Below are 60948 nucleotides of genomic sequence, written 5' to 3'. Positions count from 1 at the left end.
TAAACTTAAGGGGGCTGTGTGATACAATTATGAACATGTTGGGACCTCCTTATTAAAAGTAGAGGACCTGTATAAATGCTTTTTCATGGTCATGTGTTTATTGACGCTGAACTGAACATTTTCAAATGGTTTGGTGCAAATATGCTGCATTGTTCTATGTCTTTTTGTTCCTTAGTAATATGCTTTTTGTGTGCCGATTGAGGATGCATGTTTTACATCGTCAGGTAGCTCAGGGGATATTCTATCAATCCTGGAAATATCTTGGCAATCAGTCGAAATGCTTGGGAGTTATTGACGTTTACATATTGTTCTAACATGGATGACAGAAACTAGCATCTAGTCTTCCTCGGCCTATTGTTTAGCCCGTGTGCTAATATCTCGGCGAAGTTTTAAGGAAATTCTTTCAAATTTGCGAGACGCGGTTTGAAATGTCAAGGAGAGTTAGTCTTAATCAAAAACTAACCAAAATCGTGAAATTGCAATGGAGCACACAATGCAAACACATCTCACATCCTTCTCTTTTTTTGTGGCAAAATTCGCGTCGAAATTCTTGTCAAGGCCTCCAAACAAATCCTGACCTCTGCAACCCTCTGTGTAGATGGAATTGTACATGTAAACCATTCAATTACATCTTTTATTTATTGTAAATACTGCTGCACATAAAAGTGGAAATATTTTAAAACTTTAATTATTATACCGTTGTATATATGTAAATATCCTGGCAAAAATGAGTAGAGCTGGATACTCGATGATACTCTCAGTAGGTCGAAGAGGTTCGTTAGGGATCAAACACGAGCTGGTGTAGCCAACCCCCGGGGAGTGCCCCACGAATTTTCTCAGATCTCCGGATAATACTCTTGTCGTTTGATAGGGCAAGGGGGAACTAGGGAACCAAAGCCTCCTCTTTAACCACCTTTAACTTTATATCAATCTATTCAAACTAGGTACCATTTACACGGTTCTTTAGCCAATACATTCGTCAATATCGTTTGACACTTTCAACGCAAACGGAGCAAGAACCTCTGAGAAATTTATAGCAAAAGCTGGATCAAATTTCCATAAAAAGTTGTAAAGATATATGACTCTTCTTTTTTAATCACCACAGCCAAACTAAATAAAAATTACACCTAAATAAAACCAAAGAGCTTAACTTTGCGCCAGTATGATTTTCATTACAATCATCTTCGTTAAATCGACAAAAAAACCCGCTTAAATATGACTTTCGAATAATAAGCTATGTTGGGAAACTGATTCCGAAATATCCTACAAGGTTCTTAGTAGGCGGCTGTTAATTATGTTGTAATCATGATTGCAAATTAAAGCGCCTATATGGAAAATTATTCATAGAAATAGTTTGGGGAATGTCTCTAAAGGTAATTGCACTCTTTGAACCGGAACTTTCAATTTTTTTCTTGCGAACAAGGGCTTTTCTGGTCCTCTTGTAGTTTTTCATAAACGACTGAGCGTCACCTCTAATCAACTAAAAGCGTTTTGTGCTAATTTGTTATGAATTTAGAAAAAAAATCTTATGTTCGAGGATAGAAAATAAGTTACTGATTACATCACAGGCATCAGAAAGAGAAACTCAGGGGAAAGTTATTCTGCTTTAGAAGCTGGCTGTTAACAAACGGAAAGTCGAATAAAATTAATTTATTTTCCATTTAACCATCAAGCCCTTGGATCTGAAAAAGCTTTGACGTTATAGATAGAAAAATTCTGAAGAAGCAAAAGGTTATACTGAACGATTTTATCATCGTGCTTGCCAAATTCAAATTGCAATTCATTGTATTTTCATCACACGCATAGAAAAACCTATCCAGTTCTTACTCACAACCCTCCCACAATTTAGAAGTGAACTGATGTCGTCTTCTCGTGTTCAGCACTAGGCAAGGAGAAGTCACCATAAATAGTTTATGATATTAGACAGCGGGGTCTGATTGATGCGAGCAACACCGCTTTCCACATCTAAGAAGCTTTCTTTGGCAAACAATAACTAAATTAGCACCTCAAAAGAAACTACTCAAGTCGAGGCCAATAATTTGATTTTTTTATTCAGGTTTGTTTGAAATTTCAAAAAGGCGCCTTCTGCGATATTACTCTCTCTCTCCCCGTCTCTCTCTCTCTTACCACTTTCTCTTTTTTAAGGCGTCTATAAATTATCCAACTGGTTTCCCTATAGCATAGTAGAAAACAAAACAAAACCGACCAACAGCAAGAAACAGCAATGACAAAAAGCAACCGTAATAAAAAAGATAAAAAGGAATGGAATAACTTTTCCGTCCTGTTTTTAAAAGAGGATGTTTTACTAACACAAATTCACTAGACTTAAAAGTTTGCTCCTTGTTCCTCTCGTTCGACGAGATCGTTGCTAGTAAACGCAGCAGCTTTCTTTGGCACAATTCTTGACCTTTCACGGCGGCAACAGAGCAGTTTGCGAAACTCCCCGCGGAACTCGCCATTTGTAAAGGCGTAAATGATGGGATTTATTACAGCACTCAGATAAAAGAAAAACATGGCAAGCAATGCTGTAATTCTTGAGCTGGTTTCAGGGGAAAAGCGAAACCAGAGGACAAGTGCCCACATTGGTATCCAGCAACACAAAAATCCTGCTGCCACAAGGATCAACATTCGAGTAAGCTTTATTTCTTTCACTGTGTTGCTTACTGCAGTATTGTCAGTACAGTTCCGTAGCGATGACACTACATTCTGTTGATGCTCATGGGTTTTCAGAAATATCTTATAATAAGTGAAAATGCCGACACACAACGGTAAAACAAAAAGTAATCCGATAGTGATGGAATAATGAACGATTTGACTTTCATTAGTTGGGTAATTAAAGGAGCACACTGCATAGCTTTGAATAAAATCGATTTTAACCCAATTTGTGGCACGGGCAATCAACAGGTAAAGTGCAAGTGAAAGCCACAAGCAACTCAGCCATATCTTAGATCTGCGGGGCGAAAAAATCCTCTTGTAATGGCTTGTCTTTACAATTTTCACGTAGCGGTTAATTGCTGTCAGACCAAGAGTTGCTGGGGTCACCTGAGAGGTGAACATATCAAAAAAGCCTTGAAATTGGCATAAAGCGTCGCCAAAGTCCCATCTTCCGATGATCAGCGTTGCAGAAGCTAACGTCATGTTTACTGTTCCACACAGTAGATCGCTGACCGCTAAAGCAATGATATACAGGTTTGTGGTTGATCGCAGGTTTGTGTTTCTGTATGCTGCTATACAAACCAGACTGTTTCCAATGATGCTTGTGATGTTCAATGAAACGCATGCAATTGCCTCAGTTATGACAGCAAGTAAGCTTCGGCTTGGTAGCTCTAAGTTTGACATAGCACCTTCTGGAAATAGAAGAAATTAAAAAGCAAGTAATTGAGTAAATTAATAAACAAATATGTGAAGAGAGATGAAGATTAACAAAATGGCTTTTCCCCTTTCCAGGCAAACTACATCACCCGCACCTTTATTCGCTCTCAGGGTTTGTGAACTGTCGAAATCTACTTGTAATCAGCTATCTAGTTATTATTTATATATTCGTTTATTTAGTGGCTTTTTGTCTTTCAACCGCGTGACCCATCTTAGTCTCGTCTTCTCGAATTGTAAGTTTATCCAATGCCAAGCAAGGGAACAGTGAGGTTTATGAAGACGTATGAAGATTAACGACAGCGTTACAATCACATTACTTCCTTAACATATATAACATATTGCTTTGAATACTACCATCATATTCCAACCCTAACGACAAGTGAAGAATACACTGAATACAAAACATCATACTGGTAACTCGTATAATACCTACGCATTTCTATCAGCTAAATAATCGTTCCTGATCGAGTGACTGTATTGCTAGAGAATCTCATACTACCTTTTTTTTCTGTTTTTTCATTTTATTTATTTATTTTTCCATTTTATAGGTAAAATACAGGAGTGTAATTTAACATGCGTTTCCAATTCTTTTGTATATCCAAACCGCATGTTAAAGCTCAACGGAAAAAATAAACATATTTAATATTTCCGTTCGAGTTTTAAACTTGTACAGTTGTATTGTCTCCCTTTGCAATCAACGGATACTTTTTTTAATCACCCACAGGTATAAGCTATCCACATACTCTGTACATGCAATGAGTATTTTGTTGATGTAGGCGCAAGCAACTTACAATTTATTTAAATTAGAAACAGTATTGATGACAAGCGAACGTTTGAAGATAAAGGTAAGCCGTCAAACCTGTTTTCTCTGTTTCTTTGTTCCTATTTTGCTATTTTGTGATTACAATCATAATCATCGTTTTCTTTATTATTGTTAATATTATCGTTGTTATTATTGTCGTTAACACCAGTCTGCCGAAAAGTTCCATTAGTTTGTTTCCACATTTACTTCTGGTGAAGTCTGGATCGAACATAAACTTTTTTGATATTTCCGTTCGAGTTTTAACCTTGTACAGTTGTATTATCTCCCGTTGCGATCAACGGATACTTCTTTTAATCTCCCATAGATATAAGCTATCCATTTACTCAGTACATGCAATGAGCATTTTGTTCATGTTGGCGCAAGCAATTGCTTACAATTTATTCAAATTAGAAACAGTATTAATGACAGGCGAACGTTTGAAGATAAACGTAAGCCGTCAAACCTGTTTTCTCTATTTCTTTGTTCATTTTTTTCTATTTTGTGATTACAATCATAATCATCGTTTTCTTCATCATTGTTAATATTATCATTGTTATTATTGTCGTTAACAACAGTCTGCCGAAAAGTTCCACTAGTTTGTTTCCATATTTACTTCTCGTGAAGCTTGGATCAAACATATCAGCTGAAGGAGTCAATTCATATTACTTTTATATTTTTTTCCGTATCCTTATATTTTTCCTGTTACAGACGACGTTAATTTGCATATATGATTTAAGTTTAAAATTGACGAACATTTATAGGGCATCCTTCAAACTTTCATCGCCTAAATAAATTATTTTAGTAATTGAATGTTTCGCTTGAATTGAAATCGATCGAAAACTTTAGCTGTCCATGCAAGCTTTCTGACTAAATTTTGAAAATTCTCCTTTCTCTCAACAAATCTTTAACAATGCATATGGGCTCCAAAAGGTGTATTTTGATAACGTCTGAGTAGAATTGACCTAAGAAAAATAAAATGTTGGATGATACACAAAACGGTAATCATTTATTGCCTTCGGTTGGGGCATCATTAAGGGAAGTTTCAAGATATGTCATTCTATTTCTGAAACTCTTTTGCGTTTTCAGTCTACCCTAAATTCAGTGTTAATAGATAGAAACATGGTAAATGAAGGCTTTATTAATCAGTTTAAAGTTAAAAGTAATCTTTTTATTGAATAGTCCTCGTATCCTCCCTTACTTAAAACTTTTTTCATAGAGGGTCTTTGTAACTTCCAGCGTTCAGACACAGAATTGAGCGAGGTGTTCCTAAAGCCAGTCAAACGTCAGCTTTTCCCCGCCGTCGCAGCACCACAGTTTCTTTGGAAACTTAGGCTCCTTTATAGTTTGCTTTATACTTGTCTTTTCCAATACGTACAAAATCGACACCTTTTTTTATTCTTTTCTTACATAAAAAGGTGAGAGCTGCAGGTGAGGGGGAAAGCTGTTTGCAATAGGTCTTAAAGACACAATTACTAATGGATTATTGTTTTTGTCTAAGGCCTAAAATACATTCATTCATCCAACATTTTTTATTTCAACATTTCCCAGACCGTTGTGTTATCAGGCTTTATAAATAAACGGAATTGGTCAAAAACCTATCGTCATTGCATCGGTAACCCAGAGAAATTTGACACAAAATTATAAAAGCAATAACCCACACTTTCTGTCGGTTTACCAGCGTAATACCCAACTCGGAACGTTGGGAAAACATGCACTCGAAAAGTTGTTAATCACAAGTAATAGTGTGGTGCGGTGCTTAATGACTTTCCACGAAAATGGCGAGAGCAATTGATAAATAAATGTACATGTGGAGTTTCACTACTCTATCTGAAAAAGATCGACGATTACGTCACTCCCTGTTTCCCCTGACCAAAAATGTTTGAAGAAAAATAATTATCTTACTTCGGTGATTGATAAAGTCACGAATGTGCCGCTGAATTTATTTGTGGCGCCGTTAGCTTTAAACTTTGTCTCACGATAAGAACTCAGAGAGCTCGACCAAAATTCTCAAAATTGCTAGTAAAGAACTCTAAAGCTCTCATTTTATTTGCTTCAAGGAACAGCTGGCTGCAAGTTAGTTGCGTATTTCGAATTTCTCAGTATGCGAGGAGTTTGTGACAATTATGTGAACTGTCCGCGATCCAAGCGAAAGTTTTTGCCAGTTTAAGCATTCACTGATAATTCTAATTAGACCTAGCGAAAGCTTTACTTTACGCTGAGATTCGATGAAAACAGGTCAGATCACAGAAGAATATGGGACGGTATTTATAATAGCTCAACGGCGGTCAACCTTCCTTGCAAGGTTGGAGCTATTGTCTTTTTAACTCTTCCAGTCTTTACCTGTCACAGTGCAGAGAGTGTGGCTTTTTTTAGAGTTAAAAAGTGGGTTTAAAAAGCGAGAAATGGATTATTAGATATCATCTGTAACTAACCTTAATTCCACAGGATAATTTCCCCAAAACGGTTTTGAAGTGGCTAATTCATACTTTGTTTTCAAAGTTGTCGATTACCTCAGCCAAACTGAGGTTCTTCCTAGTACAAAATGCCTTTTTCCTTTTAAATACCACAATTTTTGCTCATTTTCTATGAACTTTCAGGGTAAGAAAGGCCTTTTTATGCCTATGCCCATTTTTAAGGTAACTGCGGAAGGGCCAAGAGCGTTTGATGTATTTTTTACTTCCTCATAGTGACGTCTGCAAGACACACAATTGCTTAACGAAAGCCTACACAAATGCAATAAAGACTGAAACATCTGTACGTTTGACTATGATTTCAAGAAAAAAAAAATAAGTAGTTTTTTATTCTGCCGAAGTGCATATAAGTTTGCCGTTTTCGAAATACTTCGTCTTTTTCATTGAAGGTAACCCAAGAAAATTAATCTATACTTGCGTGAGCTTGATTGCGAATTTTTATCAGCATTTTTATTAGTTATATATCTGGCCTATCGGTCACGTGTAACTTGTAGCAGGTGGTAAGTTGAAAGGCGAGTTATTAAAAAGAATGAATTGTCTATTATTCGGCATAGCCCAAAGCTCTTGAGAAAACTATTATTTTGCTAGAAAAACACTGAAGTTGTGAAAATTAAGCTGGTCCGACTGATAAATACAAACGGTCATATAAACTGCGGTGTTTAACCAAGATTTCTAACCGGAAAAAGCGGCAACTTCATATGTGTAAATTGGGATTCTGTATGACTTGACTCAGTCAATAAGCATTTTATCATATGACCATGAATACCTTTTGAATATTTCGAAAAGTATGTTTTTACTTATTAGGACGCGATAGGGTGGCGTGCGCGGGAATAACCACAAAAAAAGATTATAACATAGCGCGTAAATTTGTCTAACAATAGGAAAATGAAGCACGCTCACGCAATTGAATTTGATTGGACAAATTTACTAGCTATGTTATAAATTTGCTTGCTTGAACACCACACCTATCAAGCCTGACAATAAAAAGAACAGCTTAAAGATCTTTGTAATCAATTAATCTTCGTTACTAAACGAATTTTGTCCAGGTTTGGGGAGACAAGAGCGGTTTTACAATTGTGTCATTAGGATTCCCGGATAAATTTCTAATTTACATAATTTTTTTCATGGGATAAATTTGGTTCAAGACACAATCTCACTCGATAGGAGCAGCAGCATACCGTCTTAAATAGCGTCCTTCGTAATAAAAATGTCCCTAGGTAAAGAAAAGTTCATGAGATAAATTTATTTCAAGCCCCAAGCTCACACGTAGACAAAATAAGTAGAAGCGGGAACATGTCGTCTCAAATAGCGTCCTTTGTTATAAAAATATCCCAGGTAAGGCGGCTCGTCATAATATCAACATTTTCCTGTGTGTGTGAAAGGATTAATTTTTTTTTTCTGAATCATAACTGAATTGAGATTAAACTTTCTGATAGCCGACGATCCTTGAGGGACTCACAAAGGTTTCCTTCGCGTAGCTGTCTTAAAAATGGACACCTTAGGACTAATAACACATTTTGAGGCTGGTAAAGTGCAACTTAATCTTTTATTTATGTCAAATTACTTATTAAATATGGAAATCTTTCTCATTTTTAGTACATTTACCTGCTCGAAGAAACTCACTATCCGATGGATAGGGGCTAAGAGTTTGAAGCCGTTGCCACCCAAAGATTAAAAAAGATGCGCGAGGTTTTCATTTAACACTTTAAATTTTAATTGCTAACAGGAAATCATGAATAGATTAATAATAATGATTTTTTTAAGAGCCGTTTATTCATTCTGATGATTATGAGTTTATTTAGGAGGAAGCATATTTGGGATGCAGGTTTGCGTCAAATTTTGTAATTCGCCTACTGCGTCATCATTTCATTCCCATGCATTTAATACCCCATTCACAAGAAAGCTTAAATATATATGTTTTAAACTGTTTTGTTAAACATGATTCAAATTCTTTTCTTTATAGAAGCTTCTTAAATCAACATCTGCCGACTTCAAGTTTCGCACAATGAATTACAAGTCAGCGATAAATTAGATATTATTGAAAGTTCAGTTTTTCAGTTCTCCGTTTCTTAATTTCATCATGCTAAATCCCGTTGAATTAAACATTTTGCTGGTGTGAATGGGGTCTTAATCAAAGGCGCGCATTCGTATATTTTCCTATATATAGAAATTACCTGGTTCTGTTTTTTTTTCCTATGGGAAGGAAGGTGTTGGTGGTTTTGGTTCTGTTACAGTGTATATATGATTAAAAATTTTTCTTTAAAGAGATCTGGCACACGACTGAGGAATATACTCTACCAACTTACTGTATTCTGATATGTTTGTACCAATTCGACAATTATAGCGGGAAATATCATGAACATTTCTACGAAACATTACATAAGTTACGTTCCCTTCTACTTTTAGCGGTACGATGTTATATCAGAAACTTTGAAAATCTACAAGACTTGTACGTTCGCTTTGCCCTCATGTTTTGCAATTTCCTTTTCATTAATTAAGGCAGCTACATTTCGTAGATCTCTTGCCTTTTCAAGGTGACAACAAAGCAGGTTCTGAAATTGCTTTCGAAATTCGCCAATAGTAGAGGAAAGTTGTTAACAAAGCTGCAATTCTTGGGCAGGTTTCAAAGGAAAATCGAAACCAGAATGTAAGTAATTTAGTGTTAACAACTGGGTTGAAAACGTAAATTAGCCACCGTAAAGGGTAAAAAAGCTGACGTTTCGAGCGTTAGCCCTTCGTCAGCGATTAGAGGAGTTGGATTAGATTAGAGTTGCTCTAATCGCTCTGACGAAGGGCTAACGCTCGAAACGTCAGCTTTTTTACCCTTTACGGTGGCTAATTTATGTTTTCAACCCAGTTGTTAACACTAAATTACCTGCTATACTCTCCCAACGACGCAGCACCACAGTTTCTTTAGAAACTTACCCCTTTATTCAGAATGTAAGTGCCTGCATTGGTATTCGGCAACACAAAAAGCCTGCGGCCACGTACAACAGCACCCGATTAATGTTTATTTCTTTCATTGAGTTGGTTACTGAACCATTGTCAGTCCTGTTCTGTAGCGACGAGACTACATTGTGTTAATGCTCATTGGTTTCATTTGAGAAAATTAGATATATGAATATATATATATATATATATATATAAATATTATGAGAGGAAAAAAGGGGACGTAACTACATTTCCCGACAAGCCTGTTTCGTGAATCGCTTCACTCTTCAGGGGTTTAATTAAACCCCTGAAGAGTGAAGCGATTCACGAAACAGGCTTGTCGGGAAATGTAGTTACGTCCCCTTTTTTCCTCTCATAATATTTATCCTGCTCTGCTTCAACGTATTGAGCACTGTTCCACGCGAAAATCGACTTGCAGACTTCCTATATATATATATATATATATATATATATATATATATATATATATATATATATCATATATACTCGTTTCAGTAGTGTTCTTAGCTGCGAGGATCTCTTAATTTCATCTCTCCACCGCAGTACAAATGTATGAATTTTCATATATCCAAAATCATCATTCACTTGGATGTTTAATTGGACCCAGTTCCCAGATGGCTTGTTAGCTCAATTGGTAGAGCGCTGCACCGGTATCGCAGAGGTCATGGGTTCAATTCCCGTACGGGCCTGAATCTTTTTCAGGTCCTATTTACAACTAATCGTTTCAGTAGTGTTCTTAGTTGCGGGGATCTCTTAATTTCATCTCTCCACCGCAGTGCAAATATATGAATTTTCATATATCTAAAATCATCATTAACTTGGATGTTTATTTGGACCCAATTCATTGATCAGTTTCCAGTTGGCTTGTTAGCTCAATTGGTAGAGCGCTGCACCGGTATCGCAGAGGTCATGGGTTCAATTCCTGTACGGGCCTGAATTTTTTTCAGGTCCTATTTACAACTATTCGTTTTAGTAATGTTCCTAGCTGTGAGGATCTCTTAATTTCATTGTTAAGATATGTGACTCTTTATTATTTTACCACCTTAGAAACAAAAAAAAATCACACCTCAATAAAGCCTAATAACTTAACTTTGCGCCAATAGGATTTTCATTGCAATCCTTTTCGTTAAATCGACAAAAAAACCGCTTAAACATGACTTTCGAATAATAAGTTAAGAAGGGAGAGCGCACCGAAATATCGAAAACTGATATCTCGCACAAAATATGAGGTTAAGAGTAGTACTTTACATTGCACAAATCTTGCCAACTCTTATTTTAGATCCTCACAAAAATTTCAGCCCTAACCCATATACCAGTCCGGAGAAATAATATCTTAAAGTGGGCGCACTCATTTCACCCTTTTTTTTTAAATATGAAAAATGTATGCAAACGATATGCAAAAATAAACGAATAAATTAACAAATAAATCAAAATTTGACAAAAAAAAAAAAAAAACTAACAACAACAACAACAAAAACGAAAAACACACCATCGTAATCACAAAGACAAGGCAACACTATGATATAAAGTTAATATGCCTAACCTTAAAAAACGAAACCTTTAGGCCATCTACAGGAGTCCTAAGCAATTATGTTTGACGTTTGACGAACGAAATCTCCCTCTAACATGTTTTCCATCTCAAAATCTACTCGGGAACTATTTCGTCGACGTAGAAAGTCTTGCAGGTATCGTTGCGAGCTATTATAAGCACTGTTACGTCATTGATATTGTCAGGCGCTAATTTTTAACTCTTTGCTGGCTTCTTTTTTCAAATTCTATTTATTTTCTCCACATATCATAACTTTAAAGCTCTAAATATAAGTTATTTTTTATACCTCTCTTTAGGGAATGTCGCTTAGTCAATGCTCGTATCCTTTTTCCTACTTCAACGTTGTCTATGCTCAAATTTGCCTATGTCGATGTTAGGAGAGCATTTCATTTGTAAATTTATAACCTGGCTGCAGAGCTTTGAACCAGGCGAATCAACTTGTCTACATCAAACTAATATTAATTTGTGTTAAGAAAGTCTGTATTTCAGTCCATATAAGTTAGTGTCTTTCTAGAAGTAAAAGGGAATTTTAAAGTCTGGCAAACAAGATATTGTTGAGGACTTGATTTGAATAACAGTTATTCCTATATGTATTTTTACGGCATACATCTTTATGGGCATAGAACTTGGAGCTCTAACAGCCGGCATCTGAAGTCTTTGTAGGACGTTTTCCGACGAAAATGTTTTAACCTTTGGTTTATCTCGGCGTCCCATGTTCCACTGAAAGCGTTTACAAAATGCATTCATACTTATCCATGACAGATGAGTGGTAGGAGTGCCTCAGTAACAAAAAAAAAGCAATCACCCCAGAGAGCATCAATTCCGTTCTCTTGATTCTTCGTTAAGTGTAAAAGACTTCTGAAACTGATTCCGAAATATCCTATAACGTTCTTAGTAGGTGGCTATTAATTATGCTGTAATCATGGTTGCAAATGAAAGCGCGCATATGGAAAATTATTCATGGAAATGGTTGGGTGAAACATCTCCAAAGGTTATTGCACTCTTTCAACCGCAACTTTCATTTTTTTTCTTTGCGAACTGGGGTTTTTCTGGTTCTCCTGTAGTTTTTCATAAACGACTGGGTGTCACCTCTAATCAACTAAAAGCATTTTGTGCCAATTTGTTATGAGTTTAGAAAAAATCTATGTTCGATGATAACGAATAAGTTGCTGATTACATCACAGGCATCAGAAAGAGAAACTCAGGGGAAAGTTATTCTGCTTTAGAAGCTGGCTGTTAACAAACGGAAAGTCGAATAAAATTAATCTATTTTCCTTTTAACCATCATGCCCTTGGATCTGAAACTATCCGGTTAAGGACAAAAGCTTTGACGTTATAAATAAAAAATTCCGAAGAAGCAAAAGGTTACACTGAACGCTTTTATATCGTGTTTGCTATCAGATTATTCAATCTAGTATTCAAATTCAGTTCATTGTATTTTCACCGCACGCATAGCAAAATCTATCCAATTCGTACTCACAACCCTTCCACAATTTAGAAGTGAACTGATGTCGTCTTCTCGTGTTCAGCACTAGGCAAGGAGAAGTCACCATAAATAGTTTATAATATTAGACAGCGCGGTCTGATTGGTGCGAGCAACATCGCTTTCGACATCTAAGGAGCTTTCTTTGGCAAACAATAACTAAATCAGCACCTCAAAAGACACTACTCAAGTCGAGGCCGGTAATTTGATTTTTTTATTCAGGTTTGTTTCAAATTTCAAAAAGGCAATATTACTCTCTCTCTCTCTCTCTCTCTCTCTCTCTCTCTCCCACTCTCTTACTACTTTCTCTTTTTTAAGGCGTATATAAATTATCCGACTGGTTCCCCTCGTGTCTGCCTCTTTGAGAAATCTGAGCCCAAGCATAGTAGAAAAAAAAACAAAACCGACCAACAGCAAAAAACAGCAAAAAAAAAACAAAAAAAAAACAAAGCAACCGTAATAAAAAAGATAAAAAAGAATAGAATAACTTTTGCGTCCTGTTTTTAAAAGAGGATGTCTTACTGACACAAATTCGCTAGACTCAAAAGTTTGCTTCTTGTTCCTCTCGTTCGACGAGATCGTTGCTAGTAAACGCAGCAGCTTTCTTTGGCACAATTCTTGACCTTTCACGGCGGCAACAGAGCAGTTTGCGAAACTCCCTGCGGAACTCATCATTTGTAAAGGCGTAAATAATGGGACTGATTACAGCACTCATATAAAAGAAAAACGTGGCAAGCAGTGCTGTAATTCTTGAGCTGGTTGCAGGGGAAAAGCGAAACCAGAGGACAAGTGCCCACATTGGTATCCAGCAACACAAAAATCCCGCTGCCACAAGGAGCAACATTCGAGTAAGCTTTATTTCTTTCACTGTGTTGCTTACTGCAGTATTGTCAGTACGGTTCCGTAGCGATGACTCTACATTCTGTTGATGCTCATGGGTTTTCAGAAATATCTTATAATAACTGAAAATGCCAACACACAACGGTAAAACAAAAAGTAATCCAACAGTGATGGAATAATGAACGATTTGACTTTCACTAGTTGGGTAATGAAAGGAGCACATTGCGTAGCCTTGAATAAAATCGATTTTAACCCAATTTGTGGCACGGGCAATCAACAGGTAAAGTGCAAGGGAAAGCCACAAGCAACTCAGCCATATCTTAGATCTGCGGGGCGAAAAAATCTTCTTGTAATGGCTTGTCTTTATAATTTTCATGTAGCGGTTAATTGCTGTCAAACCAAGTGTTGCTGGGGTCACGTGAGAGGTGAACATATCAACAAAGCCTTGAAATTGGCATAAAGCGTCGCCAAAGACCCATCTTCCGATGATTAGCGTTGCAGAAGCTAACGTCATTTCTACTGTTCCACACAGCAGATCGCTGACCGCTAAAGCAATGATATACAGGTTTGTGGTTGATCGCAGGTTTGTGTTTCTGTATGCTGCTATACAAACCAGACTGTTTCCAATGATGCTTGTGATGTTCAATGAAACGCATGCAATTGCCTCAGTTATGACGGCAGGTAAGCTTCGGCTTGGTAGCTCTAAGTTTGACATGGCACCTTCTGAAAATAGAAGAAATTAAAAAGCAATTAATTGAATAAATGAATAAACAAATAAATGAACAGAGATGAAAATTAATTTGGTGAAAATAATGGATATCCCTCTTTCCCGGCAAACTACATCACCCGCACCTTTCATTCGCTCTCAGGGTTTGTGAACTGTCGAAATATACTTGTAATCATCTATCTATTTATGTATTCGTTTATTTATTGGCTTTTTTGTCTTTCAACCGCGTGACCCAACGTAGTCTCGTCTTCTCGAATTGTAAGTTTATCCAATACCAAGCCAGGGAACAGTGAGGTTTATGAAGACCGTCTTCATAAACCTCACTGTATGAAGATTAACGGCAACGTTACAATCACATAACGTCCTTAACATATAATTGCTTTGAATATTACCCTCATATTTCAACTTGAACGACAAGTGAAGAACACGCTGAATATAAACATCATATTAGTAACTCGTAAAATGCCTACGCATTTCTATATGCTAAATAATCGTTCCTGATCGAGTGACTGTATTGCTAGAGAATCTCGTACTACCTTTTTTTTCTTTCTTTCTTTCTTTTCCATTTTGTAGGTTAAATACAAGTGTATAATTTAGCATGCGTTTCCAATTCTTCTGTATGTCCAAACCGCAAGTTATTTCTCAACGGAAAAAATAAACATATCTAATATTTCCGTTCGAGTTTTAAACTTGTACAGTTGTATTGTCTCCCTTTGCAATCAACGGATTTTTTTTTTAATCTCCCACTGATATAAGCTATCCATATACTCTGTACATGCAATGACTATTTTGTTGATGTAGACGTAAGCAACTACTTACAATTTATTCAAATTAGAAACAGTATTAATGACAAGCGAACGTCTGAAGATAAATGTAAGCCGTCAAACCTGTTTTCTCTGTTTCTTTGTTCCTGTTTTGCTATTTTGTGATCACAATCATAATCATCGTTTTCTTCATCATTGTTAATATTATCATTGTTATTATTGTCGTTAACACCAGTCTGCCGAAAAGTTCCACTAGTTTGTTTCCACATTTACTTCTCATGAAGCTTGGATCAAACATATCAGCTGAAGGCGTCAATTCATATTACTTTCATATTTTCTCCGTATCTCTATGTTTTTGTTGTTACAGAAGGACGTTAATTTGCATATATAATTCAAGTTTATAATTGCCTATCATTTATAGGATTTCCTTCACACTTTTGTGGCCTAGATAAATTATTTTAGTAATTGAACGTTTCGCTCGAAGATTACCTCGCTCCCTGTTTCCCACACCAAAAATATTTTAAGACAAATAATCATCTTACTTCGATGATTGATAAAGTCACGAATGTGCTGCTGAATTTATCTGTGGTGCCGTTAGCTTTAAACTTTGTCTCACGATAAGAATCAGAGAGCTCGACCAAATTTCTCAAAATTTCTAGTAAAGAACATTAAAGTTCTCATTTTATTTGCTTCAAGGGACAGCTGGCGGCGAGTTAGTTGCGTACTTCGAATTTTCCTATGCGAGGAGTTTGTGACAATTATGTGTACTGTCCGCGATCCAAGCAAAAGTTTTTGCCAGTTTAAGCATTCACTGATGATTCTAATTAGACCTAGCGAAAGCTTTACCTTACGCTGAGATTCGATGAAACAATTGAGATCACAGAAGAATATGGGACGGCTCAACGCGGTCAAACTTCCTTGTCTTTACCTGTCACAGTGCAGAGAGTGTGGCTTTTTTTAGAGCTAAAAAAATCAGGTTTAAAAAGCAAAAAATGTATTACTGGAGATATTATCTGTAACTAACCTTAATTCCACAGGAAAATTTCCCAAAAACGGTATTGAAGTGGCTACTTTATACTTATACGTCTGCAAAACACACATTGCTGAACGAAAGCCTAAACAAATGCAATAAAGACTGAAACATCTGTATGTTTGACTATAATTTCATGAAAAAAAATTAGTTTTTTTATTCTGCCGAAGTGCATATAAGTTTGCCGTTTTCGAAATACTTCGTCTTTTTCATTGAAAGATAACCCCAGAAAATTACTCTTCACTTGCGTAAGCTTGATTGCGAATTTTCATTAGCATTTTTATTAGTTACATATCTGGCCTATTGTCACGTGTAACTTGTAGCAGGTGGTAAGTTGAAAGGCGAGGTATTAAAAAGAATGAATTGTTTATTAGTCGGCATAGCCCTCAAGCTCTTGAGAAAACTGTCATTTTGCAAGAAAAACACTGAAGTTGTGAAAATTCAGCTGGTCGGACTGATTAATGGAAACTATCATATAAACTGCGGTGTTTAACAAAGATTTCTAACCTGGGAAAAGCGGTAACTTCATATGTGTAAATTGGGATTATGTATGACTTGACTCAGTCAAGAAGCATTTTATCAAATGACCCTGAATAACTTTTTAATATTTCGAAAAGTATGTTTTTATTTAAATAGGAGGCGATAGACTGGCGTGCGCGGGAACTACTACAAAAAAGATTCTACGATAAAAACTCTTCCTTCCTTTTTCGAGTCAGAGCAGAAAATTCCGATTCATCGAAGAGCGTGAACGTGGCTATTTTCTCATTTCTGCTCACTACTGTAGGTCAGTTTATGTTTTTGTCCGCTTGTCTTTCACGAACACGTGAAGTGAAACAACTTTTCTTTATCCCTATTAAAGCATAGCTGTCAAGGAGTGGTATACTTGTGAAAAATAACAATTGGTTCATACGTCAGCGTGCGTTCCTCGAGATATGAAGCACGCGGGAAGTTTGGAGAGCACGAAAGATGCCTATGAGTTGCTTTAGGCGTAACCGCGAGCAACTCTAGCTTCTTGAAAATTTCCAACCCAATGGTTTAAATGTTGTAAAAGGTTTAACATTCCATCTGCTACGCTTCAGTGCGTTGATAATTTGTTTCAGGAAAACATTTCGCTTCGCTGAAAACGATCTTGTTTCCATGTTTGGCTTAAATTACCGCCGAAGTCTTAACCAGTTTTTTAATAGTAAAAATTGCGGAGAAAATTTTTTCTCGAGGGATTTTTTTGCTGACGTCATGAGCGTGCACAATAGGAATATGAAGCGCGCTCACGCAATTGAATTTGATTAGACAAATTTACTAGCTATGTTATAATGAATTGACTTTAAATTTTCTGACAACCGACGATCCTCGCGGGACTCACTAAGGTTTTCTTTGCGTATAGCTGTCTTAAAAATTGACGCCTTGATAACACATTTTGAGGCTGGTAAAGTGTAAATTAATCTTTTATTTATGGTAAATTACTTATTACATGTGGAGTTTACGTACTCATAGAACCTCACTATCCGATGGATAGGGGCCAAGAGTTCCAAGCCATGGCCACTCAACTATTAAAAAAGATGCTTGAGGCTCTAACATAACACTTGAAATTTTAATTGCTATCAGGGAATCATGAATAGATTAGTGATAATGATTTTTGATGAGCCGTTTATTCATTCTGATGATTGTGAGTTTATTTAGGAGAAAGCATATTTGGGATGCAGGTTTGCGTCAAACGTTTTAATTCGCCTACTGCTTCATCATTTCCTTCCCATGCAACTAATACCCAATTCACAACAAAGCTTAAAAATGTTTTAAGCAGTTTTCTTAAACACGATTTAAATTTTTTTTTTCATAGAAGAATCTTAAACCAACATCTGTCGACTTCAAGTTTAGCACGATGAAATTACAAGTCAGCGGTTACTTAAATACTATTGAAAGTTCAATTTTTCAGTTCTCTGTGTCTGAATTTCATCACGCTAAATCCCATTTAAATTAAACGTTTTTTGCTGGTGTGAATGGGGTCTTAATAAAAGGCGTGCATTCGTATATTTTCCTATACGAAGAAATTACCAGGTTCTGGTTTTTTTTTCCTATGGGAAGGAAGGGTGTTGGTGGTTTCGGTTCTGATACGGTGTGTATATGATTAAATTAAAATTTAACTTTATATCAGTTTATTCAAACTAGGCACCATTGATAAGATACATTGGTCAATATCATTAGAAACTTTCAAGGAGCATGCACCTTTGAGAAATTAAGGGCAAAAGCGAGACCAAATTTCCATGAAAAGTTGTAAAGGTATGTGACTCTTCATTCTTTTACAACCTTAACCAAACTAAATAAAAATTACATCCCAATAAAGCCCAAAAGGTCAACTTTGCGCCAGTAAGAATTTTATTATTACAATCCTTTTCGTTAAATCGACAAAAAAAAAAAACGCTTAAATATGACTTTCAAATAATAAGCTAAGTAGGGAGAGCGCACCCAAATATAGATAAGAATGTCTTGCACAAAATATAAGGTTAAGAGAAGTATTTTACATTGCGCAGATGTACAACTTTATTCTAAATCCCCATACAATTTCAGCCCTACCCTTACATCAGTCTGGAGAAATAATGTCTTGCAGTGGGCGCACTCATTTCTTAACTTTTTTAAAATAAGAAAAATAGATGCAAATGATATGAAAAATTTAAAAACAAAATTAACAAAAAATTCGACAAAAAAAAAACAACAACAACGACAACGACAACGACAACGACAACGACGACGACGACGACGACGACGACGACGACGACGACGACGACGACGACGACGACGACGACGACGACGACGACGACGACGACGACGACGACGACGACGACAACGACAACGACAACGACAACGACAAGAAAAAATCAAAAGACAAAGGGCAATACTATGATATAAAATAAGTATGCCTAACCTTGAAAAACGGACAAAAAATGGGGAGAGCGCACGAAACCTTTAGGCCATCTACAGGGGTCCTTAGCAGTTATATTTGACATTTGACGAATAAAATCTCCCTCTAACATGCTTTCCATCTTAAAATACACTCAGAAACTATTTCGGCGACGTAGAAAGTCTTGCAGGTATCGTTGCGAGCTATTTCTTATCACTGTTACGTCATTAATATTGTTATCAGCTGTAGGCGCCAAGTTTTATCACTTTGCTGGCTACTTTTTCAAATTCTATTTATTTCCTCCCAGAAAAACGTTGCTTTGCACATATCATCACTTTAAAGCTCGCAATATAAGTTATTTTTCATACCTAACTCCGCTTTTCTGGTCATCTCGTAGTTTTTCATAAACGACAGAGCGTCACCTTCAATCAACTAAAAGCATTATGTGCTAATTTATTATGAGTTTAGAAAAAATCCTATGTTCGAGTATCGCAAGTAATTTGCTGATTACACCACAGGCATCAGAAAGAGAAACTCAGGGTAAGTTATTCTGCTTTAGTGGCTGGCTGTTCACAAACAGAAAGTCGAATAAAATTCACTTCTAATTAAATTTATCTAACCAATTATGACAAATGCTTCGACGTTTAAATAGAAAATTCCGAAGAGGCAAAAGGAACGATCTTTGCTTGCCATCAGATTATTCAATTTGGTATTCCAATTAGGTTCCTCACAATTTTATCGCAGGAATGGTAAAATCTATTCAATTTGTACTCGCAACTCATCCAAAATTTAAAAGTGAACTGATGTCATCCTCTCAGCATTTGGCAAGGAGACATCACCATAAACAATTTATAATTGATTGGTGCGAGAAACACAGCTTTCGACACCTAAGAAGCTTGCTTTGACAAACAATAACTAAATAAGAAAAAAAAATGGAATAACTTTTCCTTCCTGTTTTCAAAAGAGGATGTTTCATTAACACAAATCCATTGGACTTAAAAGTTTGCTTCTTGTTCCTCTCGTTCGACGAGGTCGTTACCAGTAAACGCAGCAGCTTTCTTTGGCACAATTCTTGGCCTTTCACGGCGGCAACAGAGCAGTTTGCGAAATTCCCTTTGGAACTCGCCATTTGTGAAAGCATAAATAATAGGATTGATTGAAGCACTCAAATTAAATAAAAAAGTGACAATCAATGTTGTAATTCTTGAGCTGGTCTCAGGGGAAAAACTAAACCAGAGGAAAAGTGCCCACATTGGTATCCAGCAACACAAAAATCCCGCTGCCACAAGGATCAACATTCGAGTAAGCTTTATTTCTTTCACTGTGTTGCTTATTGCAGTATTGTCAATACAGTTCCGTAGCGATGACACCACATTCTGTTGATGCTCATGGGTTTTCAGAAATATCTTATAATAACTGAAAATGCCGACACACAACGGTAAGACAAAAAGTAATCCAATAGTGATGCAATAATGAAAGATTTGACTTTCACTGGTTGGGTAATCAATGCAGCACAGTGCTAAGCCTTGAATAAAATCGATTTTAGCCCAATTTGTGACACGGACAATCAGCAGGTAAAGTGCAAAGGAAAGCCACAAGCAACTCAACCATATCTTAGATCTGCGGGGCGAAAAAATCTTCTTGTAATGGCTTGTCTTTACAATTTTCATGTAGCGGTTAAACGCTGTCAAACCAAGGGTTGCTGACGGTAATATTATAGGCAAATGCATCAACAAAGCCTTGAAATTGGCATAGGGCGTCGCCAAAGACCCATCTACCGATGATAAGCGTGGCAGAAGTTAACGGCATCTGTACTATTCCACACAGCAGATCGCTGACAGCTAAAGCAATGATATACAGGTTGGTGGTTGATCGCAGGTTTGAGTTTCTGTGTGCTGCTATACAAACCAGACTGTTTCCAATAATGCTTATGATGCACAATGCAATGCAAATACTTGCCTCAGTTATGACAATAGGTACGCTTCGACTTGGTAGCTCTGAGTTTAACATAGCACCTTCTGAAAATAAAATAAATTAAAGAGCAAATAATTGAATAAATGAATAAACAGGCAAATGAACAGAGATGAAAATTAATTAGGTGAAAATAATGGATTCCCTCTTTCCCAGCAAACTACATCATCCGCGCCTTTAATTCGCTCTCAGGGTTTACGAACTTTCGAAATATTCTTTATTTATATGCTCGTTTACTTATTGGCTTAATTTCAACCGCGTGACCTGTGACCTGCACAATTATGATAAGCTATCTCGTGTCTATTTCAAAGGCTATAAGTCTATAAATCTTTCGAAATCTTCTTTTGATTATTTATCTAGTTATTCATTTATATGTTCGTTTACTTATTGGCTTTTTTTATTTCAGTTGCGTACCTGTGACCTGCACAATTATGATAAGCTCGTGTCTATCTCAAAGACAATAAGACTAAGTCTATCTCAAAGACTAATAAAATTTACTCGTGCTTATTTATTCCAAATTGCACTCGAAATCATGTGATTACCTATCCTAACATATAATTGCTTTGAATACCTCCCTGATATTTCAACTCTAACGACTAGGTAAGAACACACTGTATATAAAACATCATACTGGTAACTCGTAAAATGCCTACGCATTTCTATCAGCTAAATAATCCTTCCCGATAGAGTGTTTGTATTGTTAGAGAAGCTCATACCACCTTTTTTTTTTTAATTTGGTAGATAAAATGCAGGTGTTTTATTTAGCATGTGTTTCCAAGTCTTCCGTAAAACCAAACCGCAAGCCATTTCTCACCGGAAAAATAAACTTATTTGATGTTTCCGTTCGAGTTTTAACCTTGTGCAGTTGTGTTGTCTCCCGTTGCAATCAACGGATACTTTTTTTAATCTGCCACAGATATAAGCTATCCATATACTCAGTACATGCAATGAGCATTTTGTTTATGTTGGCGCAAGCAACTGCTTACAATTTATTCAAATTAGACGGTGACAGTATTAATGACAAGATATCGTTTGAAGATAAATTTAAGGCGACAAACCTGTTCTATTTCTTAGGTCCTGGTTTGCTATTTTGTGATTACCATCATAATCATCGTTTTCCTCATCATTGTTAATATTATCATTATTGTCATAATTGTCGTTACAACCAGTCTGCCGAAAACTTCCACTGGTTCGTTTCCATATTTACTTCTTATGAAGCTTGGATCGAACATATCAGCTGAAGGCGCCAATTCATATTACTTTTATATTTTTTCCTTATCCTCATATTTTTCCTGTTACAGAGGACGTTAATTTTCATAAATAATTTAAGTTTGAAATTGACGATCATTTATAGGGCTTCCTTCAAACTTTCGTCGCCTAAATAAATTATTTCAGTAATTGAAAGTTTCGCTTGAATTGAAATCGATCGAAAAATTAGGCTGTCCATGCAAGCTTTCAAGCTAAATTTTGAAAATTCTCCTTTCTTTCAACCAATCTTGAACAATGCAGATGGGCTCAAAAAGATGTATTTTGACAACGTCTGAATAAATTTGACTGAAGAAAATAAAATTGGATTATAAACAAGACAGTTATCATTTATTGCCTTCGGTTGGGGTATCATTTAGGGAAGTGTCAAGATATGTCATTCTATTTCTGAAACTCTTTTGCGTTTTCAGTCAACCCTGAATTCAGTGTGAATAGATAGAAACATGAATAAATGAAAGCTTTATTAACCAGTTTAAAGTTAGAAGCAATCTTTTTATTGAATAGTCGTCGTATCTTCCCTTACTTAAAACTGTTTTTATAGAGGGTCCATGTAACTTCCAGCGTTCATACACAGAATCGAGCGAGATGTTCCTAAAGCCGGTCAGACCGTTGTGTCATCAAGCTTTATAAATAAACGAGGTTGGTCAAAAACCTATCTTTTATCGCACGGTAACCCAGAGAAATATGAAACAATATGTTTTGCTTTAAGTTTATTTTATAAAAGCAATAAACCACACTTTCTGTCGGTTTACCAGCATAATACCCCACTCGGAACGTTGTGAAAACACTCGAAAAGTTGTTAATCCCAAGTAAGAGGCGAGTGATTCACAATCTTTTCCAGTAACACGGTTCTCCAAATATTTTAAGTTGGTTATTAATTTGGTAAAACGATTGAAAGTGCGGTGTGTTGCTTAATGACTTTCCGCAAAGATGGCGAAAGCAATTGATAAATAAATGTACATGTGGAGTTTTACTTCTCTACTCGAGAAAGAGAGAAGATTACTTCACTCCCTGTTTCCCACGCCAAAAATATTTGAAGAAAAATAATCATCTGATAAGGTCACGAATGTGCTGCTGAATTTATCTGTGGCGCCGTTAGTTTTCAACTTTGTCTCACGAGAGCTTGACCAAATTTCTCAAAATCGTTTGTGAAGAACTCTAAAGCTCTCATTTTATTTGCTTCAAGGAACAGCTGGCTGCGAGTTAGTCGCGTATTTCGAATTTTCTTATGCGAGGAGTTTGTGACAATTTTGTGTAGTGTCCGCGATCCAAGCAAAAGTTTTTGCCAGTTTAAGCATTCACTGATAATTCTAATTAGACCTAGCGCAAGCTTTACCTTACGCTGAGATTCGATGAAAACAAGTCAGACCACAGAAGAATATGGGACGGTATTTATAATAGCTCAACGCGGTGAAACTTCCTTGCAAGGTTGGAATTATTGTCTCTCTACCAGTCTTTACCCGTCACAGTGCAGAGAGTGTGGCTTTTTTTTAGAGCTAAAAATTAGGTTTAAAAAGCGAAAAACGGATTACTTGAGATCTTATCTGTAACTAACCTTAATTCCACAGGAAAATTTCCCCAAAACGGTATTGAAGAGGCTAATTAACATTTGTTTCCAAAGTTCACGATTGCCTAATCCAAATTGAGGCTCTTCTTAGTGCAAAAATAACACAATTTCTGTTCATTTTCTACAAACTTTCAAAGTAAGATAGGCTTTCTTATGTCTATGCCCATAAGGTAACAGCGGAAGGGCCAGGAGTTTTTGATGTATTTTTAACTTCCTCATAGTGACGTCTGCAAGACACACAGTTGCTGATCGAAAGCCTAAACAAATGCAGTAAAGACTGAAACATCTGTATGTTTAACTATGATTTCAAGAAAAAAAATAATTTTTTTTATTCTGCCGAAGTGTATATAAGTTTGCCGTTTTCGAAATACTTCGTATTTTTCATTGAAAGATAACCCCAGAAAATTACTCTTTACTTGCGTGAGCTTGATTGCGAATTTTCATCAGCATTTTTATTAGTTACATAACTGGCCTATTGTCACGTGTAACTTGTAACAGGTGGTAAGTTGAAAGGCGAGGTATTAAAAAAGAATGAATTGTCTATTATTCGGCATAGCCCTCAAGCCCTTGAAAAAACTGTCATTTTGCAAGAAAAACACTGAAGTTGTGAAAATTCAGCTGCTCCGACTGATAAATGTTAACTATCATAAAAATTGCGGTGTTTAACAAAGGTTTCTAACTTGGGAAAAACGGTAACTTCATATTTGTAAATAAGGATTATGTATGACTTGACTCAGTCAATTAGCATTTCATCATATGATCATGAATAACTTTTGAATATTTCGAAAAGCTTGTGTTTACTCAAATAGGACGCGAAGCCTGGCGTGCGCGGGGATAACCACAAAAAAAATATTATACGATAAAAATTCTTCCTTTCCTTTTTCGAGTCAGAGCAGGAAATTGCGATTCATCGAAGGGCGTGGCTTATTTTCTTATTTCTGCTCACTACTGTCCTTCAGTTTATGTTTTGGTCCGCTTATCTTTCACGAACACGTGAAGTGAAACTAGTTTTCTTCATCTCTATTGTATCATAGCTGTCAAGGAGTGGCATACTTGTCAAAATGTCATGTATTTGTCAAATTACAAATGCTAATGTTTAGACGGTAGTTAAGGTTAGGTGTGCACCGAATACGAGACTTTTGTGTGTAGGTTATATGTCGTTGGTTGTCTCGTAATTTTGTGAATATTAAATTTGCTTGCTTGGACACCGCACCTATCAAGCCTAACAATGTAGAGAACAGCTTAAAGATCTTTGTAATCAATCTTCCTTACTAAACGAATTTTGTCTAGGTTTGGGGAGACAAAAGCGGTTTTAGAATTGTGCCATTAAGAGTCACGGATAAATTTCTGATTTACATAATTTTTTTTCATGAGATAAAATTAGTTCAAGACACAATCTCACTCGATAGAAGCAGCAAAATACCGTCTTATATAGCGTCCTTCGTCATAAAAATGTCCCTAGGTAAAGAAAATTTCATGAGATAAATTTATTTCAAGACCCAAGCTCACACCTAGACAAAATAAGTAGAAGCGTCCTTTGTCATAAAAATGTCACGGGTAAGGCGGCGCGTCATAATATCAACATTTTCTTGAGTGCGTGAAAGGATTAATTTTTTTTTTCTGAATCATGACTGAATTGACTTTAAATTTTCTGAGGGCCGACGATCCTCGAGGGACTCACAAAAGTTTCCTACGCGTAGCTATCTTAAAAATGGACGCATGAATACTAATACCACATTTTGAGGCTGGTAAAGTGCAACTCAATCTTTTATTTATGTCAAATTACTTATTTCATGTGGAAATTATCCCTTTTAGTATATTTACTTACTCATAGAGCCTCACTATCCGATGGATAGGGGCCAGAGTTTAAAGCCGTTGTCACTCAACGATTTAAAAAGATGCTTGAGGTTCTAATATAACATTTGAAATTTTAACTTTCTGAAATTTTAAATTTTTTGGGGAGCCGTTTATTCATTCTAATGATTATGAGTTTATTTACATCTGTCGACTTCAAGTTTAGCACAATGAATTATAAGTCAGCGATAACTTAAATATTATTGAAAGTTCAGTTTCTCAGTTCTCCGTTTCTGAATTTCATCACACTGAATCCCGTTCAAATTAAACATTTTTTGCTGGTGTGAATGGGGTCTTAATCAAAGGTGCGCATTCATATATTTTCCTATACGTAGAAATTACCTGGCTCTGTTTTTTTTCCTATGGGAAGGGAGGGTGTTGGTGGTTTCTGTTCTGATACAGTGTATATAGGATTAAAAATTTTCCTTTGAAGAGATCTGGCATACGAGGAATATACTGTACCAACTTACTGTATTCTGATATGTTTGTACTAATTCGACAATTATAGCGGGAAATATCATGAACATTTCTGCGAAACATTACACAAGTTACGTTCCCTTATACTTTTAGCGGATAGGATGTTATATCAGAAACTTTGAAAATCTACAAGACTTGTACGTTCGCTTTGCCCTCATGTTTTACAATTTCCTTTTCATTAATTAAGGCAGCTACATTTCGCAGATCTCTTGCCTTTTCACGGTGACAACGAGAAGGTTCTGAAATTGCTTTCGAAATGCACTAAAATAGTAGAGGAAATGTGCTAGCAAAACTGCAATTCTTGCGCAGGTTTCAAAGGAAAATCGAAACCAGAGAGTGAGTGCCCACATTGGTATCCAGCAACACAAAAAGCCTGCGGCCACGTGTAACAGTACCCGATTAATGTTTATTTCTTTCAATGAGTTGGTTACTGAACCATTTTCAGTCCTGTTCTGTGGCCACGAGACTACATTATGTTGATGCTCATTGGTTTTGAGAAATATCTTGTAATAACTGAAATACCGATACTTAATGGTAAAACAAGAAGCAATCCGACAGCGATACAATAATGAACGAATAAATTTTTGCCGAATTTGTGACTCGGGCAATGAACAGGTAAAGTGCTTGGGAAAGCCACAAGCAACTCAACCATATCTTAGATCTGCGGGGCGAAAAAATCTACTTGTAGTGGTTCTTCTTCACAATTTTTTACATATACACACACACTTTATTAATTTCCGATTAAATTTTACAGGAAAGGGCATGCCCGCAACTAGCAAAGGCTAATCTAGGCAGGTCATGCCTTAATAACCGAACTACAAAGATATGTTAAAAACAGAACTAAAAAGTAGAAGGCAAAGAGACAGTATTAAGTAACAACAAGAAAAAACCGTTACATTGACCTAATTAAAAATATTAAAGGTACAGCTACTGTTTATAAAAATGGTCAGGACAGATCAGGAGAAGTATTACCAGGATTTTACATTTTGTAAAATCTCAGAAAAATCTTTTTAAGAGTCTTGGGAACGTAATATGTTGAATAAAATTTGTTTGAGTTTTCTTTTAAACGCATTTTTGGAAAGATTTCTTAATGCTTGAGGTATAACATTCCACAATTTTACTCCTATTCGAGAGAAGGAATTCGCTTGAACGGATAGCCTAGAAGGTTTTAAATAGAAGTTATTAGAGGCAGAAGAACGTGTATTGTAAGAATGAACATTAGATATATCTTAAAATAGATCTGAAATAGCGAAGAGCTCGTTTCTGCAACTTTAGGAGCTTGTCAAGGTAAGATTTACAAGCCTGATCCCATACTGTCAGACCGTATGTTAGGTAAGGAGCTATAAGAGCTTGGTACATATTTAAGAGTCTATACGTTGACAGACGTGGACGTTGCTTGTCGACCATCACAAGACAACGAGCCGCCATTGTCCGGCAGATAAGACGCTGCACAGGTGGATGTCAATTTATACCAGTAACATCAGGCCTCACTTTGCCCAGGAAGAAGGGGACCAATCATTCGTTAAAGATGATGGACAATGTTTCAGGTCTGGGACCATCAGGAAGCGCTCGACGGAGATTTTTTAGGAAGCAGGGGCGCGTCTTGATAGGAGGGTTATTAAGTATTGCTATTTGTTTCGGGAAGATTATGTGCTAAAACAGCTGCTTATCATGATGCGCCATGAGGTTAGAAACGTCTGCAGGACAGATCACCACGTTAGGCGCCACGTGGTAGACTTCAGCATGATTAAAGAGATAGTGACTTCGTCCGCCTCCGGACGAACAGTGCCAGGGCCTCCCAATTTTCCAGACAGGGTGACTTGCCCTTTGAAAATGACTCCAGTCTAGGCGCTTCACAGGATCGTCACGCAGGCCGTGGGCGATCGCTGAGGCCAGAAGTATTGCTTTGTTACGGGAACATAACGTGTTAAAACACATCCTGGCTCAGAAAGGAGTGGTCAAGTGGTCAAAAACTTTTTCCGAAGGAGGCGGGCCTCCAAACAAATCCTGACCTCTGCAACCCTCAGTGTAGATAGAATTGTACATATAAACCGCTCAATTACAACTTTTATTTATTGTAAATACTGCTGTAAATAGAAGTGTAAATATAATTTTAAAACTTTAATTATTATACCGTTGTATATATGTAAATATCCTGGCAAAAATGAGTCGAGCTAGGTACTCGATGATACCTCCAGTAGGTCAAAGAGGTATGTCAGGGATCAAACACGAGCTAGTGTCACCAATCCCTGGGGAGTGCCCCACGAATACTCTCAGATCTCAGGATAATACTTTTGTCGTTTGATACGGCAAGGGGGGGATCAGGGAACCAAAGCCTCCTTTTTAACCACCTTTAACTTTATATCAATCTATTCAAACTAGGCACCATTTACACGGTTGTTTAGCAAATACATTCGTCAATACCATTAGACACTTTCAACGCAAACGGAGCAAGCACCTCTGAGTAATTAGTAGCAAAAGCTAGACCAAATTTCCATGAAAAGCTGAAAAGATATGTGACTCTTCTTTTTTAACCACCATAGCCAAACTAAATAAAAATTACACCTAAATAAAGCCCAAGAGCTTAACTTTGCGCCAATATGATTTTCATTGCAATCATCTTCGTTAAATCGACAAAAAAACTCACGTGAAAAACATGACCCTTCGAATAATAAGCTATGTTGGGAGAGCGCACTGAAGGATAGACAACTGATATCTCGCACAAAATATAAGATTAAGAGAAGTATTTTACATTGCACAAATCATGACAACTCTTATTCTACATCCCCATACAATTTCAGACCTAACCCTTACATCAGTCCGCAGAAATGATGTCTTAAAGTATGCGCAATCATTTCTCCACTTTTTTAAAATATGAAAAATGTATGCAAATAATATGAAAAATTGACAAAAAATTCGAAACTCGACAGAGAAAAAAACAAACAAACAAACAAAAAACAACAACAAAAACGAAAAGAAAAAAAATACACCATCGTATTCACAAAGACAAGGGCAACACTGTGATATATAAAAAAAATATGCCTAACCTTTAAAAACCGAAAAAAAATGAGGAGTGCGCACCAAACCTTTAGGCCATCTACAGGAGTCCTAAGCAGTTATATTTGACGTTTGACGAATAAAATCTCCCTCTAACACATTTTCCATCTTAAAATACACTCAGGAGTTATTTCGTCGACGTAGAAAGTCTTGCAGGTATCGTTGCGAGCTATTATTATCACTGTTACGTCATTAATATTGTTATCAGCCGTAGGCGCCAAGTTTTATCTCTTTGCTGGCTTCTTTTTCAAATTCTATTTATTTCCTCCCAGAAAAACGTTGCTATGCACATATCATCACTTTAAAGCTCGCAATATAAGTTATTTTTCATACTCTCTCCGCTTTTCGGTGGTCTCGAAGTTTTTCATAAACGACTGAGCGTCACCTCCAATCTACTAAAAGCGTTATGTGCTAATTTATAATGAGTTTAGAAAAAATCTTATGTTCGAGTATCGCAAATAATTTACTGATTATATCACATGCATCAGAAAAAGAAACTCAGGGCTTTAGTGGCTGGCTGTTCACAAACGGAAAGTTGAATAAAATTCATTTCTAATTAAATTTAACTAACTAAATAGAAAATTCCGAAGAAGCATAAGGAACGATATTTGCTTGCCATCAGATTATTCAATTTGGTATTCAAATTAGGTTCCTCGTATTTTCATCGTAGGAATGGCAAGATCTATTCAATTCGTACTCGCAACCCATCCAAAATTTAGAAGTGAACTGATGTCATTCTTTCAGCATTTGGCAAGGAGACACCACCATGAATAATTTATAATTGATTGGTGCGAGCAACACAGCTTTCGATATCTAAGAAGCTTGCTTTGACAAACAATAACTAAATTAGAGAAAAAGAATGGAACGACTCTTCCGTCTTGTTTTCAAAAGAGGATGTTTCATTAACACAAATTCATTAGACTTAAATGTTTGTTTCATGTTCCTTTCGTTCGACGAGATCGTTACCACTAATCGCAGGAGCTTTCTTTGGCACAATTCTTGACCTTTCACGGCGGCAACAAAGCAGTTTGCGAAATTCCCTTTGGAACTCGCCATTTGTGAAAGCGTAAATAATAGGATTGATTGAAGCACTCAAATAAAATAAAAAAGTGACAAGCAATGCTGCAATTCTTGAGCTGGTCTCAGGGAAAAAACGAAACCAGAGGACAAGTGCCCACATTGGTATCCAGCAGCACAAAAATCCCGCCGCCAAAATGAGCAACATTCGAGTAACTTTTGTTTCTTTCAATGAGTTGCTTACTACAGTAATGTTAGTGCAGTTCCGTAGCGATGACACTACATTACGTTGATGCTTATTAGTTTTGAGAAATATCTTATAGTAACTGAAAATGCCGACACACAACGGTAAGACAAAAAGTAATCCAACAGTGATGCAATAATGAAAGATTTGACTTTCACTGGTTGGGTAATCAAAGGAGCACACTGCGTAGTCTTGAATAAAATCGATTTTAATCCAATTTGTGACGCGGACAATCAGCAGGTAAAGTGCAAAGGAAAGCCACAAGCAACTCAACCATATCTTAGATCTGCGTGGGGAAAAAATCTTCTTGTAATGGCTTGTCTTTACAATTTTCATGTAGCGGTTTAACGCTGTCAAACCAAGGGTTGCTGGGGTAACATAATAGGCAAATACATCAACAAAGCCTTGAAATTGGCATAGAGCGTCGCCAAAGACCCATCTACCGAAGATCAGCGTGGCAGAAGCTAACGGCATCGCTACTATTCCACACAGCAGATCGCTGACAGCTAAAGCAATGATATACAGGTTGGTGGTTGATCGCAGGTTTGAGTTTCTGCATGTTGCCATACAAACCAGACTGTTTCCAGTGACGCTTATGATGCACAATGCGATACAAACACTTGCCTCAGTTATGACAACAGTTAAGCTTCGACTTGGTAGCTCTGAGTTTAACATAGCACCTTCTGAAAATAAAAGAAATTAAAGAGCAAATAATTGAGTAAATGAATAAACAAATGAATGAACAGAGATGAACATTAATAAGGTGAAAATAATGGTTGTTCCCCTTTCCCGGCCAAATACATCATCCACGCCTTTAATTCGCTCTCAGGGTTTGTGACCTATCGAAATATACTTCTGATCATTTATCTAGATATTCATTTATATGTTCGTTTATTTATTGGCTTTTTTTATTTCAACCGCGTGACCCAACTAAGTCTCGTCTTCTCGAATTGTAAGTTTATCCAATACCATGCAAGGAAAAAGCGAGGTTTGTGAAGACTTATGAAGATTAACGGCAGCGTTAAAATCTCATTGCGTGATTTACTCGGTGCAAAGAAGTAACAAACTGAACAGAACAATTCCTTGAACTGTTTAGCCGGACTCTGAACTTTTTGCGCCTTAAAGGTGTTTAAATATCATTGTATATTATTGTTTTGATCGTACGCGGTTGTTTTGACCGAACGCATGGTTTGAATAAAGTATTTTTGAACTTGATCCCCCCTTTTGCTCCTGCACAATTATGATGAGCTATCTCGAGTAATTTTTTTTAAAGACTACAAATTGCTAACCACAATTAATTTTGTCAGTCTTTAAAAAGGTTTACTCAAGCTTATTTATTCCAAATTGTACCCGTGTGATTACCTATAGCAACATATAATTGCTTTGAATACTGCCCCCTATACTTCAATTCTAACGGCTAGTGAAGAATACACGGTATATAAAACATCATACTGGTAACTCGTAAAATGCTTGCGCATTTCTATCAGCTCAATAATCGTTCCTGATCGAGTGACTCTATTGCTAGAGAAGCTCATACTACCTTTTTTTTAAATTTTGTAAGTAAAATGCAGGTGTGTAATTTAGCATGCGTTTCCAAGTCTTCCCTATGTCCAACCTGTAAGCCATTTCGCACTGGAAAAATAAACTTATTTGATATTTCGGTTCGAGTTGTAACCTTGTACAGTTGTATCGTCTCCTGTTGCAATGAACAGATACTTTTTTTAATCTCCCACAGGTATAAGCTATCCATATACTCAGTACACACAATGAGTATTTTGTTCACGTAGGTGCAAGAAACTTCTTTCTATTTATTCAAATTAGAAACAGTATTAATGACAAGCTAACATTTGGAGATAAACGTAAGCCATCAAACCTCCTTTCTCTATTTCTTTGTTTTGCTAATTTGTGATTACAATCATATATAATCCTCGTTTTCTTCATCATTGTTACTATTATCATTATTATCATTATTGTCGTTAACACCAGTCTGCCGAAAAGTTCCACTAGTTTGTTTCCACATTTACTTCTCACGAAGCCTTGATCGTTCATATCAGCTGAAGGCGCCAATTCATATTACTTTTATATTTTTTCCGTATTCTTATATTTTTCCCGTTACAGAGGACGTTAATTTGCATATATAATTTGTTTTAAATTTACTATCACTTGTAGGGTTTCCTTCACACTTATGTCGCCTAAATAAATTATTTTAGTAGTTGAGCGTTTCGCTTGAATTGAAATCTATCGAAAACTTAGGCTGTCCATGCAAGGTTTCTGACTAAATTTTGAAAATTCTCCTTTCAACAAATCTTTAACAATGCACATGGGCTTAAAAAAGGTATATCTTGACAACGTCTGAATAAAGTTGACTGAAGAAAAATAACGTGATGAATTATGCATAAAACGGTTATCATTTATTGACTTCGGTTGGGGCATCATTAAGGGAAGTGTCAAGATATGTCATTTTATTTCTGAAACTCTTTTGCGTTTTCAGTCTATCCTGAAGTCAGTGTGAATAGATAGAAACATGGATAAATGAAGGCTTTCTTAATCAGTTTGAAGTTAAAAGCAATCTTTTTATTGAATAGTCGTCGTAGTCTCCCATACTTAAAACTGTTTTCGTAGAGGATCTATGTAACTTTCAGCGTTCATTCTTAGAATCGAGCGAGGTGTTCCTAAAGCCGGTCAAACGTCAGCTTTTCCCCGCTGTGGCAGGACCACAACTCCTTTATAGTTTGCTTTATACTTATATTTTCCAATACGTACAAACTCGATGCCTTTTTTTGTTCTCATCTTATACAAAAAAAATGACAGCTGCAGGTGATGGGAAAAGCTGTTTGCAATAGTTCTGAAAAACACAACTACTAGTGGATTATCGTTTTTGCTTAAAGCCTGAGTACATTCGTTCATCAAACAGTTTTTGTTTCAACATTTCCCAGACCGTTATGTTATCAGGCTTTCTAAATAAACGAGACTGGTCAAAAACCTATTGTTTATTACATCGGTAAACCCATAAAAAATTGAAACATAATAAGTTTTGTTTTAAGTTTATTTTATAAACGCAATAAACCGCACTTTCTGTCGGTTTATCAGCATAATACCCCACTCGGAACGTTGGGAAAATATTCGAAAAGTTGTTAATTACAAGTAGGAGGCGGGTGATTCACAAACATTTCCAGTAATACAGTTCCAAACATCTCAAGTTGGTTTTTATTTTGGTAAAAGGATAGAAAGTATGGTGGGTTGCTTAATGACTTTCCGCAAAGATGGCGAGAGCAATTGATAAATGAATGTATACGTGGAGTTTCACCTCTCTACTTGAGAAAAGTAGAAGATTACGTCACTCCCTGTTTCCCACACCAAAAATATTTGAATAAAAATAATCATCTTATTTCGTTGATTGATAAAGTCACCAATGTGCTGCTGAATTTATCTGTGGCGCCGTTAGTTTTAAACTTTGTCTCAGGTTAAGAATCAGAGAGCTCGACCAAATTTCTCAAAATTGCTAGTAAAGAACTCTAAAGCTCTCATTTTATTTGCTTCAAGGAACAGTTGGCTGCGAGTTAGTTGCGTATTTCGAATTTTCTTATGCGAGGAGTTTGTGACAATTATGTGTACTGTCCGCGATCTAAGCGAAAGTTTTTGCCAGTTTAAGCATTCACTGATAATTCTAATTAGACCTAGCGAAAGCTTTACTTTACGCTGAGATTCAACGAAAACAAGTCAGATCACAGAAGAATATGGTACAGCACTTATAGTAGCTAAACGGCGGTCAAACTTCCTTGCAAGGTTGGAGCTATTGTATTCTAACTCTACCAGTCTTTACCTGTCACAGTGCTGAGAGCGTGACTTTTTTTAGAGTTAAAAATTGGGTTTAAAAAGCGAAAATTGGATTATTAGAGATATTATCTCTAACTAACCTTAATTCCACAGGAAAATTTGACGATTGTTGACGATTTGACGATTACCTCATCCAAACTGAGGTTCTTCTTAGTGCAAAATGCCTTTTTCCTTTTAAATACCACAATTTCTGTTCATTTTCTATAAACTTTCAGAGTAAGAAAGGCCTTTTTATGCCTATGACCATTTTTAAGGTAACAGCGGAAGGGCCAAGAGCGTTTGATGTATTTTTAACTTCCTCATAGTGACGTCTGCAAGACACACAATTGCTGAACGAAAGCCTAAACAAATGCATTAAAGACTGAAACATCTGTATGTTTAACGATAATTTCAATAAAAAAATAGGTATTTTTTTATTCTGCTGAAGTGCATATAAGTTTGCCGTTTTCGAAATACTTCGTCTTTTTCATTGAAAGATAACCCCAGAAAATAACTCTTTTCTTGCTTAAGCTTGATTGCGAATTTTAATCAACATTTTTATTAGTTACATATCTGGCCTATGGTCACGTGCAAGTTGTAGCAGGTGGTAAGTTGAAAGGCGAGGCATTAGCAAAGAATGAATTGTCTATTATTCGGCATAGCCCCAAAGCTCTTGAGAAAAGTTTTTTTTTGCTAGAAAAACACTGAAGTTGTGAAAATTCAGCTGGTCCGACTGATAAATGCAAACTATCATATAAACTGCGGTGTTTAACAAAGATTTCTAACCGGAAAAAGCGGCAACTTCATATGTGTAAATTGGGATTAGGTATGACTTGACTCAGTCAATAAGCATTTTATCGTATGTCCATGAATAACTTTTGAATATTTCGAAAAGTATGTTTTTACTTAAATGGGACGCGATAGGCTGGCGTGCGCGGGAATAACCACAAAAAAGATTGTAACATAGCGCGTAAATTTGTTTAACAATAGGAAAATGACGCAAGCTCACGCAATTGAATTTGATTAGACAAATTTACTAGCTATGTTATAAATTTGCTTGTTTGGACACCACACCTATCAAGCCTGACAATGTAAAGAACAGCTTAAAGATCTTTGTAATCAATCAATCTTCGTTACTAAACGAATTTTGTCCAGGTTTGGGGAGACAAGAGCGGATTTACATAATTTTTTTTCATGAGATAAAATTAGTTCAAGACACAATCTCACTCGATGGAAGCAGCAACGTACCGTCTTAAATAGCGTCCTTCGTTATAAAAATGTCCCTAGGTAAAGAAAAGTTCATGAGATAAATTTATTTCAAGACCCAAGCTCACACTTAGACAAAACAAGTAGGAGCGGCAACATGCCATCTCAAATAGCGTCTTTTGTTATAAAAATGTCCCGGGTAAGGCGGCTCGTCATAATATCAACATTTTCCTGTGTGCGTGAAAGGATTAATTTTTTTTTCTGAATCATGACTGAATTGATTTTAAATTTTCTGATAGCCGACGATCCTTGCGGGACTCACAAAGGTTTCCTTCGCGTAGCTGTCCTAAAAATGGACGCCTTAAGATTAATAACACCTTTTGAGGCTGGTAAAGTGCAACTTAACCTTTTATTTATGTCAAATTACTTTTTACATGTGGAAATTTTTCCCTTTTTTAATATATTTACCTGCTCGTAGAACCTCACTATCCGATGGATAGGGGCTAAGAGTTTAAAGCCGTTGCCACCCAACGATTAAAAAAGATGCTTGAGGTTTTAATGTAGCACTTTAAATTTTAATTGCTAATAGGAAATCATGAATAGATTAGTAACAATGATTTTTGAGGAGCCGTTTATTCATTCTCATGATTGTGAGTTTATTTAGGAGGAAGCATATTTGGAATGCAGGTTTGCGTCAAATTTTGTAATTCGCCTACTGCGTCATCATTTCATTCTCATGCATCTAATACCCCATTCACAACAAATCTTAAATATCTATATTTTAAACTGTTTTGTTAAACATGATTTAAATTCTTTTCTATATAGAAGCTTCTTAAATCAACATTTGTCGACTTCAAGTTTAGCACAATGAATTACAAGTCAGCGATAAATTAAATATTATTGAAAGTTCAGTTTTTCAGTTGTCCGTTTCTTAATTTCATCATGCTAAATCCCGTTTAATTTAACATTTTTGCTAGTGTGAATGGGGTCTTAATCAAAGGCGCGCATTCGTAAATTTTCCTATACGTAGAAATTACCCGGTTCTGTTTTTTTTCCTATGGGAAGGAAAGGTGTTGGTGTTTCCAGTTCTGTTCTAGTGTATATATGATTAAAAATTTTCCTTTAAAGAGATCTGGCGTACGACTGAGGAATATACTTTACCAACTTACTGTATTCTGGTATGTTTGTACTAATTCGACAATTATAGCGGGAAATATCATGAATATTACTGCGAAGCATTACACAAGTTACGTTCCCTGCTACTTTTAGCGGTAGGATGTTATATCAGAAACTTTGAAAATCTGCAAGACTTCTACGTTCGCTTCGCCTTCATGTTTTGCAATTTTCTTTTCATTAATTAAGGCAGCAACATTTCGCAGATCTCTTGCCTTTTCACGGTGACAACAAAGCAGGTTCTGAAATTGCTTTCGATATGCGCCATTAGCAGAGGAAAGTTGCTAACAAAGCTGCAATTCTTAGGCAGGTTTCAAAGGAAAATCGAAACCAGAGTATAAGTGCCCGCATTGGTATCCTGCAACACAAAAAGCCTGCAGCCAGGTACAACAGCATCCGATCAAAGTATAATATCAGTTGTGAGGAGAATTAAAGAAACCCTAAAGTTATTCTAGGAAGTCTCCTCAATTACTCTTATATTATTAACGACCCCGTGGGAAAGCCAGAATTTACTCTTCTAAACAAGATTTATTTAAGCTTTAGTCGCAGCAACTATTCTCTGTTCTCTGTTTCACAAGTCTGGTCGAATTGCGACTCTTGGAAATATACACCTATCCATTATACAGTTAAGAAAAAGAGAGCTTAAGCTTGAGGATACAATTGGAAATTACAGTGCTGAATTTTAAGGGAAGAATATCTGTTTACAACGAAATATATTATAGCGACCAAAGAGGGTAGAATGAATCATTTGTCTAGTAGGTAAAACAAGGATCCCAATATTCATGTCAATTTCATTGGAACTTTGTACTACGGTTCTCTTTGTATCTTTTTCCTCTGTTATGAGCTGCAGTTATTTGCCACTTACTTCCTATAGCCTTGGTAACGTCGTGCTATGGACATATCGCGAAACAAATGGGAACGCAGTATGCACTTTTTGATGATGGATGTTGGTAACCGAATGAGATATGTTTTAAGATTTGATTATTAATGCAGGGAGTGATTCAAATATGTATGAAGGCATGAAAGCGAAAAGATGTAATCTTATAAGAGGCACGAAAGCTAAGAAAATCATACAAACCGTTTCAGGTCTCTCGAACCAGTTAGACGTGAAGGAATGCTACCAGCAAATGATATCGATAACTTAGCTTCCGTTGAGTCAACAAGATTTATAAGATCACTCAAGAAGATGTGTTTGTTAGGGATGCGAATTATATTGCTTCTGTTTATTCCGTTTGTGCTTTGGTTACCAACTTCCGCTTACGTACATTTGCCACGGGCAACGAATCATCTATTATCAATCACGATCAGAACTTTAGCTGTGATACTGGATTTCAATGGACTTCCGTAATATCGAATAATCGCTGTCAAATTCCCTTCTAAATTTAGTTTAAGAGCGAAGGGGCTAAAACCTCATTTTCTGATTGAATCTTGTCGAATTGCGACTCAATAAAAACACGTCTATCCTTCATACTTTTTAGAAACAGAGAGATCTAAGCTAGCCTGAAAATTAGAATTCTATTTGCCGAGCTGAATTTGAAAGGAGGAACATCTGTTAACGGCAACAAGCTTTGGCTGAATGACATACGAAGTTTCTCCCGAAATGAAAAATATCTCGCGGTGAGAAAAAGCAAAATAACGAGTGGAATTGATAAATGGCAACATGTAAAACAAACATTCCATTATTCTTGTTAATTGAACAAAGTAATAGAATAGAATAGAATGAGATATTTAATGTCGAAGACGTAGAAATGCATGCACAATCTTCCGAGCCAGGGCTTATGTTAAAAACACTCGATAAACTAAAAATACAAAACAAGATATAATGTGAGTTATGCATATGCCAATATTAATATATATATATAGCTCAAGAGTATGTAAAAATTGATAAAATTATATACAGTTCATACCATGGCGTCCTGTGAAATTTACATTATTCAAGCGAGCACGAGGTGTAAAACATAGGGAGATATAATTTGGGCCATCTAGTTTAAAACATTTCACTTTCTGTGGGTTTTCCCCGTGTTAAGCTAAGAACATAACGAACAAATGGAATGTGGAGTGCATGTTTTGTTGAGCTTGGTAATAAATTGGTGCCTTTCCAAGTAATTATATGTTATACGACGTAAATATGAATGGAGGGACCTTTTTGCCAAAGGTAATCCAACGGAACTCAGAATTGGAGAATGTTTCGGGCATGTCTCAAAATTCCCTAAAATAAAGATACCTATGTGGTAAACAAAGAAGTTAAGAAATTTACTACCAATATTTAGGTCTCTTTGAAGGGTTAAAAAGCAAAGGCATCTCACCAGCAAAAGAGATCGAGAAAATATTCGTTAATGACGCAATCCGACTAAATTAGATTATTTTACTTCTATTTTTAAAGCATTGCGAAAAAAGTAATCATGAACGAAGTAAGTGTAGCAGGCAGTTTTTAAATTCTAGAATTCTTAATGGATAAATAATTACGTTCACGAACGAATTGCTATATTGTAAAACCCTGATGACGAGTACCGTCGGTTGCAGATGAGAAAAGTTTGCAGTTATTTGCAAATATACCAACAGGTTCAGAATCTAGAATGGAAGTAAGGTGAAAACAGAAGCTCCTGTAATCAAAAATAATGTGTTTGCTAATTTGGCCTCTCTGATGACATTTCTTATGGTTACATATTGGTGATTTTTGTTTCCTCCAAATAACATAATACGCTACACACATAACTAATAGAGGTGTTGCAGGAAACAAAACTATAGGGCAGATTACGCTGTATCTTGTAATGGAGTTGAAGTTTGCATTAACGAAAACTGTTATAGTGAGTATTGCTGCTATAATCCACGGTAGAGCAATAGCACAGATATAAACGCGAAAGTTTGTAGTTCTGTAACGAAGAGGCCAACCGATGGCGAACATTCTCTCCACGGAAATAACAGCAAGTGTATAAATGGACGATATACTTGTAGACATGTCAACACAGTTGAAAACACGCCATGTTGTTATTGAAGCTGATTCATATGTTCCTATGAAAAGAGGAATGGTCAGCCCTCCAACCAGTAAATCTGCCAGGCCCAAACGTATCAGAAGAAATGAGGAACGCTTTCGGCGTCTCAGCTTAAGAAAAATCCAGATGATGAGAATATTTCCCGTCATGGTCAAAGTTGCAAAGAATCCAAAATATAATCTCCAGAACATATTCCAAGCTTTGAAATCCATGGCAATAGGGTCCTGTTTCCCTATATGATGATGCTGGAGAGTCAAAACAACGCAAAATTTTAGCTATATTACGTGAATTTTTATTCTTTTTTATTAATATTTATCATGTTAAAGTTTGCTTCACTGCCAATGTGTTGCTTCGTAGCTCAGTTGGTAGTACTGCCCAACAAATATCTGGCAGGAAATTGTTTCTCTTGATTCCAGTTGAGGAATCTATATCTGAATTGATATATTTAGACTTCTTTCTGCAATTTTTTTAAATTGAAGCTCACCTGCAAATATGCTTTTTTTTTAAAGTCGATATCATCCACAAGGCAAAATACTATGAATTTCATTTAATCGCGATGTTATGCAAAATTTATTTTCCAAGAAGAAAGTAAAGCTAACTTATGCAGGGAGTGTCATTCAGACTGTATACCAAATGTCTTTAAGATACTTGCTTTCGGCTGATTGTCTTGAGCTTGAGCCGAACCCGAAGACTTATTCAACTCTCGGCTACATGTTTTAGAACACTCCCTTATTACGCCATTTTACCATAACATATGCCTTGTTTCTACCTTAAAGAATCGCTAAATACACGAGAAAAAATCGGAGCCTGAAAATGGCCGCGATGAACGATCCAAATCTTTTTCCTTTTTCTTATGGCTTTGAATTTTCAAGCAAATAACTTGAAAGCGAAGGATATTTTTTGACAGTCGTAGCGAACATTTATATTGTTTCGATTAGGTTGTTTTCTTTTTCCGCACGGGCATTATGGGATTGATTCGATTGACTCAAACAAGGCTGAGCATGTAAGGTGTTTCGAAAACTGAGGGTGAAAATGCAAGAAAATGAAGTAATGATGGAGCAATAAATTTTCCATAAAACGGGTGGACATTTCTCGCATTGTTCGAAATACTTCGCAACTCGCAATCATCTAAATCATCGAAATAGGAATATTAATTTCAGAAAACAAATGGGGAAGGTTTCTCACTCGAGAGACTGTGGAGTTGTGTCGATTAGGTCTTTTGGTCAGAGGAAAGATTCGATAGGAGTCGTAAATGCATGCTGAATGGCAAATGAATGTGTTTTAAAATGTAACTTTAAAGCCGAATATCAAGTACAATTAACGAATATCAAGTACAATTAACTCCAGCTTTTCAAAGAACGCGTGCTCAAGAAGATTTTCTTAATCCTCTATGGCAACACTCACAAGGAAATATATTCAATAGCCTTAGAAGTATTTATGATAGAAAATATCATCATACTTGTGATAAGAAGGTTTTTCTGGCGATGACTCCAAATAAACCGAGCAGCTGGTAACGAAACGAAAGTAAAATTAAGACTTAAAACAAATCGGAATAATTACTTCAATGAGACTGTCATAATCAACGTTTATCCAAACTGCAACGATCAGTTTCAATTGGATGGCCTAAAATCCACTATGCGTGTAGCAAACTGAATTAAAATTTTCTAAAAACTGTTCTTAATTAACCCACGTGATGCTTAAGCCATTGCCGACTTCTTGACTGGCAAAATAATTTTATGGATCAGGTTTCTTCAATGTTCTTGTCTGCTTTGCAGCCATTGTCGATGATGTTTTTGGGCCATTTGCATTTGTGTTGATTTAACTTGGAGCATGAGATCTTCAAATACGACTGCTGTATTGTAGTTTCATGTAGCTCCCCTTAAATTCGACGTTGTCATTTGAGACATATTACACTCAGATTATGAGTTAGAAGTATAATAACTGCGAACCGGATGTGCATTCATTTATGATTGTGCTAGGTAGATGAGAAAGAAGGAAGCCGGGTTATGGAAGGCTTTCTATAACGCCTATCTAGCTTCCTCACAGAATTTGTAACATTAATGTTTATAATTCTATTAACACAAAAGTCTCCACACTTGATTAAGATCTTCGTTTCGGCCAAATTGCCCCTCAACGCTAAAAAAAAAACTTATTTCAAAGAAAAATAATTATAACAGCAACGATAATGATAATATTAATTTTGATAATGATAATAGTAATAACCTAAAAATGCTATTACTATTATTATTATAACAACATTATTCCAATAATAATAAATATGTTTGGTTTTTTTTCCATAGCAAAAATGTTTTTTATTTATATCTGAAATTTTATTTTTATCGACATATGTAAAAAATATAGAATTATAACTTCCATTGTAGATTTTAGCACTTGAAATAATTTTTTTTTAAAATAAAAATATTATTAATAATGATCATTATTATTACGATAATAATAATAATGAGTATATTCATATGCATATTCATACCTGAATTTGGGCAAAGATTACTTCATGATTTCGTTTAGCATTAAAGCAATTATAAGTTGATTGAGGCGCAGAAAAAGTATTGTGACGACCTTATAACCTTAAACGATGTTTTTACGGGGAAACTTTCCACGTTTCTAATGGTAAACGAACTGACAAGAACCATGCTTCGCTAATCGCCAAATGGATGCACACGAAAGTTTAGAGAGCATGAGAGAAGCGTAAGAGTTTTAACTCTTGCTTTATGAGTGCTCTTCAAACTTCTCAAGTTGCATAGCTTAAAGCATGAACCAATTATTTTATAACATAACGCGCGCAGCCGACTGATTAAACAGGTTGTTTTACAGTACAAGATAACCAAGTGTCCTAACAACTGTACAATATGGCAGGATATCTGTATTCAATTCGCCCGGTATTTGTAATCTACTTTGTGCAGTTGGATAATGATAATCTTTATCATGCGTTCAGTTTACTCGTTCTGGTTCAATAACCTGGGTATTTAGTTACTATTTCGTGCTTTTCGATATCTTCGTATCTTGTGTTTTTTTGTTTTTGTTTTTGTTTTTCAATTTTAGCTTCGATGAAGAACTTGTTTTTTATTCGCAGGTACAACTAATTTCGGTTCGTAGAAGTTGCAAAAAAAAGATAGGAAACGTGACCATACGCGACGCAATACATGACCCGTCTTGAAACAGCGAGGAGAAGAGGAACGCCACGGAGCAGAATATTGCACTTGACGCAATACGCTTTCATTATCTTTGAATGACCTTACAAGTAGCATTAAATCGGAGCGTAGTTCTGGCAATTGACATCCCGACTTGCCGTGCTCCTCTGTCCTGACTCTGCCCTGACTCTGCCCTCTACCCTGACGTATCGGGCTACTGCTTGAAACGTCAGATTTGAAACTCTTTATGGCGGCCAATTTACGTTATCAACTCGTTAATAATACTAAATTACCCTGTTATACTCTCCCACCGACGTAGCGCCACAGTTTCTTTAGAAACTTGACTCCTTTATAAATTCAAATTATAGATAGAAATAAGAGAGATGATAAGTTTTGAGCTCGGTAAAGAAATAAAGAAAGATGTTTTTTCCGTCTTGTCACGAGCGTGGGACTCTTTCTACAAACATTACGCTATCGACATTACTGATCATAGCAGTAGCAGGACGCGTGTCATTTAAACTTCGTAATACACCTCGCTCACCGTGGAGTCTCTATGGCTCAGTGGTAGAGCATCGGAGCACGGAATCCGAAGGTCTGAGGTTCGATACTTCACAGGGACTCAGAATTTTTTCTTTCCCACACTCGTAACAAGACGAAAAAAAAAATTTCTTAATTTCTTCATCGAGCTCAAAACTTACCATCTCTCTTATTCGTAATATTTATCTAATCTTAGATCAAAGAATTTTGAACGATGTGAGGTAACTTAGATGTGCTCAACAGTCATTAACTATGTACATCAAGCGCTAACATAATATACAAGAGTACACTACAACGTTTATAGTACCGAATCTCTTTCACTCACTTACTTTGATTTTTTTTATTACTCAAATCGAGTTGTAGATTGTACATTATTTCAAATGAGCTAAAATGAATCAAGTGTCTTATCTAACAGTTTGGTTGCATGCATATCACTTTTGATGCATGGCTTGGTAAAAGCAATGTGATTGAATAGTACTTTTCGCACGTTCCTAGTGGGAAATTCAAGGATGATTTGTATTATCCAGCTCTTAGGTGTCGAAAGGAAACACGATGGCACCGATGAGTAAACGTTTTGATAAAAGAGAAGAAGGTGGAAAATTATGCTAAAATGGCTGAACTAGTTGCTGAACTTTAAAAGTTTAATGATGAGGTACATCGCTTTTAATGAAATCCTTAAACCTATAAAAACAACAAAATTATTCCAAATTTGAAATGGAATCAAGCTAAAAGTGAAGAGTAATATGTTGGCTAATTTTGATTCTCTTGCAGCTCTGGGATTTCGGATTCCCTTTGGGGATTTTTTGTTTTATCCAGATACCCAAATGCACGACACACGTCGTTAGCAATGGTGTGGTCAAACAAGGAACAAGAGGAAAAGAAATTTGTAACTTAGACGTTTATAATTATCTCGAAGTCAGGAATCGTTAGAGAAGTGAATATTGCTGCTATGATCCACGGTACGGCAATAGCACACTTTCAATATACGAAATGACGGACGCTGCCATGTAGAGGCCCTACGATAGCAAACATTCTCTCCATGAAATGACTGCAAGTGTATAGATTGACGTTAAACCACTGACACTGACCAAAGAAGTCGACACGAGCCATCGATCTTCCTGAGACTATACATTCAATCCGGCCTTTTTTTCACGTGGTTTAAATTACCGCTTTACAAGCTGCTTTCAGAGATAGCAGAAACTTAAATTGAATGACTTTCCCGGTCATAGCTCAAGCAAAATATATTCTCGATAAGCTTGTCCTTTTGTGGTTCAATGAGCTATTTGAGGTACGTGAGGTGGGGCAAGTAGCCAAATTGTTTAGATGCAATATTTATTAAAACGAATTCTGTACAATATGAGGCAACTTGGCTATGTTCAACAGTCGTTAAAAATTTACATCAAGAACTAACATAATACAAAAGTGAAGAATGCAACGGGCAACGGTGATAGTAATGAATTTACATCTCTACCTCTCTCTCCCTCTATCTCTCATATTTCGTATTACCCAAATGGAGGAGTACATTGCACATTTATACCAAATGAGCTAAAATTGAGTGATTTATTTATTTAATAAAGTTATCGATTAATTAAGTGGTGATTCTTTATTACTTCTTATGTATCACTTTTCACGCCTTCTTATAGGCAAATTCGAAAGTAATTTGCACTATCCACCTTTAAGGTGTCGAAGGGGAATATGTTGGCTTTAAATGGCACAGATATAAACACGAAAGTTTGCAGTTCTGTGACGAAGAGGCCAGCCGATGGCGAACATTCTCTCGACGGAAATGACAGCAAGTGCATAAATGGACGATGTACTTGTAAGCACGTCAACAAGGTTGAAAACACGCCATGCTGTTATTGAAGCTGATTCAAATGCCGCTATAAAAAGAGGAGTGGCCAGTCCTCCAACCAGTAAATCAGCCAGGCCCAAACCGATCAGAAGAAATGTGGAACGCTTTCGGCGTCTCAGGTTAAGAAAAATTCACATGATAAGAATATCAAGTATCCTCACTTGATTACGATATTCGTTTCAGCCAAATTGCGACTCAACTCGAAGAAAAAACGTATTACTAAGAAAAATAATTATAACAGCAATGATGATGAATCACACCAAAATGGTCTCTGGATCGGTCTTCTGCGGCAAATGAAGTTAGAGCATTTATAAATATGTTTCTATGTCCATTTTTCGGCCTCATATTGGTTGAAACATATTAAAATATGTTTGACTCGCGACTGGAATGTTGACCGCAAAATGTCAAATAACTGCATTTTAACGGATTTTGAAAAGCTTTTGTATCGCTCTCAATCATTTGCTCAAACAAATTTTTACAGTTATATTGAGAAAATCTTGTCGAAATTCAACCACCAAAAGCTTAATCCATTTGAAGGTTTAGCACATGGTGAAAATTACTTTTATTCACGAAGTATTTTTATTGAAGAGAAATGTATACTTTCGAAATTAAATTATTTTAAGCGCAAAGAAGAGCGCAATGTTTACAAAAATCATTTTGTGAGGTCTTATGAGATCGAAAAAGAAGATTGGAGTATTTAAAAGACGAGATAGTGATTCGTTTTTGCACGCGAAGCCCTCAAACTCGTGTAATAATTTGCTGCTAAAAATGACGATTTTAACGGAATTTCGTGATTTGAATTTTTTTCTGAAATAAAAAAATGTTTCGCCAAAAAAAGTATCCAGTGATTTCAGTTATAGCCTAGTCTATCTAATATTAAAATAAGAAAGAAATCGAATCTTCCACCCTTGCCGCGATATGTTTAACTTCTGCAGACAAGCGCTCTTAAAAAGTTAAATTCTTTTTCTGAAGGAGGCAGGTCCTCAAATAAATCCTGACCTATGCAACCCTCAGTGTATATAGAATTGTCTTAATTATAAACCGCTCAATTAAATCTTTCATTTATTACAAATACTGCTGTACATAGAATTGTAAATATTTTAAAACTTCAATTATTAAACCGTTGGCAAAAATGAATCGAGCTGGTTGCTCGATGATACTCCCAGTCGGTCGAAGAGGTTCGTCTGGGATCAGACACGAGCTGGAGTAGCCAACCCCCGGGGAGTGCCCCACGAATTCTCTCAGATCTCAGGATAATACTCTTGTCGTTTGATACGGCAAGGGGGGGACCAGGGAACCAAAGTCTCCTTTTTAACTACCGCTAACTTTATTCAAACTAGGCACCATTTACTAGGCACCATTTACTAGGCACCATTTACTAGGCACCATTTACTAGGCACCATTTACTAGGCACCATTTACTAGGCACCATTTACTAGGCACCATTTACTAGGCACCATTTACTAGGCACCATTTACTAGGCACCATTTACTAGGCACCATTTACTAGGCACCATTTACTAGGCACCATTTACTAGGCACCATTTACTAGGCACCATTTACTAGGCACCATTTACTAGGCACCATTTACACGGCTGTTTAGCCAATACAATCGTCTTTAGACACTTTCAACGCAAACGGAGCAAGCACCTCTGAGTAATTAATAGCAAAAGCTAGACCAAATTTCCATAAAAAGTTGTAAAGATATGTCACTCTATTCTTATACCACCTTAGAAACTAAATAAAAATTACATCTAAATAAAGCCCATTAACTTAACTTTGCGCCAATATGATTTTCATTGCAGTCCTTTTCGTTAAATCGACAAAAAAAAAAAACGCTTAAACATGACTTTCGAATAATAAGCTAAGAAGGGAGAGTGCACCGAAACATAGACAAATCTTGACAACTCTTATTCTAGATCCCCATACAATTTCAGCCCTAACCCTTACACCAGTCCGGAGAAATAATGTCTTAAAGTGGGCGCACTCATTTCCCCACTTTTTTTAAATACGAAAAATGTATGTTAACAAAAAATTCAAAATTTGACAGAAAAAAAACAACAACAACGAAAACGAAAAACACACCATCGCATTCACAAAGACAAGGGCAACACTATGATATAAAAAAAAATATGCCTAACCTTAAAAAACCGGAAAAAAATTAGGGTGCACCAAACCTTTAGGCCATCTACAGGAGTCCTAAGCAGTTATATTTGACGTTTGACGAACAAAATCTCCCTCTAACATGTTTTCCATCTTAAATTACTCTCAGGAACTATTTCGTCGACATAGAAAGTCTTGCAGGTATCGTTGCGAGCTATTCTTATCGCTGATACGTCATTAATATTGTTATCAGCTGTAGGCGCTTAGTTTTATCTCTTTGCTGGCTTCTTTTTCAAATTCTATTTATTTCCTCCCAGAAAAAAGTTGCTTTGCACATATCATCACTTTAAAGCTCGCAATATGAGTTGTTTTTAAAACCTCTCTTTAGGGAATGTCGCTTAGTCGATGTTCGCACCGGTAAAACAAAAAATAATGGGACAGTGATGGAATAATGAACGATTCGACTTACATTAGTTGGGTAATCAAAGGAGCACACTGCGTAGCCTTGAATAAAATCGATTTTAACCCAATTTGTGACTCGAGAAATCAACAGGTAAGGTGCAAGGGAAAGCAACAAGCAACTCAGCCATATCTTAGAACTGCGGGGCGAAAAAATCTTCTTGTAATGGCTTGTCTTTACAATTTTCATGTAGCGGTTAAACGCTGTCAAACCAAGGGTTGCTGGGGTAACATAATAGGTAAATACGGAAACAAAGCCTTCAAATTGGCATAGGGCGTCGCCAAAGACCCATCTTCCGATGATCAGCGTGGCAGAAGTTAACGGCATCCGTACTATTCCACACAGCAGATCGCTGACAGCTAAAGCAATGATATACAGGTTGGTGGTTGCGGGGCGAAAAAATCTTCTTGTAATGGCTTATCTTTACAATTTTCACGTAGCGGTTAATTGCTGTTAAACCAAGTGTTACTGGGGTTACGTTAGAGGTGAACATATTGATAAAGCCTTGAAATTGGCATAAAGCGTTGCCAAAGGCCCATCTTCCGATGATCAGCGTTGCAGAAGCTCACGCCATGTCTGCCGTTTCACACAGCAGATCGCTGACCGCTAAAGCAATGATATACAGGTTGGTGGTTGATCGCAGGTTTGTGTTTCTGTATGCTGCTATATAAACCAGACTGTTTCCAATGATGCTTGTGATGTTCAATGAAACGCATGCAATTGCCTCAGTTATGACAGCAGGTAAGCTTCGGCTTGGTAGCTCTAAGTTTGACATAGCACCCTCTGAATAGAAGAAATTAAAAAGCAAATAATTGAGTAAATGAATAAACAAATAAATGAAGAGAGATGAAGATTAACATAATGAAACTAATGGCTTTTCCCCTTTCCCGGCAAATTACATCACCCGCACCTTTAATTCGCTCTCAGGGTTTGTGAACCGTCGAAATATACTTGTAATCATCTATCTACTTATTATTTATATATTCGTTTATTTATTGGCTTTTTTTTGTCTTTCAACCGCGTGACCCAACGTAGTCTCGTCCTCTCGAATTGTTAGTTTATCCAATACCAAGCAAGGTAACAGTGAGGTTTATGAAGACGTGTGAAGATTAACGGTAGCGTTACAATCACATTACTTCCTTAACATGTAATTGCTTTGAATACTACCCTCATATTTAAACCCTTACGACAAGTGAAGAATTCACTAAATATAAAACATTATACTGGTAACTCGTAAAATGCCTACGCATTTCTATTAGCTAAATAATCGTTCCTGATCGAGTGACTGTATTGCAAGAGAATCTCAAACTACCTTTTTCTTTCATTTTGTAGGTAAAATACAGGTGTGTAATTTAGCATGCGTTTCCAATTCTTTTGTATGTCCAAACCGCAAGTTATTGCTCAACGGAAAAAAATAAACATATTTAATATTTCCGTTCGAGTTTTAAACTTGTACAGTCGTATTGTCTCCCTTTGCAATCAAAGGATACTTTTTTTTTATATCTCCCACAGATATAAGCCATCTATATACTCTGTACATGCAATGAGTATTTTGTTGATGTAGGCTCAAGCAGCTACTTACAATTTATTCAAATTAGAAACAGTATTAATGACAAGCGAACGTTTAAAGATAAATGTAAGCTGTCAAACCTGTTTTCTCTGTTTCTTTGTTCCTGTTTTTCTATTTTGTGATTACAATCATAATCATCGTTTTCTTCATCATTGTTAATATTATCATTGTTATTATTGTCCTTAACACCAGTCTGCCGAAAAGTTCCACTGGTTTGTTTCCACATTTACTTCTCGTGAAGCTTGGATCGAACATATCAGCTGAAGGTGTCAATTCATATTACTTTTATATTTTTTCCGTATCTCTATGTTTTTCCTGTTACAGAAGGACGTTAATTTGCATATATAGTTTAAGTTTATAATTGCCTATCATTTATAGGATTTCCTTCACACTTTTGTCGCCTAGACAAATTATTTTAGTAATTCAACGTTTCGCTTGAATTGAAATCGATCGAAAACTTAGGCTGTCCATGCAAACTTTCAAGCTAAATTTTGAAAATTCTCCTTTCTCTTAACAAATCTTTAACAACGCATATGGGCTCAAAAAGATATTTTGACAACGTCTTAATAAAGTTGACTTAAGAAAAATAACTTGTTGGATTATGCACAAAACGGTCATCATTTATTGCCTTCGGTTGGGGCATCATTAAGGGAAGTGTCAAGATTCATTCGTGGTCATTCTATTTCTGAAACTCTTTTGCGTTTTCAGTCTACCCTGAATTCAGTGTGAATAGATAGAAACATGGATAAATGAAGGTTTTATTGATCAGTTTAAAGTTAAAAGATCTTTTTATTGAATAGTCGTCGTGTCCTCCCTTACTTAAAACTGTTTTCATAGAGGGTCTATGTAACTTCCAGCGTTCATACACAGAATCGAGAGAGATGTTCCTAAAGCCGGTCAAACGTCAGCTTTTCCCGCCGTCGCAGCACCGCAGTTTCTTTAGAAACTTAGGCTCCTTTATAGGTTGCTTTATACTTGTCTTTTCCAATACGTACAAAATCGAAGCCCGTTTTATTCTTTTCTTACATAAAAAAGTGACAGCTGCAGGTGAGGGGGAAAGCTGTTTGCAATAGGTCTGAAAGACACAACTGCTAATGGATTACTGTTTTTGCCTAAGGCCTGAATACATTCGTTCATCCAACATTATTTATTTCAACATTATCCAGACCGTTGTGTTATCAGGCTTTATAGATAAACGAGATTGGTCAAAAACCTATCGTTTATTGCATCGGTAACCCAGAGAAATTTGAAACACAATATGTTTTGTTTTAAGTTAATTTTGTAAAAGAAAAAAAACACACTTTCTGTCGGTTTACCAGCATAATACCCCACTCGGAACGTTGGGAAAACACTCGAAAAGTTGTTAATCACAAGAGGCGAGTGATTCACAAACTTTTCCAGTAGCACGGTTCTCCAAACATTTCAAGTTGGTTATGATTTTGGTAAAACGATAGAAAGTGCGGTGCATGTGTTGCTTAATGACTCTCCGCAAAGATGGCGAGAGCAATTGATAAATAATTGTACATGTGGGGTTTCACTACTCTACTTGAGAAAGATCGAATATTACGTCACGCCCTGTTTCCCACACCAAAAATATTTGAAGAAAAATAATCACCTTACTTCGGTGATTGATAAAGTCACGAATGTGCTGCCGAATTTATCTGTGGCGCCGTTAGCTTTAAACTTTGTCTCACGATAAGAATCAGAGAGCTCGACAAAATTTCTCAAAATTGCTAGGAAAGAACTCTAAGGCTCTATTTTATTTGCTTCAAGGAACAGCTGGCTGCGAGTTAGTTGCGTACTTCGAATTTTCCTATGCGAGGAGTTTGTGACAATTATGTGTTCTGTCTGCGATCCAAGCGAAAGTTTTTGCCAGTTTAAGCATTCACTAATGATTCTAATTAGACCTAGCGAAAGCCTTACCTTACGCTGAGATTCGATGAAAACAAGTCAGATCACAGAAGAATATGGGACGGTATTTATAATAGCTCAACGCGGTGAAACTTCCTTGCAAGGTTGGAATTATTGTCTTTCTACCAGTCTTTAGCTGTCACAGTGCAGAGTGTGGGTTTTTTTTAGAGTTAAAATCAGGTTCAAAAAGCGAAAAGTGGGTTACTAGAGATATTATCTGTAACAAACCTCAATTCGACAGGATAATTTCCCCAAAACGGTATTGAAGTGGCTAATTCATACTTTGTCTCCAAAGTTCACGATTACCTCATCCAAATTGAGGTTCTTCTTAGTGCAAAAGGCCTTTTTCCTTTTAAATACCACAATTTCTGTTCATTTACTATAAACTTTCAGAGTAAGAAAGGCCTTTCCATGCCTATGCCCATTTTAAAGGCAACATCGGGAGGGCCAGGAGCGTTTGATGTATTTTTAACTTCCTCATAGTGACGTCTGCAAGACACAATTGCTGAACGAAAGCCTAAACAAATGCAATAAAGACTGAAACATCTGTATGTTTGACTATAATTTCATGAAAAAAAATTCAGCTGGTCGGACTGATAAATGCAAACTATCATATAAACTGCGGTGTTTAACAAAGATTTCTAACCTGGGAAAAGCGGTAACTTCATATGTGTAAATTGGGATTATGTATGACTTGACTCAGTCAATAAGCATTTTATCATATGACCATGAATAACTTTTGAATATTTCGAAAAGTTTGTTTTTACCTAAATAGGACGCAAAAGGCTAGCGTGCGCGGGAATAACCACAAAAAAGATTTCCTTTTCTTTTTCGAGTCAGAACAGAAAATTCCGATTCATCGAAGAGCGTGGCTTATTTTCTCATCTCTGCTCACTACTGTAGTTCAGTTTATGTTTTTGTCGGCTTGTCTTTCACGAACACGTGAAGTGAAACAAGTTTTCTTTATCCCTGTTGTAGCATAGCTGTCAAGGAGTGGCATACTTGTGAAAAATAACAATTGGTTCATACGTCAGCGTGCCTTCATCGAGATATGAAGCACGCGGGAAGTTTGGAGAGCACGAAAGATGAGTATGAGTTGCTCGAGGCGTAACCGAGAGCAACTCTAGCTTCTTGAACATTTTCAACCCAATAGTTTAAATGTTGTGAAAGGTTTAATATTCCCTCTGCTACGCTTCAGTGCGTTGATAATTTTGTTTCAGGAAAACATTTCGCTACGTTGTAAACGATCTTGTTTCCATGTTTAGCTTAAATTACCGCCGAAGTCTTAAATTACCAGTTTTTTAGTAGTAAAATCCAAAAGTAAAAAATATTCTCGAGGGATCTGTTTGCTGACGCCATTAGCGTGCACAATAGGAATATGAAGCACCCCCACCTTCATAGAAGAACCTTAAACCAACATCTGTCGACTTCAAGTTTAGCACAATGAAATTACAAGTCAGCGATTACTTAAATACTATTGAAAGTTCAGTTTTCCAGTTCTCCGTGTCTGAATTTCACCACGCTAAATCCCGTTCAAATTAAACATTTTTGGCTGGTGTGAATGGGGTCTTAATAAAAGGCGTGCATTCGTATATTTTCCTATACGTAGAAATTACCAGGTTCTGGGTTTTTTTTCCTATGGGAAGGAAGGGTGTTGGTGGTTTCGGTTCTGATGCAGTGTGTATATGATTAAATTAAAATTTAACTTTATATCAGTTTATTCAAACTAGGCACCATTGATAAGATACATTGGTCAATATCATTAGAAACTTTCAAGGAGCATGCATCTTTGAGAAATTAAGGGCAAAAGCGAGACCAAATTTCCATAAAAAGTTGTAAAGGTATGTGACTCTTCATTCTTTTACAACCTTAACCAAACTAAATAAAAATTACATCCCAATAAAGCCCAAAAGCTTAACTTAACGCCATTAAGAATTTTATTATCACAATCCTTTTCGTTAAATCGACAGAAAAAAAAAACAAAAAAAAACGCTTAAACATGACTTTCGAATAATAAGCTAAGTAGGGAGAGCGCACCGAAATATAGATAAGAATATCTTGCACAAAATATAAGGTTAAGAGAAGTATTTTACATTGTGCAGATGTACAACTTTATTCTAAATCCCCATACAATTTCAGCCCTAACCCTTACATCAGTCCGGAGAAATAATGTCTTGCAGTGGGCAATATCATATCACTTGCAATAGATGCAAATGATATGAAAAATTAAAAAAGAACATTAACAAAAAATTCGAAATTTGACGAAAAAAAAACAACAAGAACGACAACGACAACGACAACGACAACTACAAGAAAAAATCAAAAGACAAAGGGCAACAATATGATATAAAATAAATATGCCTAACCTTAAAAAACGGACAAAAAATGGGGAGGGCGCACGAAACCTTTAGGCCATCTACAGGGGTCCTAAGCAGTTATATTTGACATTTGACGAATAAAATCTCCCTCTAACATGTTTTCCATCTTAAAATACACTCAGGAACTATTTCGTCGACGTAGAAAGTCTTGCAGGTATCGTTGCGAGCTATTTCTTATCACTGTTATGTCATTAATATTGTTATCAGCTGTAGGCGCCAAGTTTTATCTCTTTGCTGGCTTCTTTTTCAAATTCTATTTATTTCCTCCCAGAAAAACGTTGCTTTGCAAATATCATCACTTTAAAGCTCGCAATATAAGTTAATTTTCATACCTCTCTCCGCTTTTCTGGTCATCTCGTAGTTTTTCATAAACGACAGAGCGTCACCTCCAATCAACTAAAAGCATTATGTGCTAATTCAATATGAGTTTAGAAAAAATCTTATGTTCGAGTATCGCAAGTAATTTGCTGATTACATCACTGGCATCAGAAAGAGAAACTCAGGGGAAGTTATTCTACTTTAGTGGCCGGCTGTTCACAAACAGAAAGTCGAATAAAATTCACTTCTAATTAAATTTAACTAACCTATTATGACAAAAGCTTTGACGTTTAAATAGAAAATTCCGAAGAAGCAAAAGGAACGATCTTTGCTTGCCATCAGATCATTCAATTCAATTAGTTTCCTCACAATTTCATCGCAGGAATGGTAAAATCTATTCAATTTGTACTCGCAACTCATCCAAAATTTAAAAGTGAACTGATGTCATCCTCTCAGCATTTGGCAAGGAGACATCACCATAAATAATTTATAATTGATTGGTACGAGCAACACAGCTTTCGACATCTAAAAAGCTTGCTTTGACAAACAATAACTAAATTAGAAAAAAAAATGGATTAACTTTTCCTTCCTGTTTTCAAAAGAGGATGTTTCATTAACACAAATTCATTGGACTTAAAAGTTTGCTTCTTGTTCCTCTCGTTCGACGAGGTCGTTACCAGTAAACGCAGCAGCTTTCTTTAGCACAATTCTTGACCTTTCACGGCGGCAACACAGCAGTTTGCGAAATTCCCTTTGGAACTCGCCATTTGTGAAAGCATAAATAATAGGATTGATTGAAGCACTCAAATAAAATAAAAAAGTGACAAGCAATGCTGTAATTCTTGAGCTGGTCTCAGGGGAAAAACGAAACCAGAGGACAAGTGCCCACATTGGTATCCAGCAACACAAAAATCCCGCTGCCACAAGGATCAACATTCGAGTAAGCTTTATTTCTTTCACTGTGTTGCTTACTGCAGTATTGTCAGTACAGTTCCGTAGCGATGGCACTACATTCTGTTGATGCTCATGGGTTTTCAGAAATATCTTATAATAACTGAAAATGCCGACACACAACGGTAAGACAAAAAGTAATCCAATAGTGATGCAATAATGAAAGATTTGACTTTCACTACTTGGGTAATCAAAGGAGCACCCTGCGTAGCCTTGAATAAAATCGATTTTAACCCAATTTGTGACACGGACAATCAGCAGGTAAAGTGCAAAGGAAAGCCACAAGAAACTCAACCATATCTTAGATCTGCGGGGCGAAAAAATCTTCTTGTAATGGCTTGTCTTTACAATTTTCATGTAACGGTTAAACGCTGTCAAACCAAGGGTTGCTGGGGTAACATAATAGGTAAATACGGAAACAAAGCCTTCAAATTGGCATAGGGCGTCGCCAAAGACCCATCTTCCGATGATCAACGTGGCAGAAGTTAACGGCATCTGTACTATTCCACACAGCAGATCGCTGACAGCTAAAGCAATGATATACAGGTTGGTGGTTGATCGCAGGTTGGAGTTTCTGCATGTTGCCATACAAACCAGACTGTTTCCAATGACGCTTATGATGCACAATGCAATACAAACACTTGCCTCAGTTATGACAACAGGTAAGCTTCGACTTGGTAGCTCTGAGTTTAACATAGCACCTTCTGAAAATAAAAGAAATTAAAGAGCAAATAATTGAGTAAATGAATAAACAAATAAATGAACAGAGATGAACATTAATAAGGTGAAAATAATGGTTGTTCCCCTTTCCCCAATTACATCATCCGCGCCTTTAATAATTCGCTCTCAGAGTTTGTGAACTTTCGAAATATACTTCTGATCATTTATCAAGATATTAATTTTTATTGTTTTTTTAGAGGGCACGGTAGCGAATCTTGCAATCTGATTGGTTCTTTACCCGGTCAGTATTTTCCTATCTCTGCCCACGGGCCAAGGTAACGCTTTCGTGAGTCGCCGAGTACATCCCAACTTTCGTTGTCATTTTTCATAAATATACCTCGTTTTCCGGCTGGGCAGTATTTTTAAGCAAACACGTCGGTCACTACCTCAAGCCGATAAATAACTTAAGAATCCATTCTTTTCTCTCTATCAAATCACTTTGGTTGACAGAAAAATATTGGTTCCAGAATGAATTTGTATAAACAATAGTGTCATTACGTTGGTTGACAAGCGGCCTAAAACCCGTCTGCAATTAATTTTAATCGTTCTCAAAAAGTGCCCAGAAAGTTGAAACGTAAGGTATTTGGTTACAGTTAAACTGAACGATGGAACTTTCATTCACTTAATATCTGAATTTTCTCGAGCAATTTGTTCATAGTGAAAGAGCGAGCGAAGTTTTAATTTAAGTTCTACAACAAATATACGCTCCCGGTGAGTCTTTCCAATTCCGTTCAATTTGGACATTTGTACCGTAAATTGCACAACAGAAATTGAAGGAATTTTTTGAGGAGAGGCCGCATTAAATTCCCTTGTGTCTCGTTGGAGTGTGCCGTTCGAATTTAGTTTTTGTTAAGGAAAGACCAGAGTTAAACACGCCATTACAGCAAAACGAGCAAACTCTCACAACTTCAAAATAAAAAAAATTGAATTTACTCACAATTACTTTCCTCGCCGTTTACTTAATGAACAGAGGTAAATCTTCGTACATGAATGAATGGTCGATGAGAGTGAATAATACTTTCCGTTAGATCATTGACTGATTTTTAAGAAAACATTGTCGTGACAGTCCTTGCCAAACTAGTTCTGTTGGTTTTCAAATGTTCCTACGATTTTTTTTTTTCTTGCGCGCTCTCTAATTGACAGGTGTCAGATTGTGACAGATACTTGTAAAAATAATGTTTCAAAGTTTGTTTGGAAGCCTTTTAAATCACCTTTATCGTTACGGAAATGAAAATGTTTCGCTGAGGCATCTCTCTTAAATTTGCATTACCTCTATTTCAACGTGGTTACCCAAAAAGCCTAATTGAAAAAACGTTATCTGAGGTCTCGTTTGCCGCAAGGCAGTCGACACTTAAAAAACAAACCAAAAAACTAAAGGCAAAATATTGCCTTTTGTGACAGCATACCACCCAGGGGTTAAAAATTTAAAACAAATACTGATGCAAGAATGGAACCTCATCCAAAATCAGCCACTGCTGAAAACAATTTACAAAACGCCTCCGATTATATCATACAAAAGAGGTAAATCGCTCAAAGACATACTCGTCAGAGCGAAGCTTTAATTAAAGGCTTTTGCGTCGCAAACGTAAAACCACACAGGGGAGTCTGTGTAGGCCTGTCTATGACCTTTTCACTCAAAAATTGTTCAGTTTATAGAAGATCTTGCCGTATTTACGGCCATAAATCATTCGGGTTCTTTCGGAAAAAAACAATAAATATGTTATTTACCGGCTAAGGGTCGGCAAATAACATATATATATGTTCGTTTATTTATTGGCTTTTTTTTTATTTCAACCGCGTGACCCCATTTAGTCTCGTCTTCTCGAATTGTAAGTTTATCCAATACTATGCAAGGAAAAAGTGAGGTTTGTGAAGACTTATGAAGATTAACGGCAGCGTTAAAATCTCATTGCGTGATTTACTCGGTGCAAAGAAGTAACAAACTAAACTGAACAATTCCTTGAACTGTTTAGCCGGACTCTGAACTTTTTTGCGCCTTAAAGATGTTTAAATATCATTGTATATTATTGTTTTGATCGTACGCGGTTGTTTTGACCGAACGCATGGTTTGAATAAAGTATTTTTGAACTTGTTCCCCCCTTTTGCTTCTGCACAATTATGATGAGCTATCTCGAGTAAATGAAGCACGCTCACGCAATTGAATTTGATTAGACAAATTTACTAGCTATGTTATAAATTTGCTTGTTTGGACACCACACCTATCAAGCCTGACAATGTAAAGAACAGCTTAAAGATCTTTGTAATTAATCAATCTTCGTTACTAAACGAATTTTGTCCAGGTTTGGGGAGACAAGAGCGGTTTTTCAAATGTGTCATTAGGATTCCCGTATAAATTTCTGATTTACATAATTTTTTTTCACGAGATAAAATTAGTTCAAGACACAATCTCACTTGATGGAAGCAGCAACGTACCGTCTTAAATAGCGTCCTTCGTTATAAAAATGTCCCTAGGTAAAGAAAAGTTCATGAGATAAATTTATTTCAAGACCCAAGCTCACACTTAGACAAAACAAGTAGGAGCGGCAACATGCCATCTCAAATAGCGTCTCTTGTTATAAAAATATCCCGGGTAAGGAAGCTCGTCATAATATCAACATTTTCCTGTGTGCGTGAAATGATTAATTTTTTTTTTTCTGAATCATGACTGAATTGATTTTAAATTTTCTGATAGCCGATGATCCTTGCGGGACTCACAAAGGTTTCCTTCGCACAGCTGTCCTAAAAATGGACGCCTTAAGACTAATAACACATTTTGAGGCTGGTAAAGTGCAACTTAACCTTTTATTTATGTCAAATTACTTTTTACATGTGGCAATTTTTCCCTTTTTTAACTCGTGAATTGCGCGCATGCGCAAGAGCGAGTTATAGATACGATGTGGGGAATGGAATTCGCTCGCTCGCTCGCTCGCTCGATTGGTCGATTCCTGTAAACTTTTTTTAGATTTTAGGCTTTTGAGTGCATTTTATAGTTTTTGGCGAGCAATAAACAGACGAAATGGCGACCTTTTTTGCTAAGAATAGTGGTGGGGTGAAAAAGAAGCCTATTATAATCTTAAAAGAGTTTTTTTTTTTCGTTTTAGTTTCAACAAGCGGCGCCAGCGACTGGCAGGCATGCAAGGATTCACACTGAAATAACAGAACAACCTTCGTTTTTCATAAAATTGTAATTTACAATCCTTGAACTTGAAAACAATCCGAAGATTCATTGAAAATATCACTTACTGCGAAGCGCTCGGAGTTTACAGATGTTCAAAAGCTTTTTCTGTTATAGCGTGAGATTGAGGACAAAATTGATCATTACGTTTCGTCGCGTGTGTTTTTGCTGTGTGAAGCAACAAAAGATGCCGGCGACTGACGAAATAACAAGTTAACACGAAAATCAGATGACACCTAAACAAACAATTTTAGCGACCGATTTCAGTGAATTTTTAAAGAAAAATTTTCTTTTAAGTTTTTAAGACAAATTGAAGATTCAACATACATACAACGTACTAAAATGCGAAAGTTACACACCACGAAATTGATAACTAGGCCTGAAATGAAATTCTATCTTGTTATTGATTATACGTTGCCTAGCACGTGACTTAAATCTACCCAGGCGGAGATCCAAAATGACGGTGGCAGGCTTGGCTTAATTATATCACTCAAAACTCGTTCCCGTTTGTCTCATTTGATAAAGAGGGAATCGTTAATGTTTTCATTAAGACAGTATTGCCTCGATTTTCTAATATTTACAACGAAAGACAGTAAATTTCACTTTTCACCCACATTTACTTCCAACCTTTTCTTTTGAACCAGAAACAAAAATGATAGACGTTTAAAACACATGACATCATCCACCTTGTCAAATGTAATAGCATGATCATTTCAATTGTAATGCCTTCTTATCCCAACGTTACTTTGTTTCTTTGCTACATTAGCGAACACTGAACTACTGCTCGTACTCTAGATATGACAATCAACCACAAAATTCCCTAAACCAGATAACATTAAACATAATCTAAAAAATCATGTGTCAATTCACGAGTTTGCTCACAGAGCACTTTGATTAATATATTTACCTGCTCGTAGAACCTCACTATCCGATGGATAGGGGCTAAGAGTTTAAAGCCGTTGCCACCCAACGATTAAAAAAGATGCTTGAGGTTTTAATGTAGCACTTTAAATTCTAATTGCTAATAGTGAATCATGAATAGATTAGTAATAATGATTTTTGAGGAGCCGTTTATTCATTCTCATGATTGTGAGTTTATTTAGGAGGAAGCATATTTGGGATGCAGGTTTGCGTCAAATTTTGTAATTCGCCTACTGCGTCATCATTTCATTCCCATGCATCTAATACCCCATTCACAACAAAGCTTAAATATCTATGTTTTAAACTGTTTTGTTAAACATGATTTAAATTCTTTTCCATATAGAAGCTTCTTAAATCAACATTTGCCTACTTTAAGTTTAGCACAATTAATTACAAGTCAGCGATAAATTAAATATTATCGAAAGTTCAGTTTTCAGTTCTCCGTTTCTGAATTTCATCATGCTAAATCCCGTTTAATTTAACATTTTTGCTAGTGTGAATGGGGTCTTAATCAAAGGCGCGCATTCGTATATTTTCCTATACGTAGAAATTACCCGGTTCTGTTTTTTTTTCCTATGGGAAGGAAAGGTGTTGGTGTTTCCGGTTCTGTTCTAGTGTATATATGATTTAAAATTTTCCTTTAGAGAGATCTGGCGTACGACTGAGGAATATACTTTACCAACTTACTGTATTCTGGTATGTTTGTACTAATTCGACAATTATAGCGGGAAATATCATGAATATTACTGCGAAGCATTACACAAGTTACGTTCCCTTCTACTTTTTAGCGGTAGGATGTTATATCAGAAACTTTAAAAACCTACATGACTTGTACGTTCGCTTCGCCCTCGTGTTTTGCTAATAATTTCCTTTTCATTAATTAAGGCAGCAACATTTCGCAGATCTCTTGCCTTTTCACGGTGGCAACAAAGCAGGTTCTGAAATTGCTTTCGAAATGCGCCATTAGCAAAGGAAAGCTGCTTACAAAGCTGCAATTCTTAGGCAGGTTTCAAAGGAAAATCGAAACCAGAGTATAAGTGCCCGCATTGGCATCCAGCAACACAAAAAGCCTGCAGCCAGGTACAACAGCATCCGATCAAAGTATAATATCAGTTGTGAGGAGAATTAAAGAAATCCTAAAGTTATACTAGGAAGTCTCCTCAATTACTCTTATTTTATTAACGACTCCGTGGGAAAGCCAGAATTTACTCTTCTAAACAAGATTTATTTAAGCTTTAGTCCCAGCAACTATTCTCTGTTCTCTGTTTCAGAGGTCTGGTCGAATTGCGACTCTTGGAAATATACACCTATCCATTATACAGTTAAGAAAAAGAGAGCTTAAGCTTGAGGATACAATTGGAAATTACAGTGCTGAATTTTA

At 36.3% G+C, this 60948-nt stretch overlaps 6 protein-coding genes and 1 pseudogene across 10 annotated transcripts in view; all 7 read right to left on the bottom strand.

Annotated features, from left to right (window-relative positions):
• Positions 1 to 2183: 2183 nt before the first annotated feature.
• LOC136279956 (octopamine receptor beta-1R-like) lies at positions 2184 to 6778 on the bottom strand. Its single transcript, XM_066164486.1, has 2 exons — positions 6607 to 6778; positions 2184 to 3347 (listed from the first exon to the last, which is right to left on the bottom strand). Exon 2 carries the CDS (start codon positions 3337 to 3339, stop codon positions 2326 to 2328), a length of 1014 nt encoding a protein of 337 aa, XP_066020583.1. The 5' UTR covers positions 3340 to 3347; positions 6607 to 6778; the 3' UTR covers positions 2184 to 2325.
• A 6392-nt stretch (positions 6779 to 13170) lies between these two features.
• LOC136279340 (octopamine receptor beta-1R-like) lies at positions 13171 to 14184 on the bottom strand. The gene has a single exon (XM_066162975.1). It carries the CDS (start codon positions 14182 to 14184, stop codon positions 13171 to 13173), a length of 1014 nt encoding a protein of 337 aa, XP_066019072.1.
• Positions 14185 to 19878: 5694 nt separating this feature from the next.
• LOC131799459 (histamine H2 receptor-like) lies at positions 19879 to 20893 on the bottom strand (annotated as a pseudogene).
• A 7220-nt stretch (positions 20894 to 28113) lies between these two features.
• Positions 28114 to 37726, bottom strand: LOC131799463 (beta-1 adrenergic receptor). 3 transcript variants are annotated; one of them, XM_066164055.1, is made up of 3 exons: positions 37610 to 37642; positions 35401 to 35435; positions 28114 to 31019 (listed from the first exon to the last, which is right to left on the bottom strand). In XM_066164055.1, the coding sequence occupies exon 3, from the start codon at positions 31009 to 31011 to the stop codon at positions 29998 to 30000; it is 1014 nt and encodes a 337-aa protein (XP_066020152.1). In that variant the 5' UTR covers positions 31012 to 31019; positions 35401 to 35435; positions 37610 to 37642; the 3' UTR covers positions 28114 to 29997. The 3 variants fall into 3 exon arrangements, with proteins under 3 accessions (XP_066020152.1, XP_066020151.1, XP_058973159.2); XM_066164054.1 differs by lacking the exon at positions 35401 to 35435 and having other exon boundaries at positions 37610 to 37726; XM_059117176.2 differs by lacking the exons at positions 35401 to 35435; positions 37610 to 37642 and adding an exon at positions 34254 to 34365.
• A 1205-nt stretch (positions 37727 to 38931) lies between these two features.
• Positions 38932 to 39673, bottom strand: LOC131799464 (adenosine receptor A3-like). Its single transcript, XM_066162968.1, has 2 exons — positions 39290 to 39673; positions 38932 to 39102 (listed from the first exon to the last, which is right to left on the bottom strand). The coding sequence occupies exons 1-2, from the start codon at positions 39671 to 39673 to the stop codon at positions 38932 to 38934; spliced, it is 555 nt and encodes a 184-aa protein (XP_066019065.1).
• Positions 39674 to 47509: 7836 nt separating this feature from the next.
• On the bottom strand, positions 47510 to 48398 carry LOC136279337 (melatonin-related receptor-like). Its single transcript, XM_066162966.1, has 2 exons — positions 48212 to 48398; positions 47510 to 47955 (listed from the first exon to the last, which is right to left on the bottom strand). The coding sequence occupies exons 1-2, from the start codon at positions 48396 to 48398 to the stop codon at positions 47510 to 47512; spliced, it is 633 nt and encodes a 210-aa protein (XP_066019063.1).
• Positions 48399 to 52862: 4464 nt separating this feature from the next.
• LOC131799466 (octopamine receptor beta-1R-like) overlaps positions 52863 to 60948 on the bottom strand; it is an 8597-nt gene continuing 511 nt past the window's right edge. Inside the window, exons 2-3 of one of the 3 annotated variants that reach the window (XM_066164000.1) lie at positions 57905 to 57939; positions 52863 to 55455 (exon numbers count right to left, since the gene is read on the bottom strand). In XM_066164000.1, the coding sequence (XP_066020097.1) occupies positions 54434 to 55447 (1014 nt within the window). In that variant the 5' untranslated portion in view covers positions 55448 to 55455; positions 57905 to 57939 and the 3' untranslated portion in view covers positions 52863 to 54433. Of the gene's footprint in view, positions 55456 to 56408; positions 57359 to 57904; positions 57940 to 60948 lie in introns of those variants that run through there. The other 2 variants (XM_066164001.1, XM_059117178.2) reach the window with 2 other exon arrangements.

The sequence above is a fragment of the Pocillopora verrucosa genome, chromosome 3 (genome assembly GCF_036669915.1).
Source record: "Pocillopora verrucosa isolate sample1 chromosome 3, ASM3666991v2, whole genome shotgun sequence".
Taxonomy (NCBI): domain Eukaryota; kingdom Metazoa; phylum Cnidaria; class Anthozoa; order Scleractinia; family Pocilloporidae; genus Pocillopora; species Pocillopora verrucosa.
This window is presented reverse-complemented; position numbering and strand designations above follow the sequence as displayed.

What these genes read in the sequence shown, in the direction of transcription:
- LOC136279956 (XM_066164486.1), bottom strand. Translation starts at nt 3,339, where the DNA reads ATGTCAAACTTAGAGCTACCAAGCCGAAGCTTACTTGCTGTCATAACT.
- LOC136279340 (XM_066162975.1), bottom strand. Translation starts at nt 14,184, where the DNA reads ATGTCAAACTTAGAGCTACCAAGCCGAAGCTTACCTGCCGTCATAACT.
- LOC131799463 (XM_066164054.1), bottom strand. Translation starts at nt 31,011, where the DNA reads ATGTTAAACTCAGAGCTACCAAGTCGAAGCTTAACTGTTGTCATAACT.
- LOC131799464 (XM_066162968.1), bottom strand. Translation starts at nt 39,673, where the DNA reads ATGACGGGAAATATTCTCATCATCTGGATTTTTCTTAAGCTGAGACGC. An exon ending in ACTCCATTACAAGATACAGC is followed by an intron (nt 39,103 to 39,289) that starts GTAATCTGCCCT and finishes CTTCCATTCTAG; the next exon opens with ATTCTGAACCTGTTGGTATA.
- LOC136279337 (XM_066162966.1), bottom strand. Translation starts at nt 48,398, where the DNA reads ATGTCAAACTTAGAGCTACCAAGCCGAAGCTTACCTGCTGTCATAACT. An exon ending in AGCGGTCAGCGATCTGCTGT is followed by an intron (nt 47,956 to 48,211) that starts GTGAAACGGCAG and finishes TGTGTGGAATAG; the next exon opens with TACGGATGCCGTTAACTTCT.